The 61,777-nt window shown below is 38.3% G+C and overlaps 1 protein-coding gene across 1 annotated transcript; it reads right to left on the bottom strand.

The window, feature by feature from the left end:
* Window positions 1–10,295: 10,295 nt before the first annotated feature.
* LOC101350526 (coiled-coil domain-containing protein 170-like) lies at window positions 10,296–57,898 on the bottom strand. Its single transcript, XM_004371104.1, has 10 exons — window positions 57,758–57,898; window positions 53,138–53,266; window positions 44,729–44,985; window positions 39,881–40,013; window positions 31,521–31,832; window positions 30,365–30,565; window positions 17,222–17,446; window positions 16,024–16,242; window positions 13,403–13,541; window positions 10,296–10,378 (listed from the first exon to the last, which is right to left on the bottom strand). Exons 1-10 carry the CDS (start codon window positions 57,896–57,898, stop codon window positions 10,296–10,298), a joined length of 1,839 nt encoding a protein of 612 aa, XP_004371161.1.
* Window positions 57,899–61,777: the final 3,879 nt, after the last annotated feature.

Raw genomic sequence — 61,777 nt, forward strand, 5'->3', positions numbered from 1 at the left:
AATCAGGGGTGGAAAGGAGGAGTGTGCTGTCACAGTATGGGGAGAGCAATTAGGGTCACATAACAATGTATGTACAAATTTTTGTATGGGAAAAAATTTTTAAAAATTTTAAAAAAAGAATGATAAAGTAAATATAGCAAAATGTTAACAATTGGTCAATCTGGGTAAAAGGTATATGGGTTTACCGTTCTTATTTCTGTAAGACTAAAATTAATTTAAAAGAAAAAGTTTTTAAGAATTGGTTCTGAGACATTGAATACGTATATATATTTCAGCTGCAAAATTTACATTGTCGCATTAACATCCTTCAGAGCTCTCTGTGCCTACCAGCTTTCTACTCTTCTCCTTATTACTAAACTAAGCGAAGTAAAACATCTTATCTGCATAAATACAGTTATATTGTCCTTACAAATAAAAATTTGCATGAAAACCAAACTAAAAATTACCGGCATGACACATTAAATTTCTCTTAGGTACACAATATAAATCCTATTAGGCTAGCCCTGGTTTAGGACACTGGGCCTTAGTACAGATTATCAGTGACTTTTTTTTCATAAGTTGTTTTAATTCATTATTAAATGTGTAGAACTATGCAAGCGTATTAGCTCAACATCACAATGTTTACGGGACATTGAGCTTCTGTTAAGGGTGATGGAAAAATTCAAGAACAGTTAATGGTGGTGGTTGAGCAACATGATGAACATAATTAATGTCATCAAACAGTGTATGTGAAGATTGTAGAAATGTCAAATGTTTTGTTACCTATATACTTATCACGTGCAAAAAAAAAGATCTTCCTTATAAATAATGCATGAAGATAAATTTAATATAATTCAAATCTGAATTATCAAAATGCCAAAACTTAGAGATAACTAAGAAGAAGTTGTACGGTAAAGGAGACAAAGAGAGATACTACCCGTTTTACCCATTTTGAAAGACTGCCACAGTTTCCAGATATTGGCATCACATCTTTTCAAAAAAGATAATCCTAACAGAAGGAGAGCCAAAAGATAGGAAGAGAGAGAGACTGAACTGAATGACATTTTTTGAGCCCCTAGATAGACCTGAAGCAGACACTTCCGAATTTTTTATTTATGTTAGGCAATAAAGTCTTTCTTTAGTTAAAAAAAAAAAAAAGATAATCCTTTGAGCCTTTTATCAGGATGTTTCTCTCCCTGCTTTTAGAAAAGATATAATTTTCCATGGTGGTTATTTTCAGATAATCCATACACCTCAGCTGAAAGAGTCTTGTTTTTCACCAACAAACCAGCAAGGTCAGCTGCCCTTGTGTTGTACCTGATTGTGTTCTTGGCGGGAACCACTTCAAAGGGTGAATCAAAACCAGGGCTTCGAACCGGTACGCTCAGTTTGAACCCCTGCTGAGAATTTGTATTTCTACCCCAGATATACTAAATCAGAATCTATATTTTGACAAGATCCCCAGGTGATTCTTAAGTACAATACATTTTGAGAACCACTGCTCTCCTAGTGATTCTCAGAACTGGTCCCGAACCAGCAGCATTAGCATCACCTGGAAAATACACATTCTTAGCTGGGGTTCGAACCAGAATGAACCAGTTAGAAGCCTGGTCAAAACAAGACTGCAAAGGGAAATTGCAAATTAATTACCTACACATGTGCTTGAGCAACCCTTCAAACCAAAACCAAGCCTGAACAAAACAAAATTGAGTACTTCTAAATAGGATGGAAACTTAAAATATTAATTTTGAGGTGCTATCCTAGCATGGAAGCAGCAATCAAGAAATCAAAAGACACATTGTATTGGGCAATCTGCTGCAAAAGGCCTCTTTAAATTATCGAAAAGCTAAGATGTCACCTTGAGGACTAAGGTGTGCCTGCCCCAAGCCATGATGTTTTCAATCCCCTCATATGCATGCAAAAGTTGGACAATGAATAAGGAAGACTGAAGAAGAATTGACGCCTTTGAATTGTGGTGTTGGTGAAGAATATTGAACATACCGTGGACTGCCAAATGAAGAACAAATCTGTCTTGGAAGAAGCACAACCAGAATGCTCCTTAGAAGCACGGATGGCGAGACTACATCTCACATACTTTGGACATGTTATCAGGAGGGATCAGTCCCTGGAGAAGGACATCAAGCTTAGTAAAGTAGAAGGTCAGCGAAAATGAGGAAGACCCTCAACGAAATGGATTGACACAGTGGCTGCAACAATGGGCTCAAGCATAACAACGTTTGTGAGGAAGGCGCAGGACTGGGCAGTGTTTCATTCTGTTGTACATAGGGATGCTATGAGTTGGAACCGACTCACTGGTACCTAACAACAACAACAATAAAAACACCCCAGCATAAGCAATATTGTTGTTAGCTGCCGAGGAGCCAGCCCCAGCACGCAAGTCTCCACTGACAGACAGGTGGTGGCTGTACTTGAAGTGCACCGGTCAGGAATCAAACCCAGGTCTCCTGCATGGAAGGTGAGAATTCTACCACTGAACCACCACTGCAGAGAGACTATGCACAAAAAGAAAAACAAACAAGTCGCCATGTAGTCAATTCTGACTCATTGCGACCCCATGTGTTTCAGAGTAGAACTGCACTCCATTGGGTTGTGAAGGGTTTTGACCTTTCAGAAGTAGATCACCAGGCCTGTCTTCCAAAGGTACCTGTGGGTGGGTTTGAATCAACACTTTGTTTAACAGTCAAGTGCTTATCAGTTTATACCACCAGAGCTCCTTGGTACTTGAATATGGGTCCATAAATAACAGCTGCCTGTTGGGTCTGTTATGTCAGTTTAAGTTCTCCCTACTTCCTACAATCCAGTGACCAAGGGGGATAATGCTCAACAGCCGGAAGAGGAAATAAGCCACACTAAGGCACTATTTCTTATGCGAACATTAGTTTCATACCTGTTTGCCACACAATAAGTTATCTTGTGTAGTTGAGGAAGTTGTTAAACCTTTCAGATATTTAAAACTACCATCAATCCAGTGGATGAAATTTCCTTGAGAAGGATATTCACGTATCTCCAAAATGAGGGGAAAAAAGGTTATTCAGGAAGATGCCAAGAAGAATAACTGATACCCTCTTTATTCGTACTCTGTGAACAGCAGTTACAGTAGGAATAAGACAACTACAAAAGATGTTCCAAAACAAGCCTGACCTTCAGAGAAGTCATAAATGACAACTTCTGCTCTGAAAGCCCAACCAATCAGTACCAGTTGCCATCATGTCGACTCTGAATGATGACAACCCCACGTGTGTCAGAGTAAAACTGCTCCATAGGGTTTTCAATGGCTGATTTTTCAGAAGTAGATGGCCAGACCTTTCTTCCAAGGCACCTCTGGTTGGACTCAAAACGCCAGTCTTCTGGTTAGCAGCCAAAAGTACTAACTGCACCACCCAGGGGAGACGAAAGTTCAACACATAAGTCTAAATTCATTAGCCAGAATTGCCATGGACAATCACATTACCCTGATTTCCTCTTAGCTATCCAAGGTGCAGTTTGGGCTATAGCAAATACTTTTGTGGCACCCATATAAATACTACAGGACAAATAGAACAGTCTGTGACTGGCCTAGAAGTGAAAGCCGTCTGGTTCTCAAAAATAGATCAGCTGGATTCATTTCCTGGATTTTATAACCTAGGCCCCTGATTTAAAGACCTGTTAACCAGTTGCTGTGGAGTCAATTCCAAAGGGCTGTTATAGGGGCTATAATCATTTTGTTTCTGACACAGGCATACCTCGGAGATATTGCAGGTTTGGTTCCAAACCATGGCAATAAAGCAAATATCGCAATAAAGCAAGCCACATGAATTTTTTGGTTTCCCACTGCATTTAAAAGTTATGTTTACACTACACTGTAGTCTATAAAAACCATGTACATGCCTTAATTAAAAAAGGCTAGCCATCATCTGAGTCTTTAGCAGGTTGTAATCTTTTGCTGGTGGCGAGTCTTGCCTCGATGTTGATGGCTGCTGACTGATCAGGGTGGTGGTTGCTGAAGGTTGGGGTGGCTGTGGCAATTTCTTAAAATAAGACAATGAAGTTTGCTACATCAACTGACTCTTCCTTTCACGAATGTTTGATAGCATTTTACCCACAGTAGAACTTCTTTTAAAATTGGAGTCTGTCATGGATTGAATTGTGTACCCCCAAAATATGTGTCAACTTGGTTAGGCCATGATTCCCAGTATTGTGTGGTTGTCCTCCATTTTGTGATTGTAATTTTATGTTAAAGAGGATTAGGGTGGGATTGTAACACCCTTACTAAGGTCACATCCCTGATCCAGTGTAAAGGGAGTTTCCCTGGGGTGTGGCCTGCAACAACTTTTATCTTATAAGAGATAAAAGGAAAGGGAAGCAAGCAGAGAATTGGGGACCTCAAAGCACCAAGAAAGCAGCACTGGGAGCAGAGTGTGTCCTTTGGACCTGAGGTTGCTGTGCTGAGATGCTCTCAGGCCAAGGGAAGACTGATGACAAGGACCTTCCTCCTGAGCTGACAGAGAGAGAAAGCTTCCCCTGGAGCTAACACCCTGAATTTGGAACTCTAGCCTACTAGACTGTGAGAAAATAAGTTTCTCTTCATTAAAACCATCCACTTGTGGTATTTCTGTTATAGCAGCACTAGATAACCAAGACAGAATTTGGTACCAGGAGTCGGGTGCTGCTCTAACAGATACCTAAAATGTGGAAGTGGTTTTGAAACTGAATGGATACAGAAGCGGCAGCGGGAGAGGACCAGGAGCAGCAGCAGAACCAGGAGGCCAGCGTGAGACAGGGGTCCCTCTGCGGAGAAGCTCCTAGTCCAGGAGAAGATTGATGAGAAGGCTGACAGAGAGAAACCTTCTCCTGATGCTGATACCCTGAATTTGGACTTTTAGCCTACTTTACTGTGAAGAAATAAATTTCTCTTTGTTAAAGCCATCCACTTGTGGTATTTCTATTATAGCAGCACTAGATGACTAAGACAAGGCCCCAGCATTAGGACTCCCGGACTTGCATAAACCTTTTGATCTTTTTGTACATGTACGTCAGGGTATAGCTGCAGGGATTTTGACCCCAAATATGGGCTCCTGGAGATGACCAGTGGCTTACTTCTCCAAGACTATGGACCCAGTCACCCGTGGGTGGCCCCATGCCTTAAAGCAGTAGCAGCCACTGTACAGATCCTGAAGGTAGCCAAAAACTAACCTTGGGCCAAACTATTCGAGTTCACTCCCCTCATTTGGTACTCACTGTACTGGAACAAAGGGGGGAGTCATTGGCTACTCCAGAGTCAAATAACTCAATACCAGGCCACTCTGGTTGATAATCCCAACATGTTGGTCCAATCTGCTGTCAATCCAAATCCAGCCACCGTTCTCCCCACTCTGCCCCTGGGAGACCCTACCCACCATGCTTGTGTTCAGACTGTGGACCTGGTCTATGCCAGCTGCCCAGACCTACAAGATCAGCCTCTAGCAGATGCTGACTTAGAAATCTTCACAGATGGGAGTAGCTTTGTAGAGGGTGGCCGACGGAGGGTGGGCTACGCAATTGTCAGCCTCACTGAGGCCCTTGAAGCCAACCATCTCCCCTAGGGAGCCCCGGCTCAAAAGGCCAAGCTGATCGCAATGATCCAGGCTTTGCAGATGGCCAAGTCCAAGCAAGTCACTGTTTACATGGACTCGAGGTATGTTTTGGGGGTTCTCTGTGCACATGGGCCTTGTGGAGACAGAGAGGTCTCCTAAACCCAGCCGGCAAAGAAGTCCAACGCGGCCAACAGATTTTACAACTCCTTGAGGCGGTGCTACTTCTTGCCGCCCTGACCATGGTATACTGCAAAGGACATCAGCAGGGAGATACAGCAGTGGCCCAGGGCAACTGAAAGGCCAACCTAGAGGCCAAGCAGGTGGTCAGAACAATGGCTCCAGTGGTAGTTGCTGCCCTCTTTCCACATCCTAGCTTGCTACCAGCCATGGAAGACCCTGGTTACAGTGAAAAAGACCTTTATGTGGCCAATCAGTGGCAGCTCCAGAAAAAGGATCAGTGATTCTGCACAAGGGATGGGAGGCTGTCATGGATTGAATTGTGTCCACCCAAAATATGTGTCAACTTGTTAGGCCATGATTTCCAGTACGTGACTGTCCACCATTTTGTCATTTGATGAGATTTTCCTGTGTGTTGTAAATCCCATCACTATGATGGATTAGTGGCAGTTATATTGATGAGATCTACAAGATTAGATAGTATCTTAAGCCAATCTCTTTTGAGATATAAAAGAGAGAAGTGAGCAGAGAGACGGGGGGATCTGATACCACCAAGAAAGCAGTACCAGGAACAGAGCACATCTTTTGGACCCAAGGTTCCTGCACTGAGAAACTCCTAGACCAGGGGAAGAATTATCACACGAACCTTCCTCCAGAGCCAACAGAGAAAGAATTCCCCTGGAGCCGACACCCTGAATTTGGACTTCTAGCCTACTAGGCTGTGAGAGAATAAATTTCTCTTTGTTAAAGCCACCCACTTGTGGTATTTCTGTTATAGCAGCACTAGATGACTAAGGCAGAGGCTGTTCATTCCACAACACAGGATCTCTGGCATCCTAAAGCACCTACACGAGACCACCTACTACGGGTAGGAAGCGATGTGTGATAGGGTAAAGAGACACTTTGTTGGCCAAAATTTTCAGGCTATTATCAGAGATGTTACTAGACAAAGTGTCACCTGTCAGAAAACCCCAAGACCTTCTCGGCAGCGCCAGAGGGGATCCAATATCAAGGGTCTATGTTCTGGGAGAAGATTGGCAAATAGACTTCACTGAGATGCCCTGGGCTCCAGGCAACTACAGGTATCTATTAGTGTTTGTAGACTCCTTTTCCAACTGGGTCGAAGCATTCCTTTGCAGGACTGAAAAGGCCACAGAACTTGCCAAAAGACCGCTGGAAGACATTATCCCCAGGTTTGGCTTCCCACAAACCATTGGGAGTGACAACAGAACACACTTTACTGCTCAGGTCACATAACTTGTAGCCTGATAACTGGGGATGAAGTGGTGTCTTCACAGTGCATGGAGTCCCCAATCCAGTGGAAAGGTAGAAAGGATGAACCAGACTATCAAAACCCATTTGGCCAAGCTGTGCCGGGAGACCAAAGTTTCCTGGGTTAAGGCCCTTCCCTTGGCTCTGTTCAGGATTAGAGTTGCACCTCAAACTAAACTTAAGGCAACCCTTTTGAGCTTGTGTATGGGCATTCCCTCCTCCGTAACTTTTGGAAGGGCTTAAATACTTTGAATTCTGAGAACATGCATGAGCAAGGTCAACTCGCTATTAAACAAATATTTGTATTTTGCAGTGGGGAATGCTTGACTCTCTTCACAGGTATGCGACGTGGCAGATTCTTCCACAGCTCAAAGTCCCTCTCCACATTTCGAAGCCTGGTAGCTGGATCTATGTCAAGACCTGGAACGCTGCAGACCTGACAGAAAAATCGAAGGGACCTTTTGAGGTGTTGATGTCAATCCCCACTGCAGTCAAGATTGCTGGAAGGGGAGTGTGGATCCACCATTCTCGCATCAAACCAGCTCCCACCCCCGATATGGACCAACAGAGCCTGCAAAAGGGTAAGAACTGGCAAGACAGCGATAATTGGGAGACTCAGCCTTTAGAGGGTTTAAAGATTAGATAATATCTTTAAGAAAAAACACGCAACATAGACAATTGTGCCAGTTGATTGTCACCCCCTGGTGGCCGTGTATGTTGTTTTAGCCTTATTGATAATTATTTTCTGGTTTTGTATGACCTGGTGCTTGCTTCCTGCTGGGTTCAATGACTGACTGTCAACTAGCTCTGTTCATAACTCTGTTCACTTTTTGGGCTCTTGCTTTCCTGTGCACGCTGCTACACACATGTGGCCTTATATAATTTCCATCCTATTCCCTCACCTCTTAGACATCCTGTTTGTCTATCTCCTATGTCTCTCTGGGAGAGAGACAAAATCCCCAGAATGGTAAGATAACTATCTCATAAGTACCTCAAACGCTCTCTGCTTGCAAGATTGCTGGGTCTGCTTCAAACATCCCCCACCAGAACTAAAGGCAATATAGAAGCAATCTCAGTCAATGATTACACCCAAGTACCCCACCTACCAAAAACATCACCAAATTCCACATGTGATAGGTCTCCCTCTGAGTCCATGTCTCATTCACTCTCATATATGGGATTAACATTTTCTGTGTTGAGAACCAAACCCATCCTGTTTGTTCTCAAGTCATTGACCAAGAGTTCAATTCCTCTGATTACAATAAAGACTTTGGCCAACAAACCATCCAGAGTTTCGCTAACTCCAGTGCTACAACCCCAGACAATTGGAATGAGACAAAATGTATCCAAACTAATCTGACCAACCAAACCTGCTGTACAGGGGCACCAACAGAAGGAAGATACCCAAAAATTTCCCAAGAACTCTTTGTTTGCTCTCTAACTATTGCTTGCAGTACAACATGGGCCCTGCACCCCTAGGCACACTTCATCACCTCCGAAGCATATATACAATGCAGCAAGAGAGGACACCAAATGCCCACATGCTGAGCATACAAACCTGAACTTTATGGTTCCCCAGCCCCAAGCTTACAAAGCAACACTTGGCCCAAGCAAGCTCACATCGCCCTCAATAACAGCACCATCACTGAATTTCTATATTCCTCCAACGGCTATGTCTGGATATGCGGATCCAACTCATACCCAAATAGCTGTAACCCAGCTTATCACTGTCCATGCTATGGCCAGCTTATCACTATCCAAGCTATGGATGGGCAACTCCTTGCATTGACCCTGTGACTACCACAAGTCAATGTTCCCTAGGATTTTTGTCCACCTCAGGCACCAGCATCTGAACTTACCAGGCCTCCAACCTAACCTGAAGTTATAGACAAAAGAAAGCACTAGGTTTAATTTTGGCTGTGGCAGGTGTAGTAATACGACTCCTGGCCCCTTGGGGAGGATTTGCCTATCAAGAAGCCACCCTCTGTAATCTGACTTTGTCCATAGAAAATATTGCCCAGTCCACTGCTTGAGCCATCGAAGCTCAACAAAAGAGCCTTGACGCTCTAGCAAAAGTGGTCTTAGACCATTGTATCATTCTGGACTACCTGCTAGCTGAAAAAGGAGGCGTTTGTGCAGTAGCTGCAAGTACGTCAACACCTCAGGAGAAGCAGAAATAAATGTGAAAAAGATTTATGAAAAAGCTAAATGGCTACACAAGTTCAACCAAGGCTCAACTTCCCAGGATATCTGGAATGCAGTAAAGGCTACAATCCCGGGCTTAACATGGTTTCTTCCCTTTCTAGGACCCTTGATGACTGTCATCCTGCTGCTTGTATTTGGGCCTTGTTTGTTTAACCTTTTAGTAAAGTTTATATCCTCCAGGCTCCAGAAGTTCCATCTGCAAATTATATTACAATAGAGATATCATCCCATTTCCCCCGAACCAGTTACAGCCGGAGTCCAGTTCTATGCCAGTGCCTCTAATCAGCATGAAGCTATTACAGAAGAATGACCTTCGGCCCATGTCCCTGTTTGGTCAGGATTTGGACCTTATTCTGGACCCAAATCCTAAAAGAAAAGGGAGGAGTGAGACGGGCAACTACTAGATGGTGGCTGAACAGGGCTAGACTAGACATTCCGACTTCCTCATTCTAGTCCCAGGAGAAACCATAAGGGCCTGGGGCAAATACCAGACAAAACCAGTCTGAGGTGCCCGCGCAAGCCCAGAACAACGCACACATGCTCAGAGAACCTCATCTTGTCCTCCTGGTGACTCATCACTGACATATCGCCGACATGAGGAGGCTGCTGGGAGGAGCTAAGCTGCCATTTTCACTTCACCGTGGCCATTTTGTGAACCCTGAATCCCAGTGCGGCTGTGCTAACCTGATGACGACAACATCATCATAGAAGTTGTCCACCAGTACTGATAGACCACTTTCCTGAACATGCCCTGAAGGAGAGCCCCCAACTCTGTTTTCCTCCCCGTATAAATCCCTGTGCCTGCCGATCAGGGAGCCGTCTTGACCGCACAGGTCCTGGTGTGCTCCTTTGCTTGGCCAACCAAATAAAGCTTTCTTCTTTCGCTTTCACCTGACCCATGTCTCAGTGTTGCGCCGAGAGACCCGGAGGTCTGCTAACATCCAGGCCTCCCTTCCTCTCTATTTTGGAGATCAGAGAAGTGCCAGAGCTTGACTAAGGTTGCAAAGTTGGTTAGAACCAAGGTCTCCTTACAGCCCATTGCTTTTCCGAGAATCTTATCATTTGTTAAATGGAACCCCATAAATTTACCTACCGTTTCTCCTCAAACCCATACTCTCCTCCATTTGCCAGCTCCCCAGACTTGGTCCTAGAGTCACATTCTAGTTTGGCCCCTGAGAAAATTCAACATTCCAGTGTACGGGAGATCTGAATGCTTAACTAGTGACTGGTTGCCAAATTTATTCTACTGTTGGCCATTTGGGTATTTTCCAGTTGGAGCAATTATGAATACTGCCATGAATAATCTTGTAAATGTCTTTTTGTAGACTATACACATTTCTGTAAGGTAAATATGTTGCTGTGTGCCATTGAGTCGATTCCAACTCCTAGCAACCCTATAGGACAGAGTAGAGCTACTCTATAGGGTAGAGCTTTTCTATAGGGTTTCCTAGGCTGTGATCTTTAGGGGAGATCACCAGGTTTTTTCTCCCATGGAGCAGCTGGAGCGGCTAGTGGATCCGAACCTCCAACCTTCAGTTAGCAGCCGAGCTCCTAACCATTATGCAACCAGGGCTATAGGTGTATATATATATATATACACCTATATATATATATATATACACCTATATATATATATATATATTTAGTAGATTAGGCCTGTGGTAGGCAGAATAAAAAAAAAAAAACACCACATCCTAATCCCCAGAATGAGTCGATTCTGACTCATAGCGACTCTAAAGGACAGAGTAGAACTGCCCCCATAGGGTTTCCAAGACTGTACTGTATGGAAGCAGCAGCTGGAAGGGGCAAAGAAATGGAGACTCCTCTCTCCAAAAGAAAGGCAGTCCTGCTGATATCTTAATTTTAATCCAGTGAGACCCATTTCAAACTTATGACCTTCAGAGCTGTAAGATAATAAATTTGTATTATTTAAGATAAGTTTATAATAATTTGTTATCACAGCAATAGGAAACTAATACACTGCCAAAATAGTTTCCAAAGTAGTTTTATCAATTTATGATTTTTACAATTTACATTTTTTTAATTTAAGGAGCACTGGAAAAAAAATCCGTACTTCAGCCCCACACCACATCAAAGTGCATTGGAAACTATACAGACCCAGCAAAAACTTTTTTTTTTAAGTTCATTAGACAATTCTAATGCATCTTGAGGCCGAAAACCACTTACCTAAAGCCTTAAATCTAAATCCAGTTCGCATCATTGAAGAACAGTGTGTCAGTGATTTGGCCACAAGTATAGAAAGCATTTTCTGGAAAGGGTTAGTCCAGATAATTGAAGGGTCTTTCTTCTGCCTCCTCAGTTAACTAACCTTTTGCATTGCTCTGTGGTTGAATGACCAGTTCCTACTAACACAGTTCAGAGTAGCATTAAGACTAAGGCCCCTTTGTGCTTATAGAATATTTTCTTATAATGTGCTCATAGGGTGGCTCTTTCAGAGGCTGCTGCACTTTGGCACCTTGACCTTCGTGGAGAGCTTGGCTTTGGGAGCTGGGAGCTTATACACAGTGCTTGGAATTCCTAAGAGAGGGGATGCCCTGGGAGGTACATGGCCTGCCTAGCTTATGGGATAGCACAGTCCCCCCAGCTCCTGGGTGCTAAGGCTGCAGCAGGAAGCTGGGTAGCCCTGGGGAAATCCTGAATAAGAAAACACAGTAAAACCCGTGAAAGCCAGAACCTATGTAAGGTAGACACCTGGCCGAGAAGGAAAACTCAAATATTTTCCACTAATAGAGAGCAATAGAAAAGTGGTAAGACTGCACCCTGTCAAAGGTGGAAAACTTGTGAGACCAGAAAAACAAGGAAGTCGCATCAAGTTCCACCTCTCACAGGTTTTTCACTGTAGTTCTTACAGCTTAGGCAGGTTGGGCTACAGGTTGGGGCTCTGGGCAGGATGTCCCACCTTCCTCTTTTGCAGGGCTAAGAGGAAAGATAAGCAGGCTTCTCACACTTGCAGCCAGGGGTCCTGAAGTCTGGGGAAAGAGTCCCTCATTCCCCAAATTTGAAGGTCTTTATCCTTGGTAGTAACGTCATCAACTGCTGTGCCTCTCTTGGAAACAAATTTACAAGTCCTGAGGAGCCATGGGCAGTTTCCCTCACAAAGATACAAGGAATGACGATTGGTCTAATGTTGAAACAAGAAACTACCTGGAGCTAGTAGTTCATGTGGTTTCCTGACAGATGCCACGTATCACTGTGATTTCCCCTAAAATTTGAAATATTCTCTGGCACTCCTATGAGATTGCTGCACTGTACCAGGTTGCTTGTCACACAATTTGGGAACCACTGCTGTGACCATTTAAAAGGTGAGTGACTCATTTTTTCCTTAAATGAGTATTCAAGATAATAATTTTCTTCCAAAGTGCTACTTTTGCAAGAGCCAATGTAACTGGACCTGTTCCACCCTAAGAATCCCTCTAAAACTAAGCCATGTAAGAGGTCCTTTTAAGTGCCCACAACTGGCGCTTAGTCCCAATAGGCCTGTGCGGATTCTGACCTTTTCCCATAGACGACATCTTGGGTAAATCTAAAACTACCCTGGAAGATGAGCGGTTTCCTATTTCAAATGAAACAAATTAAAAATTATACTATTGAAAAAGTAGCCCCTTAATTTAAGGATCTGGCCACCATCAGGAAAGCACTGGCAGAAACTATTAAACACTAAGAAAATAAAAATCACACTACACTGGGTTGCACATTTATAAGAATTCTCGATGACCTTCCTACCCCTCAACATTTCAGATCTGATTTTCACACTCTCAGTTAATCAAATAATTTCGGAAGCCATAGATGATAACTTTACCTGGATTCCTAAGAGGGATTTCAAACCCAATAAATTATTCATTCTAAAAACAGACTGTTAACTATGGCTATAAATATTCCAACTTAAACACAAGTTCTGATTAATATCCTACTTAAAATATAGTTAATAAATATAATTAGATAACTATTATATACTACAAATAATCTAAAGTAGATCATAATATATAGAACAAAATTATGACAAAAGTTAAACACAAACATACAGGAGAATAGATTCAAGTGAAAATTTTCCAGCGTATTTTATTCATAATGTAGCCATATTCAAGATGCTCATGGAAACATCCATATCTGTTGAGTCCTTATTGGCAGCAATGAAAAGGTAGAACTTCTTTATTCATTCTACTGTTCAGTCTCACCATCAGAAGCAATCTTTGATTTTTTGTTAGATGCTTCATAAGCTTGTATAATAAGCCTTAGCTGATTGATGACTTCCTTGTCTGCTGTTTTCATATTAAATCTCAATATCTTCATAATGGTTTCTCGAAAGTCAGCAAGCTACCAGAACCAAGACACATCATTAGTTGTGCTCACCCCCTTGTTACATACAATGAAATTGGTATTAGAAATGTAATCTTATTAAACACTTCTTTATGAAATGTCGTCTATTCTACATTCAAACAGTATTTGTTTAAATTAAGCTCCTAGAATCACCCGTCACCATCGAGTCGATTCCAAATCATAGCAACACTACAGAACAGAGTAGAACTGCCCTGTAGGGTTGCCAAGGAGCAGCTGGTGCATTCGAACTGCAGACCTCTTGGTTAGCAGCTGAACTCTTAACCACTGCGCCACCAGGGCCCCCCAGGCTCCTAGAATAGGGGTCTATTATAAGAAATCTTTGTCTTTATTTAAAATTTCCTTTACATTTTAAAATTTTTTCTCATTTTAACACTTTCATACCCTTCTTTTGTTATTATTCACCCACAAGGTAATTACTTTTTAGACTTCTGATTTGCTGTATGATAGCAGCCCCCTAAATACATATCTCTCTATGCATCCTCCAAAAACCATAGTGATCAACAAGGAGAACAAATAAAATCACTCATAAATCATCTCTAAAGCATAACTAGACAACGCTACAGATTTCAATTTACATTTAAACAGGGAAAGAAATATCATAAACTAGCAGAGGCAGCTCCAGAGCGTGCACTGGAGGCGGCAGCTGGTTTCCACCGGTGTGAAACACAGACAACTCTATCCCCAGAAGTGGGAGGGTCCACAAACAGGGAAATACTGAGATCAAGTCTGAGACCTGTTGGATCAGAACAACTGGCAACTGGGGAAGGAAAAGGAAGGAACCTGGAAGCACATGGAACCAGAAATGGCAGATATAGACGGCAAGGTTCTTAGGGGAGAGAGAGGTACTTGGAAGGGGGAAGTGCTCCTTGGAGGCTTGGTGGTAAAGGAAAAGAAAAAAAACAATTAGTAGAAATTAAAGGACTTAAATAAGATAGTATCACAGAATCAGATATCACATAAACCCCCACCCCTAAAACAAAAGGCTTGATTTAAGAGTCTCTAGGTGGTGTAAATGGGTAACGCACTCGGCTGCTAATTGAAAGGTTGGAGGTTTGAGTCTATCCAGAGGGACCTCGGAACGAAGGCCTGGCAATCTACTTCCCAAAAATCAGCCATTGAGAACCCTATGGAGCACAGTTCTACTCTGACGCACATAAGGTAGCCATGAGTCAGAGTGAACTGGACAACAGCTGGTTTTAGTACACTTTAGAAACTGCACTTTACTGTGCCAACAGAAGTGGGTGGTATTAAGAAACCTAGTAAGTGACTACCTACCCAACCACCCTAAAGTAGAAACGCCTGAAATTGCTAGCCCAGGAAAATTCAAAAGATTTAAAAATGAATAGATAAATGGCAAGCAATATCCATATAAAGTTACTTTAAGAGAAAAATAGGCAATATCATCCAAACTGTTGTGATGAAATACACCCTGCCAAAACAGCCAAGAAGCACAGGAAACATGCTTGACATAAATACCAATTAAACAAGGATTTGCAGACTTTTTTAAAAAAAAATCTTTCTTTTGGATTAGAAATTTAATAATTCAGAATAGAAATGGATGAAGAAGATGTGATGATTGAACTCATGCAAGAACAAGACAAAACCATCACAGAAATGAAAAATGAATTACCAGTGCTCAAAGGAGAGGAAATTTGACTGAAAACATAGTAAGGGACACTGAAGAGAGGAATAAAAACAACCCTGAAGGTGAACACACAGAAGTTAAAAAAGAAAGTGATAATATAACTTTTTAAGCATCTCTTAAGGTAATTGGTTAAGGTTTCAAATTTCTTAAGCAACTAATATACAGAGGTGTGACATAATTCCACAGTTGCCCAAAATTGACAGTTAACCTTTTAAAAATCTCTTAAAATATTTTCTTTATAAACAGGGAAATTCTAAGCAAGTTTAGAGGCACTATCCTTTTGTCCTAGAATGTGACCCAGCCTCAAACATAATTTCCACAGAGCTTTCATTCTCAGATGACCCTTCCCTCATAGTCATTACTTAGTCAGGAGATATGCACTCAGATCTAATATAAGATAATCATATATCCCACCCCTGCCCACTGGTGACTGGCCAGGGATAGGCACTTGACCTAAGCTGGGCCAATAAGGTCCTTCCTTGGACTTCTCTCCCCTGTCAATGAAACTCTAAATATAAAACTTCACAGTTGTCAGTGGCCATGCTTCCTGTCATATGGAGTCAGTGAGACAGACTGAAGATGACACACAGAGAGACGTCAAGAAGAGAAAGAAAGATCTTAAAAGGTTCCAGGTACTGATTGCAGTTGATTCTGGGGCCCAGGTCCATCTCTGGGAGGTTTAGTTGTTTAATTTCACTTTGATTCTGTAAGTCAATAAATTCTCGTTAGTCTAAGTTAGTTACAGTCTAAGTTGAGGTGAGTGTTTATCACTTCAACTAAAAGAATTTTAATACAGCAATAAGAAAAAAGGACCTCTTGTTCTCGACCTGATGTGTCTTCAAGCTTGCTCTCTGCTGTGTCGAGCTTACGAGTGACAGCACCCAAAATCTGATGCACCCGCTCTCTGTCCGATCTTGCCTCTTGCTCTCCACAGTCTAACGGTGTTTTCATGTTGTCCGTTTTCATAACTGCCTTCTCTTTCATTGTTTCAATTTCTGTTAAAGATCGTCTGAGCTTTTCCATTGTTTTGTTCTGAGAGGGGTAGAGTGTGGGAAAGGGAGGAAATAACAGTAATTAGATTTCTTTTCTAAGTAACAGACAGGCATGATAACTCATGCTTTTCTTTTTAAATTTTAAGAGCTAGATACACGGAAAAGAAAGAAAATTCCACACACTTCTGTATTTAGAGGGCGTTTCTCCACCATCATATTCATCAATATCCAGCATTCACTGAGCACTTTTATAAGCTGGACATTTGGGATTTAAAGAAGTTTGACACATATTCTATATCCTCAAAAGTCTTACAGTCTATGCTGATCAAATACAAAGAGAAAATAACTGACTTTACAGGAAAAGAAACATTGTTGATAAACTGGCAAATTAGTGTACCTTTGGCTTAAGGCACTGAAAGTACACTTGAAACACTATAGCTGAAGGTTGATATGGAGAAGGTCCAAAGAGAAGCTAAAAAAATGAGTAAAATTTTAATCTATTAGCCCAATAAGAAAGGCTAAATAAAGTAAAATTACAACTAAAAGCAAGGGAATTCGAATCAGAACGTTTAGAATACCGATTACCTTTGAGGATTAGGGAGGAAAATACACTGGGACTTAAAAGGGATCGGTAATACTGTTTCTTAAGCTGAATGGTGAATTCACAGACATTCAATTTTATGGTTCTATATGCTTTAGTAAAAGGAGCCCAGGTAGTGCAATGGTTAAAGAACTCAGCTGCTAACCGAAAGATAGGTGATTGGAACCACTAGCCACTCCACAGGAGAAAAGACCTGGCGATCTGCTCCCACAAAGATTACAGCCTAGGAAACCCTATGATGCAGTTCTACTCTGTCATATAGGGTTGCTATGAGTCAGAATTGACTTGATGGCACACAATAACATGCTTAATATTATATATATTCTTTTGTATGCACATAAAATAATTTTAATATTACATTATTTTGAAGTTCAATGAGAAACATGCAGTTTTTGAAAGCCTCACTTCCTCTACTTACTTTAAGGACATTCACTCTGGTCAGTTGAGTTTTCATATTTTTATTTGATAATTTCAGATCACTGAGCTGTTTCTGAAGTTTTTGAACTTTCTTCTCCAATCTTTGAGTTGTAGCAATCTGCACATTCTGCTGAATACGCAAGAATATTTGTTTCTCGTCTTTCTCTAGCTGTTTGAACTTCTCGTCATGCTCTTCTATCTGGGAATTCCTGGTCCTGGAGTTTTCCTTTGCAGAAATCAACAGTATTGAAATAAAGAAGCTGTGCTTTAAGATGGTGATCTACACGAGCATAAGACCAGATCTACTCCAGACTAACAAATTGCAGGCTTAACAATACTTACATTAGTAAAAAAATTTTTCCACTGTAAACATGTGTTGGATTGAATTGTGTCCCCCAAAAAAATATGTGTTGTAAATCCTAACCTTTATCCCTGTGGTTATACAAGATTACACAAGCAAGTGAGAGAAGCAGAGATGGGGAAAAGAGATACCAAGCCACATGAAGATTGCCCAGGAGCAGAAGCTCAAAGAAACAAGGACTTTCCTCCAGAGTCGACAGAGAGAGACAGCCTTCCGCTAGAGCCGGCATGCTGAATTTGGACTTCTAGCCTCCTAACTGTGAGAAAATAAATTTCTGTTTGTTAAAGCCCCCATTTGTGGTATTTCTGTTGTAGCAGCACTAGATAAATAACATGTATTAAAATAATTGGGAAAATAAAATGACAATAAAAGTTATTATTATTACAACATTATAACATGAAAAACTAAAAAATGCAAATGTCAAAAAAGAACAATTAAATAAATTGCATATGATAGATGATTATACATTCCCTAGAAATCAAGTTGTCAAAAATGTTTATTACAATAATTTGTTCTGTTCTACATTTTCCCCCTTTTGATCAGGATTCTTCTATAGAACCTTTGATCAAAATAGTCAGTAAGGTAGCTGGGCACCATCTAGTTCTTCTGGTCTCATGGCAAAGGAGACAGTTGTTCATGGAAGCAATTAGCCACACATTCCATTTTCTCCTCCAATTCCTGACTCTCCTTCTTCCTCTCTTGCTCCAGGTGAACAGAGGCCAAATGTACCTTGGATGGCTCCAGGCACTATATAACCAATTAGGAGGTAGAACAGAAGAACTAAAAATGATATTAGGCCAATTAACTGGGCTGTCCCATGAAACCATGACCCTAAACTTCCAAACCAAGAAACCAAATCCCATGAGGTGTTTAGTTGTACATAAGCAACTCAGCAGCTGCTTTCTTTTCTTTTTTGTAAAAATATTTATCACACATTTGCCAATTCAACTTTTTACAGGTGTGCAACTTATTGACATCAATTACAGCTTCCCTGTGAGCCTTTCTCCTTCCCTCACTCCGGGGGTGGGGCTGTAGGGTCCTCCTCCAGCACTGTATAACCTTATTAGACCACAGACTTATATGCGGTAGGACATTGCCCAAACAGACGTTATGTGGCGCACGACTATGTTCCTAGCAGTGAGATTGCTGGGCCATATGGTATAGGCAGTCCCCATTACAAACATCGGACTTATGTACAACTGTAGTTAGGAACCAAGCCCCATAAAGTCTATTATATCAAAAATCTGAGGTACATACAATGGTTTGTAATAACAATCAGGTGCTACTTCGCGATGCAGAGCAAAACATTTTTACTATTATTGCTGTATTATTATGTTAAAGATGTTTTAGTGCATCTGAAACTGTTTCTTTAATGTTTTGTATGCATAGAAAGGTACACTATATACTAAGAAAAACATTTGACTGGCATTAGATACGAGCCACACCTGTTCTGACTTATGTACAAATTTGACTTAAAGACAGACTTAGGAACAGAATGCGTTCATAATCTGGGGACTACCTGTAATTCTATTTTTGTTTTTTTGAGGAATCATCACACTGTCTTCACAATGGCTGTTACTATTTTGTGGCACAGTGGTTAAGAGCTATGGTTGCTAACCAAAAGGTCAGCAGTTTGAATCCACCAGCTGCTCCCTAGAAACCCTATGTGGCAGTTCTACTCTGTCCTGTAGTGTCGCTATAGGGTTGCTATGAGTCGGATTCGACTTGATGGCAATGGGTTTGAGTTTGGTACCATTTTGCATTCCCACCAGCAATGGATAAGCATTCCAATTTCCCCACATCTACACTAATATTTGTGGAACAGAGCTAAAGTAGTCCTTGACAGAAAAATTATAGTTTAAATAAGTGCATTTTATTAGGAAACTTGAAATGCTAAATATACACCAATTGTTATTCTTATTCCTCTTCCTAGTCTTCTATGCCTTTCTTGTCCTTCCTGACCAATTCAGTCCTAAAGCCATTAGGTGGGCAGAACATAGTAGACATCTGCACCGGAATGAGAATGGAAATGCTGTGACCCAAAGCAGGGTGTCAGAGCCTAAACAAGACAAAAAGAGTGTCTGCCTTGGGGAGGGACTTGGAGCTTGTCTAGGGTGAGGAAGACGTCCACACAGATGAACTATGAAAAATCACTAAGAACAAGAAGGAATCAAAATAGAAAAAAGGATAAAGAAAACAGAGGAAAGTCAAAAGACTAAAATGCATAAAGGAAATACTCCAACTCAATAATAATTAGAGAAATGCAAATTAAATGAGCTATCACTTCATACCTGATGGAGTGGGAAAAAATTAGAAAGCTAGTTAATGCCAAGAAATAGCAGGGATGCAGAGACACGAGAACTCTGTGCATCACTGGTGGGACTATGAACTGACAAGGCTGTTCTGTGAGAGCTGTCTGGCAGTACTTAGTCAAATTAAACGTGTGTGTAACCTATGAGCCACAAATTTCAATCCTGAGCATACACTTGTGGTGAAATAAGTTCGTTTTGCTTGGTTCTTTGGAAAAATAGCTTGAGAGATTTTTCCCCTAAGCCTTGAGGAGTTACCTTTGCCCTAGTTTTCTACCCTAGTGGGTTTGTTATTTTTGGCCAGGTTGATTGACTTTTCCTGGGTGTCTTAGGTATCTAGTGCTGATATAACAGAAATACGACAAGTGGCTGGTTTTAACAAAGAGAAATTTATTCTCTCACAGCCTAGGAGGCTAGAAGCCCGAATTCAGGATGCCAGCTCCAGGGGAAGCATTTCTCTCTCTGTCAGCTCTGGAGGAAGGTCCTTGTCATCAATCTTCCCCTGGTCTAGGAGATTCTCTGTGCAGGAACCTCAGGTTCAAAGGATGTGCTCTGCTCCCAGCACTACTTTCTTGGTGGTATGAGGTCCCCCATCTCTCTGCTTGCTTCTCCCTTTTATATCTCAAAAGAGATTGGCTCAAGGTACAATTCAATCTTGTAGATTGAGTCCTGCCTCATTAACATGACTGCCACTAATCCCATCTCATCAACATCATAGAAATAGGATTTACAACACATAGGAAAATCACATCAGACGACAAAATGGTGGACTATCACACTATACTGGGAATCCTGACCTAGCCAAATTGATATACTTATTTTTGGGGGACACAATTCAATCCCTAACACTAGGTAAGCTGTAAATAACTTGGTTTTGATACTTTTTTTCTGGTCCTGAATTTCAGCCTGCCCTGTGATTGGTACGCACCTTGCAGGGATTGGTCAACAGGCTATGCAAATGAGGTGAGTTGTAACCCAGCCTTCCCTGCTATGCAGATAAAGTGTCTGTGGCATACCAAGAGGGGATTGGTCAGTTCGTGGCCCTGGTGGGAGAGTGATGCCTTGAAATTGACAAGCAGTAGTGTATTTAAGCAGTCAGCCCCACAGAGGTTTGGGCAGACAGAAAGAAGCAGGAAGAGAAGCAGCAGGAAGAAACGGAAGGAAAAAAGAAAAGAAGAAGCAGAGAGAGAGATCAGAGGCAAGGAACCTCCTAAAAGAAGTGTAACACTGGTCAAGGGCTATAACACTGAAGACAGTGAGAGGCCTGGAAGGGGCCCAGTGGCAGAACCAGCTACAATAGGCCCAGAAGGAGCCTATGGCAGAGCTGGTGGCAATAGGGCCAAAAGGAGCCTATCCTGAGAGGGACCAGAGGAGCCTGTTCTCAGGGTGGCCAAGAAGCCTATCCTGCAGAGAAGAGTTGAGAAAGCTGTCCTGCACTGAAGAAGGGAGACTTTGCCTACATGCTTCCTGATTCTGATTCCTGAGTTGTACCCTGTTCCTTAATAAACCACTTAAATGTAAACATGGTCTGTGAGTTCTGTGTGGCCATTGCAGTGGCTTATCAAATCCAGAAGAGAAGAGGGTGCCATGGGAGGGATGGCTGGTGTCAGAATTGGTAAAAAGGTTAGAGAGTGGAGGTATGTCTGACCTCCACCGCATAGGGATCAGCCTTGGGCTGATCTTGATTTGCATTATCCTCTCTGAAGTTAGACAGGTAGTATTGCTACTACTATCACTACCCTTTTACAACACCTCTAAGAAATTCTCTTATAGGCCTATAGAGGACCTCTACAAGGATGTTCATAGCAATGTTGTTTGTGGTGGCAGAAAAAAGGACATAACCTGGGTATTCATCACTAGAGGCAATGGATAGGCAAAATGTGGCAGATAGGTACATGGTAGAATTCCATTCAGTAGTTAGAAGCAAAGAACTAGATGAATAAATAGCAATATTAGATGGATATTAAAAACACTATACTGAGAGGTGGGGCCAAGATGGCGGAATAGTCAGACACTCCCAGTGGACCCTCTTACACCAAAGACCCTAAAAAACAAGTGATTCAATTATATATGGCAATCTGGGGGCCCTGAACATCAAAGTCAGAGTCGAGGAACCAGACGGAGTGGCAGGGGGAGGGAGAGAAGGTTTGGAAGCAGCAAGGAGTTGCCAGACCTGATCTGGCAAGAGCCTGAGCCCTTCAGGCCTGAGCAGCTCGTGGGTGAGCAGTGAGGCAGGCAAGCAGCTGTGCTCGGGAGGCACATTTTCCACACCAGGAGACACCCAGCTGCTGAACGTCTACACAGCCACCCAGAACCAGTGAGAAGCAGTCCTCGATCCAGTGAAAGATAAGTAATTGCATACGGCCTACCGCATGAATCAAAAAACGCCCTCCCCCCGAGAAAAACCTCTCTCCCATCTACCTCCCTGCTCCCTGCTGTGCACTGGGTCCCACACTGGCTTCAGCAATCACTGAGTCCCCCAGAGGTGAGATGGGAAGGCAGAGAGGGTTAGGACCTAGTTGAATGGACATGGGGAATTGGGTGGGAAGGAGGAGTGTGCTGTCACGGTATGGGGAGAGCAATTAGAGTCACATAACAATGTATGTATAAATTTTTGTATGGGAAAAAATTTTAAAATATACTGAGTAATAGAATGAGATTTTAAATACAATATCATTTATGCAAATTAAAAATATATGCACAAAAATCACACTTGAAAGAATACATATAAACAAAAAGATACACATTAAACTCATTAGACTTATTGCCTTTGAAGGAGGGAGCGGGAAATGGGGCAAATGGTTAATGCTCCCAGCTGCTAAGCAAAAGGTTGGAGGTTCAAGCCCACCCAGAGGCTCCTCAGAAGAAAGGCCTGGTGATCTAATTCTGAAGAATCAGCCACTGAAAACCCTATGGAGCACACTTCTACTCTGACACACCTGGGGTTGCCAGGAGTCAGAGACAACTTGATGGCGACTGGTTAGTTTCTTTTTTTTAATATTTCCATAACCATGGCAACAGTTGTGGAAGATATATGCATTGGTTACTAAGGTAAGATAGGCAGAGAGAGGGCTGGGAAGATATATTATTGTTTTCTTCAAACCTTTTAGAATGATTTTAAGGGTTGTAGAAAACATGTGTTACCTGTATATTCTTAAAATTTGATATAAAACCAAACCAAACCCACTCCCATCGAGTCGATTCTGACTCATAGTGATGCTATATTATATAAATTTATATAAATAAATATATAAATTTAGTATAGGATTTTAAAATTTTGTGGGGAATTGAATCACCATTCATATATTCAGAAGTAGAGGAAGACGATGTAGTCATCTTTGGAATCTGTAGGGTACATTGTTGCCATCACTTCATTAAGTGTTGGAAGTCTTCAAAAACGGGGTATTCGATAAATATTGAATGAGTGAATGGGCTGAAAGACTAAATAAGTGAGTGGTGAGTAAATGAGCAAGTGAGTGACTGAGAAGTAGGATTATGCCTTAGGTTATACAATTGTAGACACAGTATAACACAGGTTTGGGTATGACAGGCAATTCTTCAAAGAGGTAATGAAATAGAATCAGGATCTCCTGAAAATTAATTTTATCATAGCTATTTCCATCCCAGATTAATTTACTCCTTACAGATGCGTGGAAGCAGAAAGAGAAGACAATGGTTTACATAGCAATTATTGAGGAATATTATCAATGGCCCCCTCCCTGATACCCATATATCTACCTGTCACAATGTCTGAAATTCCACCAATAAAGCATCATTATTTTGAGTTCCTTTCCCTCTTTAGAAGAGGATCCTCTTCTAAAAGTACATTAAGAAATAGAATGTGACGTCAGCAAGATGGCAGCGTAAACTCCCATCTGTCCACAGAAACACCAAACACCAAGCAGAAACAGAACCAACTTTGTAAGAACTCTGCAACCCATCAAAGGCTTACAACCACTAAGCAAATGCAGAATCAAGAAAAAGGCGACTTCAAAACAGTAACAAATCTTTGGCTTTCTACATGCCCATGTCCCAACCCCTCCCCAGCTTGGAGGCATTCTTAAAGCTGCAACAGCCCTCATTCCCAGAGAGGGATCCTGTCCCTGATTCCAGAGGGACCAGAGCAGATCTTATTTGAAAATTGTTGTGTGTGTCTGTTCCAACCTGTCTGGGGCTTTCTGAAGGACTGATGCAAGGTGCTCATCTCTGGCCTATCTCAGAACTCACACAAGATGGAAAAGCAGCAGACTGCCCAAAACTGTGACAGCTACCTCGGGCTAACGAGTGTGATGGAGGCATGTAATAGATGGCCTAAAGCCTGGGAGGAGAAGCCAGGGAGAGTGTTTCTTTGAGAAATTAGGGCATTCAAATGCATCTTTGTATATACAGCGGAATTTATAAAGCAACACACATGCCCAGGGCAAGACGTGTGCTCAGAGAAGACCCTACACTTTCACCTCAGGTTGAGCCTTAAACTCAGGGCCGGATTAAGGCATGTGAAGGTCCTAAACACTGATCATCTGTGGTGTTCCCTCCTGTGCTTATTCACGCATTCGAACGGGATATGTACATGTGTATATATGTGTGTGTGTCTTAGCTATCCATGATGTAACTTTTTTAATGCACTATAATATTCGCGAATGAACATGAAAGTGGCGTATGCCGTTTTAGTGGAATGAGATGAACTGGATTATAAAATATTTAGTGGATGCGGGGTACTAAGATTTTTGCTATATTCCACATTTTCTACGAAAAAGAATATTCCACCTATTTTACAAGAAAGAAAATGAGTCAGTGAACTTAGTTGTTTCAACAATCGATGTAAAATTCTGTTGATCTCCCACAATGAAAAATTGACTTTCACCAATTTTGCTTTAAATGGCTCATATTTCAGTTTTGATGCTTGTTTTGTAATAAATGCTATAATTATAAATGAACAAAAGATCTCATAAAAGAAAATTTAGTGATCAGAAAACAAATATTACAGCAAATTATTACATTTTATTTTTAGATAGATCTTTCATCTCTAACATGTTATAATTAAAAACTTTTCTTTCTATTCTTTGCTCTTACAAATTCTTCAATGATTTTGTCACAATTAAGCTGGCGCAGTGTTTAAGAGCTCAGCTGCTAACCAAAAGGTTGGCAGTTCAAATCCACCAGCTGCTCCCTGGAAACCCTCTGGGGCAGTTCTACTCTGTCCTATAGGGTCGCTGAGTCAGAATTGACTCAACGGCAAAGGGTTTGGTTTTTTTTTCCCCTAAGCTGCTAAACAATATCTGCTTCCATAGGCAATAAGGATAATGAATCGATTCTTTTCTTTAATCATTGTTGTACGTTGAAGGTTTTTGAGTTTCTTTAGGGATGAAAATGAGCATTCTGTTGTACAGTTTGTGTTCATCAAAGTTAGGAATATGTGTAAAGCAATTTCAACATCGGGGAATACATATTGTATTTTATCTTCTTTTATGGAATCATACATGCCTACATGAGTAAAACTTGTCTTTCCTGAATCTGTAAACTTAGTTCTCATATAAGAATGAAATTGTTGCATTTCTCTGTAAGTCATTGGGATAAGCCTGAACTAATTTCTTGGATGTCTTCATGCATTCTGCATCAGGTATTTAAGAAGAAAAATCTATTTGAAAAACTTCATACACTTTCACTTCTTTTCATGCAAGATTCAAGTGTGTCAATGATTGTGTAGTATGTGGTTATGCGAAATTGATCTTGGCACTCAATACTTTGGAGCACTTCTGTCATTTACTTGTTTCTTTCTAATGCTTCTGCAACAGCGAACTGATTGATAATCAGTATTTGGCAATATATGTTTTGTTGTGTTTTCAAAATTTTCAAAATCTTCTCTTAAATTATGTAAATACCCTGTTAATAATTGGTAGAGATCTGTGTGCGTCTTTAATTTACTTCTGAATCTTGGAGAGCTTGACTTGTCCAATGAAAATGCTGCAATATTTTGTTCCACATAACCAACATAAATACATACTCTAGTGTTTGCATTTTGTTAGCGATGTTTTCAGCTTCTCTTTTGGTATCTCCTTTTTGTGTCTGGTCTTCAGCAATATTTTCTAAAGCATCTACAATCTGAGTGCACAATTCCAGAATTGCACTGGTTGCTACAGCATGCATTTCCCATCGTGATTAGAAAGATATTTTAATACTTGATCATTGCCTAAATATGTATTAAGAACTGCCTATCAATGAGTAAAGGTGGCAAAAACATGTAGAGTAACTGAACAGTAGAAAAAAAATCAGCTGCTTCCAGACAAAAATCTATTGTGCTACTTCCTACAAGATTAAGTGAATGTGCAGCACATGGTATGAAAATGGCATATTCATTATGTTCTAAAATTTTCTCCTTTATAATACCATGAGATATTGGCAGCATTGTCATAGGACTGGCCTCTGAGCTTAGAAAAATCATTTTTGCAAACTTCACATGAATAGTGAAGTACTTGATTTGCAATTTCTTCACCGGTATGACTTTTTAAGCTAGTAAAGGTGATAAATTACTCAGCAGGTTTTCCATCTGTTGGAGATATGTATCTTAAAACAATGCTTAGTTGATCTGTATGAGAAAGATCAGGACTGGACTCTAAAGACAAACTGAAATATCGAGTTGTACTTATTTCACTAAAAACAGTTGATTGAACTTTATCACTTATTAAGTTTATTAATTCTTCACACATTATTTTAGACATATACGATGGGTTGTCCTTTCATGTGTTACCATATTTTGAGATGTGACCTGCTAAAAATGGATCAAATTGAGCAACAAGTTCAAGTAAACTACAAAAGTTTCCATCTTGTGGGGACCCAAACATTTCATTTCTTCCTTGAAAAGACAGTCCACGTTCAGCAATTGTTATAATGACAGCGATAGTGTGTTCCAAAACGGCTTTCCAATACTGACATTATTCATTAATTTGTGTTTCCAGTTCATGAAGTAAGCCAAAACCATGTCTTCAATTTAAATATGACAACATACAGTCTCTGTGAATTGAACTGTTTTCATGTTTATCGATCATATTTGAGTTGTTCCAATCGCTAAATCTATCCATAGAAAATTAAGAATTAAACGATTTAGGACTGAATAGTTTGCAAACAAAACAATATACAGAGCTGACTGATACAGAAAACAGTAGCCACTCCCTCTTATAATTTTCACCATTAGCTTTGCACCCTATAAATATATTCTGGCCACAGAACTTTGTTTGTTTACCATCCAGAAATTTTTGACACAAATTTTCAAATGGTCCACTGTGATGTTGACAATCACTTGGTCCTCTTTTGATCTAATAATTCACATCATTAGAAGAAAAATTATTCCACAAAGCAGGATCTGTACTTCTGTTAGTTATGGCAACTGCACATGTGACAGTTTCAGATTTTAAAATAGTTTGACTTTCTATACCAGTATTAATTTTTTCACAACAGCAAGGAATAGATGCAGAATTTACAAAAAATTCTGTTATATTGGCATTTCTATTAGTAATTTGAGCAGTATTGGTACTAGTACAACAATGTGTACCCATTAAACTCGAGCATTCAGTGGAAGAAGTCTCTTCTGATTCATTACATCTTAAGGAAGTTAATTTTGGAATTGTCTTTAGGGATTTGAAAGTCCTTTTCTTTTTACTTCTGTGAGCTTTTCTTTTTGCACTCCACTTTGTTGTTGCCGTTTCATTTTACCTGGATATAAAATTATGTCATTTTTAAAATCTGGTTCTACTGTAGCAAATAAATTTGAATAATGAAAACTAAAGAAAATTTATAAAACAAATAAAATTCATAAAATTAAATTTACATTTGAATTTGGATGTTAACACAAAAATTCATATTGGAAAATTAGAAAGAAAAAAACTGATTTGGAACATGTATTTTTGTTCTGCAGGTCTGAGACAGTCAAAAGAAACAGTACTTACGAGGCAGTCAGAAATAATTTTATTCGTTTGTCATATGATGTTTGTTGGCGGGCCCTTCAAATATCTCCACGAGGGTTTTTCATCTCGAAATAATACTTAAAAACTTGCACTCTCACCTTCCGTCTTTTGATGCTGTGTCTTCCCATTTCATTGGACTACTGCTGATATTCTATGGGGGTGAGAGCGAGTGCAAAGAGCATGATACAAATACAAGGGTATGCTCAATCTGAAGAGACGTTTTGGTGTGCTTTGTGCAGGATAGGACCAGACACATCACGAGTCATGTGATTATAGTGCCACCAGCATGTTCTTATGTGGTCAATGAGAGAGAACTTAATGTGAGGTTACACCTGATTGGTCCGAAATGAAAAAATATAATTGTTATCGTATACAAAATTTATAAAATGGACATTTTATCTCTTTGTGGATTTGTTCAACTCCCATATGCAGAGATATGTATATAATTGATGTAACAATAGCACCACTTCTTGATGAGCAAGTTTGTTGTAAGTCATAAAAATATCAATCAATTTCTTAAAAGAAAGTCAGTCTGAAGGAAATGGAAAATAAAATACATTTATATAATTTTTATTATCTGAATATTCATTTATTTCCTCAAGGAATTGTTCAATTTCCTTACATGGAGATATGTAAATATTATGATAAAATATAAATGTAATGTTCTGATAAACGTCCTTTGTTGCTTTCTTGGAAGACGAATTTAGAAACACAGTGTTGCAAAACAGAAACACATTTTGCATGATAAATATTGAATTTTGAATCCTATTAATGTGCCTAATACCTCTTTAATTAACATATATAGAGTAATATTAAGAACTGTGTTCCGTGCAACAGGCAATAAAAAATGAAACTCACTTGGTACATAAATTAAAACTTTTCATGTTAGATAAGTATTAATATTTCCAGTATTCTTTTGACATTTGCTATGTTAGTATTACATTAAATTATTATCCATGTTAGTATTATATTAAATGTATGCTAGATTGTGTCCACGTGTATGCCAAACATATTTTAAAGTTAAAGTTATAAATATCATTGTTTACAAAACTTAGGACATAACTCAGTACAAAAACGCTATCCAGTTAAAAAGTAACTTGATTAAATTCATTGCAATGGTCAATTTATTTGAGTTCCCTCGCTTTTGAGCATCATCTGGGACTGGAGTTCCCATTGGTTGTTTACCAGGATGTGTGCAAGAGCATACCCTTGTGTTTGTATTATGACAAAGAGCATTGCGGACCCTCCTGGCTGGAGTCGCTGGATCAGCAGATGTGGATGTACAAGACGGTTCTCTTAAAATGGATCACAGACCTGTTATCTGTTAATATAATCCATCCTTGCCCAACCACTCGTGTTGGATCCAGTTGCATATTGGGTAAATGTAGCAAGAGTTACACTTGACAGCCCACTCCTACCTCTTATTTATTAGAAAGAAATAGTATACCCCCCAAGAAACTCGCCGAGATAAGGAATTTCAGTTACCCAGGAGGGGACTGTAGGAGATAGATTTCAACAAAGATGTTGAAGTGATAGGGGCCTAATAGCTTAAACAACGTGTGCATGGGTGCCCTCATGAACCCGCATCAACTTTATTTCCAGCTGATACATTCTCACACACTGGAGCCTGTATCAATTTCATTTAGCGCCCTGCCAGTGCCGTCCCACTCACTTTTCCTTGTATCCTGTCTGCTTGGCACCTGTGGGGCTTTGCTTTGGACAACTGGTGCCCCCACTTTGTTGATGCCTTAAGCACACGCTTATCTTGCTTTTTGGGTAACCCATTCCTGCCTAAGCTCAGTGCAAACCTGGTTAAGTGTTGAAGAAGTGTCCCAGCATAGAACCAACGTGCAAAGACTGAGAGAGCACCCCTCCTCCCTGCCCCAGTGTTCAAGGAAATATTTGCCAAAACACTAGCTAAACACAAACTAAGGAACAAAAAGCTTAGTGACCACACATGACCAAGAAGGCAGTCTTTGCAAAAAATAGTTAGGGGAAGGCACTAAACAAATGGATTACTACAGTCTTTAACAAAAAAAAACAACAACAACAGCAAAACCTGAGGAAGGGGGATAATCAGATTTTCAAAATTACCACACTGTAATATTCAAATGTTCAGTTTTCACCAGAAAAATCACAAGGCATAAAAAGAAGCAGCAAAGGATGGACCATTCAAAATTAGAAAATAAAGTGACAGAAACTGTCCCTGAGGAATCCCAGATAATACATTACCAGACGGATTTTAAAACAACTATATTAAATATGCTCAAAGAGCTAAAGGAAAATGAGGACAAATGACAAAAGGAAATCAGGAAAATTATGCATAAAACTTTTGGTAAAATCAGAAGCATAAGTTTAAGGACTAACGGTAAAGATTCTTTCTTCCAATATTAAGAAAAGTATAAAAAGAATTAACAGCTTTACACATAGATAAAGCTAAAGTTATTAATATTATAATAAAATATGATAATTTTCATCATCAAATAAATACATATACTTCAGGGCATTCTTACTTTCTTCCTGTCCAAGTCTACTTTTGCTTGAAAAAGGTCATTGATAGCAATTTTTCCTTCCAGACATTTCAAGGATTTTTTTTCTTCCCTACACTTTTCTTCAGCTTGGGATGATTCTTGAATAACTTCTTCATAAAGATGATGTAGCTGCTCCATTCGTTTATTGAGTATCTGAATTTCCTGCTGAAGACCTTCAGTTCTCTGTAGAGAAAAATATATATACATATAAAACTTCTTGATGGCACGTACTTTCTACTTCATTTCAAAATTGTGTGCCAGTTCTGTTTATACTGACACTGAATCGACACTAAGTTATTAAATAGATGGGTAGAGAATACTTTTAAGAAGATTTGACATGTAAAATTTGATTTAAAATTTTTAAAAATTGAAAAATTTCATAAACAAAAGTACAACATTTTAGTTAGTACTGAGAATAAGGTTGTATAATGAAGTTTAAGAGAACAAAGTGTAAAAAAAAATGCAACTCTACAGTAAATACACTACTGTGTAGCTGGTTTCACTAACACATTGACTCTAATCAGTAGCTATTTTCATATGAAATTTAGGGTGAGGAGTCATGAAATTTTACTAAAATAACTTGGATACAACAAAGAAGTATCCACCCAAACCTACTGATTCAATTATTTGATACTTGATCGGTAAATTCAAACAAACAACTGATTTGACAGAACTCACTTTATTGCACTGACTGAACTGATCAGTGTTTTGTCAAACACTGTCTTCACATATCACTATTTTTAGGCTAACATTCATTGAGCTTGCCAGGCATCATGCTAAGCACTTATTGTGTATTAACTCATTTAATCCTTACAACCACTTTGCAAGGTAGGAACTATGCCCCTACTCCAATTTTATAAATGAAACTGAGGCACAGAGTGGATCAGAACCTGCCCAAGAACACACAGCTAGAAAACAGTGGAGCTGGAATTCATACTGCAGCCCTCTGCTTTTAACCACCACACTATACTACTCTGCTACAATAGTAGACAACTTCTTCTCTCTTTCACTCTAGTAATAAAAATAAACTCAAAATTAAAATTCAGAGTTGCAGAGTTTACTGAATTGGCTAATATTAACATCTAATCTTAAAAAAAAAAAAAATTTGAAAGAATAGCTTTTCTGTCAATACACTTACAGACTTCCAGGACTGTCTGTTTGCAACAATTTCCTGAATCCTCTGTTTCACAGCTTCCTCAGTGGCTGCTATCGGGACAACACTGTTGCTCTGAAGAGTAGCCAGATGATCAAGGAAATTCTGATACTGGGATTGCGTTTTTTTAGTTTCCCAGCAGAATGAATATGGAGGTTTGTCTAACTGAGATATTTGTTCTTCCTTGTGGATCAAATCTTGTAGACATTTGTCCGAAATTTTCTGTCCGTTCTTTGGTCCTTCGAAGTGAAAAATGTCTCTCTCCAAGTTCTTGGCCAGGATAGCTTCATCATTATCCTAAATTTGCCAACATACACATTAATTTCCCATGTGAAATTTAATATGAAGACATCTACTTCCCTTCTTTTGAAATATAAACACAGTGATAGCACGAAGTCTTGGGAGAAAAGGCACTCAAATAGAAAGAAAAAGTTATAGAATCATAAGAGAGATAACAAGAGCATATTCAAAAGAGCAAATTGGAACAGCAAGAGGTGTTGAAATGATGTATGAAGGAACTGTTTTAAGAACATAGGAAATTTAGCTTAGAAAAGCAGGTAACTAAACAGCCCCAGTTGATGAGATAAATTCTTTACAGAGAAATATGAGCTAATAAATGTAGAAGGAATGATAGAATTTTTAAAATAAGCAATTTTCAACTAATAAAATAATTCAGGCAAGGGTCATCAGTGAGTGCTCAAACCAATAAGTGAAAATTTGACAGGGAGTTGGATATTATCATAAAGATTTAGTTATGATGATAAAACATCATTTAATGATAATATAAAAACATGAAAGAAATCATGGAGTGAAAGAGGGTAAGAACAGTAAAAGGAATGGTAAAGAAAACATACTACTCATTTTATAAAACAAAATATCACCAATAGTTGAGGTAAAAAGAAATTGCTTGTATATTAGATAACTTGTGGATGAGCTATAAATAATATACCCACATTGGGAGGGTAGGGGTGAATACATAGAGGATTTGTTTGAGTTAGCTAAATCGTAATCTGTCACACTAGAGGTCAGGAGATAATTTCTAAAGTTAATGAATCCAGAAATAGCAGTGTAAGTATACTCGCAAAAAAAGTTTAAAATTGACATTGTTGTTGTTAGTTGCTGCTATGGCTATCTCATGTACAACAAACAAAATGTTTGTTGCCTGGTCCTGCTCCATTTTCATGGATAGGCACAGGCTAATCATTGCAGCACCATTTATAGTAGTAAAACAAAACTGGAAACAACACAATTCCCGTAGTTAACTAAGTAAACTGTGATACATCCATATACAATGAAATATGATTCATTTGTTAAAAATAATGATGAACATCTAGATGTATTTTTATACAGTAATCCCCGGGAGTACAAGAGTGATAGTATGCCATGTTGGAGGAGGGGTGAGTAGAAATATATATGTATTTGCTTATATTATTAAAAGGACCGAATAAAAGATAAACTGAAATTTTAAAAATACTTACCCATAGGCAAAGGAAGAAAACACAGGGTAAAAAAACAAGAATAAACTTTAGGTCCCTCTAGATGTATCATATTTTATCATTTAGACTTTGGAACCATTTAAATGTTTTACACATTTAAAAAAATAAAAAGCAAACAAACTACAATACAAATTAATCCAACTCTATATGACATTGGTGACATAACCACCTAAAGAAAAATGCTTTCAAGTGAATTTACAGTACAACATTTTTGCTGTATCTTCCTTGTATGATAATAAAGTCTAAGGACAAAAAGACCCAAAGGATAATCTTTAACTGTCTTCAGTGGGTTTGTTGTTAGTAATAATGTGTTTTTATTTTGAAACTATTATATATATGTAGTAGAGTAAAACAAATTAATAACTATGTTAATGTCACTAGGAAGCAAAAAAGAAAATATACACATATAAAATCATTTTTTTTCTATATCTAAGAAATATGTATTTCCTAGCTCTGTTCACTGATAAGGCCTAGAGGCAGTAGTAACCAATAACAATGAACACCTCTAGTGCTCAGATTGTGGTCTCTAAATACTATTTTCCATTAAAAAGAACAAGGGCTCCTTGGAGAAATGACCAATTCCAGGTCTGGAGCAAGTAATCCTGGAATATATTATCATGCCAGAAAAATGCTCACAGGCTAATAGGACTTGTGTCAGAAAGATGTAGGCACTAGCTTGAATGGGGCTCCAAATTTGGGACAATTTGAGTATCAAAAAGAATAATGATGCGGTATGGCTGTAGCAATTCTGAAACTATCTTGTGTTTATTTTAGGCCTTAGTAAATTAATATACTGTGAAAGAAAGGAAATACAAATAGAGAATGGGGAGCAAAGAAACAACATCTTGGGGTTGGATTGGAAGAAACAGTATAAACAGTATAAACTATGTTTTCTAGTATATTTACATGTATATAAATGTACATTTTATTTCCTAGCTCTTTATGCTGAAAACACCTTGAAGCAATGACATCCCAGTAGCAATGAGCACACGTAGCTTCCAGATCTTGCTTTATAAAACCACTCCCTACTAAAAGTACAAGGACTCCTTACAGAAATGACTGATTCTAAGGCTGGGGCAAAGAAGGTATAAGATTAGCCTAGAACATTTTGGGCCAAAAAGAAAGAAAATGATGGGGGTCAGTGAAAGGGACAAAGAAGTCAGCTTGAAGGTGTTCCCACTGGACAAATCTGTGAAAATATAAGTATGATAAAAAGAAGAAAAGTAATGGATTATAACCCATTCAATAAAATAAGAAATCTATATATCTGTAATAGATATCTAGAAAAATAAATAAATGAGGGAAAAAGGAAAGCTCTTTTTTACAGTAAAATGTCAATAATTGATAGAGTTAGGAAATTACAATTTTGCAACCATGATAATAAAACCTGATTTAAGCAAGAATCTTCAGTGGATGCTAAACATGGGGGAAAGTTTGATGAGAAACAATATTTATATACTATCAAACGTTTCTCTCCACAAATTACTCATTAATTGCAAAAGGAAAAAGAATAACTATACATTCAAGAAATTTGACACCTTAACCAATGTCTTAGTTGTCTAGTGCTGCCATCACAGAAATACCATAAGTGGATGGCTTTAACAAACAAAAATTTATTTTCTCCCAGTTTAGGAGGCTAGAGGTCTAAATTTAAGGTGTCAGCTCTAGGGGAAGGCTTTCTGTGTGTTGGCTCTGTGGGAAGGTCCTTGTCTCTTCAGCTTGTTTCCTGGTTCCTTGGAGATCTCCATGTGGCTTGGCATCAATCTCCCATCTCTGCTTCTCTTGCTTGCTTGTTTAATTTCTTTTTGTATCTCAAAAGAGATTGATTTAAGAAATAACCTACACTAATCCTCCCATTAACATAATAAAGACAACCCGTTCAAAAATCGGTTATAATCACAGGAATAGAGGTTAGGATATACACACATATTTTTGGGGGACATGATTCAATCCATAACATTCCACCCTTTGGCCCCCGAAATTTATGTCCTTGCCACATGCAAAACACATTCACCAACACATCATCCCAAAAGTTTTAAATCAACTCCAAGTCCAAAAGCTCATGTTCTGAAGCATCTACATCAAATATGGGTAAGACTTTAGGCGTATTTCATCCTGGGGCAAAATTCTTCTTCATCTGTGAGACTGTGAAACCTAGAATACAATTTATCTGCTTCCAAAGTACAATGGTAGAACAGGTACAAGGTAGACTTTTCCATTACAAATGGGAGAAATTGGAGGGAAAAAAGGATAACAGGCACCAAGAAAGTCCAAAACCCAGCACAACAATTTATATTAGCTCTCAAATCTTGAAAATAATCCTCTGTTCTCTGAGACCATCTGAACAATGGCCCCACCCTCCAGACTCTGAGTGCTGGCCACACCCTCTGGATTCTGGGTAGAGGCCCCTCTGCCCTGGGCTTCAGCTCTGCCTTCCAGGCCCTCTGGAATGGTAACTCTGCTCTTCATCCATCTTTAAGCAGCCTCATTCTCCTCGTTCACCTGAGTGGTGAACCCACCCCTCTGGCCTGGCATTTTTCTGCCCCTTGGGCATGGCAATCCCACCTCCTCAATTTTCTGGTGGTAGCCCCATCCTGCTGGCACACTGTGACAGCAGCCCCACACTCCAGAACTAAGTTCTTGAAGATCCGACACTTTAAAATCTAGGAGGCTGTGGTCCCACCCTTTGAGATCCAGGAGACCGTAGCCCCACCCTTTGAAACCAAGAAGGCCTTGCTTCCTGTGCTCCTTCCAACAGTTCTGCTCATCTCTGAGATGCCCCAAGGATGGTCCCTTTCTTTTCTTGGAGGACAACACATGTAGCTCCTTTGGCCTATTTCCTGCCTGTAGAATTCCAAGAGGCAGATAGCATTCTTTCCTTTCGATCTTTCTCTGTCCCCTTCAGTCTAAGCTGATGGTTTTCTGCTGTGGTAGTTGGTTAGATCCATCATCACAGGCTTAATCTCTTTTACAAAAGTTTGTACAGCCCCATCGTTGGTGTACATTCTAGGACGCACGTCCTTAGTTTGTACAACAGAATTTTCCAAATCTTTTTTTTTTAAATAATATTTTATTGTGTTTTTGGTGAAGGTTTACATAGCAGTTTATGTTCCCATTCAACAATTTACACACAAATTGTTCAGTGACATTTGTTGCCTTCTTCACAATGTGTGAACATTCTCATTATTTCCCTTCTGGCTATTCCATTTCCATTAATCTAGTTTCTCTTCCCCCTTACCCTCTCATCTTTGTTTTAAAGTAGTTGTTGACCATTTGGTCTCAATAGACAATATTTTAAAGGAGCACAGTACTCGTGGTTGATATTCTCTGTGAGCCAGTCTGTTATTTAGCTAAAAGGTGACCTCAAGGGCTAGTTTTGGTATCTCAGGGCAATAGTCTCAGGGAGTCCTCCAGACTATACCGATCCAGTAAGTCTGGATTTTTTTTTAGGAATTTGAGGTTCTGTTCCACCTTTTTCTCCCATTCTTTCAGGATCCATCTATTGTGACCTTGATCAGAACGATCGGTAGTAGTAGCCAGGCACCATTTAGTTCTTCTGGTCTCAGGGTAGATGAGGCAGTGGTTCATGTAGTCTATTAGTCCTGAAGACTAGTTTCTTCTTTGAGCCTTTGGTTTCCTTCTTTCTCTTTTACTTTGAACTAGTAGAGACCAATAGTTGTACCTTAGATGGCCACTTGTAAGCTTTTATGACCCCAGACACTACTCACCAAACAAGAATGTAGGAAACATAAACTTTATGAACTATATCATGCCAACTGACCGAGTTGTTCCACGAGACTATGGTACTAAGCAGAATTTTCCAAATCTTTCAGTTCTGTTTTCATTTTGCACAGTTCATTTTTAAGTCCATCTCTTTCACATTTTACTGTAAGTGGCAAGGAGAAACCATGTGGTCTGTTTAAGATCTTGCTTAGAAGTTTCATCAGCTACATATCCAAGTTCATCACTTACAAGTTCTACCTTCTACCAAACACTTGAACATAATTCAGAAAACTTATTTGCCACTGCTCTTCTTCCATTGTCCAATCTCATGTTCATTTTCTTTTAAAGCATCACCAGAAGCACATTTAATGTCCACATTTCTAGCAACATTCTGTTGCTGGTGCCATATGTATTCTCTAATATGACAGAGACTTTCTCTATAGCTCTCCTCATTTCCTTCTGAGCCCTCACCAGAATTGTCTCTGACATCCACAATTCTACCAAAAGTCTCTTCAAGGCAATCTAGGCTTTTACCATTAAGCACCTTAAAACTCTTCCAGCCTCCTGTAAACTTTCACCTAAAGCACAATAAAAAGAAGAGAAGAAAAAACTCAATTGCAAAACCACTCCCACGTTTTAAGTATCTCTTAGAGCAGCAGTCCTACTTCTCGGTACCAAATTCTTAGTCATCTAGTGCTGCTATAACAGAAATACCACAAGTGGATGGCTTTAACAAACAAAAATTTATTTTCTCCCAGTTTAGGAAGTTAGAAGTCCAAATTCAGGGTGCCAGCTCTAAGGGAAGGCTTTCTCTCTCTGTTGGCTCCTTGGGAAGATCCTTGCCTCTTCAGCTTATTTACTGGTTCCTTCCAGATTTCCACGTGGCTTGGCATCAGTCTTCCCCCATCTCTGCTTCTCTTGCTTGCTTATTTTTTTTTATATCTCAAAAGAAATTGATTTAAGACACACCCTACACTAATCCTGCCTCATTAACATAGCAAAGACAACTCATTCCCAAATGGGATTATAACCACAGGCATAGAGGTTAGGATTTACAACACATATTTTTGGGAAACACAATTCAATCCATAACAATCAAGTAATCAAATTAGCATCACCAAAAAGGGTTAAAAAAATGTTATGTACTTCTGGAGATGATAACCTGAGAAGGACAAAACATCATGTATACAGTGTGCCATCCAAAAATGCATACCTGAATCTAATCATGAGGAAACAAGATCAGACAAGCTCAAACTAAGGGACATTCTAAAAAACAACTGGCCTTTATTTTTTAAAAAATGACAATATTATGAAAGAAAGGTTGTGAAACTAATGTAAACCACACACAAAAAAAAAAAAACTAAAGAGACATTACTACTAAATATAAGAAAATTTTGTTGTCTTAAATTTCAAAATATATCCAAAATCCTAGGATCCCTTTAACTACCATTATTATACTTAAACGACCTACCTCATCATCCAAACTGTCCTATCCTTTTACTCCCTTCTGGCCCTGGTGGCACTGTGGTTATGGTGGTGCAGTGGTTAAGAGCTATGGCTGCTAATCAAAAGCTCAGCAGTTTGAATCCACCAGCTGCTCCTTGGAAACCCTGTTGGGCAGTTCTTCTCTGTTCTAGCGGGTCACTATGAGTTGGAATCGACTCGATGGCAACTGTTTGGTTTTTTAGTTTGGTCTTTATCACACCAATTCTTCATATTTCTTTCCCCAAACCTTTCCTTTGTGCTGCCTGTAATCATCCTACTTCCATTGTAAATATGACAGGAAAAAAAAAAAAAAGATAATGCTTATAAATCTCCTTTCCCTCCACCTCCCACAGGAGAATTCTACCTTTATAAATTCTACATAGCCTTCTTTTCACCTTCTTGTCATCTTCAACTCTGGGAGTTGAGTAAGCAAGTAAAGTTCCCGGGCTTTTTGTCAGGTGAAACTAGGAAATGGATGGAGAGCTAGAATTGTTGAAGTAATGATGAATTTGCATCAGTAAAAGCCTAGAAAAAAGAGGCAGACTAAAAGAGAAGGGGAAGAAAATTTCAGACCTGCCTGGACACTGGATGTGGGAGAGTTTTTAAAGAGATGTGAGGGATCTGTAAGAGAAATGTTACTGTGAATCGCTTGAGAGAGCAAATAAAGATTGAAATTACTTTTAGCTATTTTGAAAGCATTGCTGAAATTTTTTTTAATGGAACCCCCCATGTAAATGGAGGACTTTGTTTTACATTCAGATTATACTATACTATATTATTATATTATACAACTATTATACTATAAACTGAACCCTGGTGATGCAGTGGTTAAAACGCTCAGCTGCTAACCAGAAGGTCAGCTGTTCGAACCTACCAGTTGCTCTGTGGGAGAAAGATGTGGCAGTCTGGTTCTGTAAAGATTTACAGCCTTGGAAATCCAATGGGGCAGTTTAACTCTGTCCTATAGGATCGTATGAGTCAGAACCAACTCATGGCAGTGGGTTTGGTTTTCTGGGTTTATATTATAATACAAACTATTGTAGTCTAAGAATTTTGAAACAAACTTTCACCATTTTCTTGACAACAGTCTGTCTCCCATCCTCTTCCACCAGGATTCTAGAAAATCTTCTATTCATCCTATGAATCACTATCTACTGGGAACCAGGCTCACTTTCTTCTTCTAACTTATCCCACACCATATCCTAGATTTCAGTGGCCAATGTAGATGACCTATCCAACAATTTAGCTTTGTGATTCCTGTGCTTCTTTAGTTTCAATGCTTTCACCTATAGTCCTCTTCAACCACCCACACCAGATCCCAAAACCTAGATTTTGTGATCAGCAAGATGACATTTAAAACAATTTATTTCAGTCTCTAACCATCTTCTCTCCTCTCACCTCTCTCACAGCCCCATTCCCTCTATATCTTTTCTTCAGTATCACAGAGACCTTTAGGCACTTGTTGTACTTTATCTCCATACATCAGAAAGGTTTCCCAATCAACCATGCTGTATTGCTTTTTTTGATTCTCCATTAAGAAGATGACCAACAAATTATTCAACATTTATCATTTATCTCCTAGAGTAACAGAAGGTAATAAAAATCCTGTTTCTTCAAAAATCAATCAAAACTTGGTCTTACCGTCGTCATGAAAATATCCATGGAATCTTCTTGTCCTTTCATATTCATATAACGGGTGCATCTGTTGGCACTTAACTTTTTTTCCAAAAAATCTGCCTTACGCTCTGCCTTTTCCCTTTCAACCAGATGTACCCTGTGTAAGATATCAATAGTAACAATATCATGAAAAAACTCAACCAATTTTAAAATTTCATTAAAAAAAAAGAAACATATGCACATTTAAAATATCTTAAATATATGTCTCAAGCCAAAATGTATTTCTTATGAAAACAGCTGTCCAGTTATCTGTTTGTAGGCAGAGACTAGAAATGGCAGAGAAATGGAGAGAAAAACAATCCAGTGATAAGTCCTGTGGTAGTTCCCCTACGGGAGGTCAATTTTGAAACCATTCTTTTCAATGGGAAATTTGGGTATAAATAGTTTGGCACTATGGTACTATTGTGATGACCAGAGATCCCACATGAATACAAGCACTCCTATTTTAAAATATCTGAAATAGAGTCTTCAACTGGAATTTGATGATGGGAAAAGGAATTAGACATAATGATAACAGTAATAAATAATAGCATATGTGAAAACTTGTTTTATCATCAGATATACAAACCGTTTAGATATGCAAAAGACTAATTGTTTGGTTCTTATTTTTATTCTAGGTATTGGTAATATCTCCTACCCATAAACTAACCAAGCAACCAATCCACCAACCCATTGCTGTCAATCTGTTTTGACTCACAGCGACTCTATAGGACAGAGTAGAACTCTGCCCCATAGGTTTTCCAAGGCTGTAAATCTTTACAGAAGCAGACTGCCACATCTTTCTCCTGCGGAGTGCCTGGTGGGTTTGAACTGCTGACCTTTTAGTTAGCAACCAAATGCTTTAACCACTGTGCCATCAGGGCTCCTCTACCGCAAAACTAACCTGGTAATATTTTAGCCCTACTTCCATATTTCTTATGTTCTCTTCTGCCTAAGAATTGCATCCTACAGAATTAGTGACTTTGAGTCAGGTCAAAAGAGGTTATGCAAATTATCCAACTTATCTGAGAAGAAAAATTTAATTAAAGAATTATCTTGGAGACATACAGGACATATTCAAAAGGTGTAACGTACCTGTAATTGCAGTCCTAGAGTAAGAACACAGACAGAATGGGACAGAAACAATATTTGATAAAAGAATTCCTAAGAATTTTCCAAACCTGATGAAAGACATCAATTGACATATTCAATAAGCCCTGAAATTCCAAGCAGAATAAATACAAAGAAAGCCACACTAGGCCACATCATAGTCAAATTGCTAACAATTAAAAGTAGCCAGAGGAAAAGTACACATTACTTTCAAAGGTACAACAGTAAGACTGAGGGCTGACTTTTCAACAGAAACTACAAGACAGAAGATAACTGAGTGACATCTTAAAGTGCTGAAACAAACAAATAATGCCAACCCAGAATTCTATACTCAGTGAAGATACCCTCCACAGGTGGTGATGAAACATGGTTTCAGAAGAAAAATTCACTGATGGAAGAGCCGTGCTGTAAGAAACGCTACAGGCAATTTTTCAGGATAAAGAAAAATGATCCCTGGTGGCTGCACAGAACTATAGGAAGGAATGAAGAGCACCAGAAAAGGTGAATTTGCAGGAAAATAGAAATTAATAGTGACAACTAATTTTAAAGAAAATCTTATGCATTCATAACATATGGGAAAAGTAAAATATATGATAATAGTACAAGGGTGTGAGGCAGATAAATGGAATTAAATTGTCATAAGGTTCTTATTTTGGGGGGAAGTCATAAAAGTACTAATCTAAAGTAGATTGTACTAAATTAAATGCACATTTTGAAATCATAGGGTCTAGGGTAAAAACTAAATGACAATTTTAAAGATATTAAAAAGTTAATACAGGAGGAAATGGAATAATAAAAAAACTTAAGTAATCCAAAAGAAAGCAGTAAGGAATAATAAAGGAACAAAGAACAGATGGGTAAAATAAACAATAAATATGGTAGACTTAAATCCAACAATTTCAGTAGTTACTTTAGAAGTAGATGGTCTAAACATTGCAGTTAAAAGATAAGATTACCAGACTGAATTTTTAAAAAACAACTAATGAAACAAAAATAAAGTATATGAGAAAAAAACCAATGATACAACAACAACAAAAGAGTAGCTGCTGAGGCTGCTTACATGCAACCAAACACCTCATGGGATTTGGTTCCTTGGTTTGGAGGTTTAAGGTCATGTTTTCATGGGACATCCCAGTTAATTGGCCTAATAACATGTTTAGTGCTTCTGTTCTACCTCCTAGCTCACTGAGTGGTGCCTGGGGTCTTAATAGCTTCCAAGTGGTCATCCAAGGCATAAAAATTGGTCTCTATTCACCTGGAGCAACAGAGGAAAAAGGAGAGTCAGGAATAGGAGGAGGAAATAGAATGTGTGGCTAATCGCCTCCATGAACAACTGCCTCCTTTGCCATGAGACCAGAAGAATTGGGTGGTGCCCAGCTACCATTAGTGAACATTTGATCAAAGATTTTATAGAAGAATCCTGATCAAAAGGGGGGAAGTGCAGAACAGAATTTCAAATTCTTATGGACTTCAGACTTTCTAGAGCCATGAAGGTTGGACGAACCCCTGAAATAATTGCCTTGAGATACTCTTTGAACTTTAAACCAAAAATATCCCCTGAAATCTTCTTAAAACCAAACAGTAGTTCAGCTTAACTAGTAAAATGTCTGCCCTGAGCATTATGCTCTTTTAAGAACTATCTATGTGGGATCAAATTGACAACAGCAGCTCAAAAGATCAGATGGGAATATTAGGGGGCAGTGAGTTTATGTTACTGGGGAGGAACAACTTGGAAAAGGAGGGTGAGAATGGTTGCAATCAATGTAATCAATGTCACTGAATTGTAGATGTAGAAACTGTTGAATTAGTGTATGTTTTGCTGTGTATATTCTCAACAACAACAAAATAAATAAAATGAAAAAAAACTAATGATATGCATTTTGCAAGAGATATACATTAAGTATAAGGACCCAGAAAGATGCCAATAAGAAACGGAAAAAGTATAAAATTAAGAAGTGAAAAGACAACCCATAGATTGGGAGAAAATATTTGCAAATCATATATCTGATAAGGGTCTCATATTCAGAATATATAAAGGACTCTTACAACTCAACAATAAAAAAAACAACCAATTTTAAAAAGGGGCAATTGTGCCTGGCTGGTGTAAATTGTTTGCACTCGGCTGGTCACCAAAAGATTGGCAGTTGAAACCCACTCAGTGGCACCATGGAAGAAACAGGTCTTGCCTGGCAATCTGCTTCTATAAAGATTACAGCCAAGAAAACCCTAAGGAGCAGTTGTACTCTGTACACGTGGGAACTCCCAAGTCACCAATCAACAACAAAAGCAAAATCAGCAACATAAAGGGGAAAGGATCTGAATAGATCTCTCTCCAAAGAAGATACACAAATGGCCAATAAGTACATGAAAAGATGCTCAACATCTTTAGTTATTGTTGTTGTCGTTAATTGCCAGTGAGTCGATTTTGACTCTCAGCGACCCCATTTGTTACAGAATAGAACTGCTCCATAGGGTTTTCTTGGCTGCAATCTCAGAAGTAGATCACCAGGCCTTTTCATCTGCGGTACCACTGGGTGGGTTCAAACCACCAACTTTTAGGTTAGCGGTCAAGTACAAACCATTTGCGCCACCTAGGGACCTCTTTAGTCGTTGTTGTTGTTGTGCTGTTGGATGCCATCTAGTTGATTTCAACTCCTAGCCCCCATGTGACAGAGTAGAGCTATCCTATAGGATTTTCTTGGCTGTAATCTTTACAGAAGCAGGTTGTCAGGTCTTTCTCCAGCAGAGCCACTGGTTCGAACTGCCAGCCTTTCGATTAGCAGCTGAGCACTTAACCATTGCACCACCAGGGCTTCTTCTTTATTCATGAGGTAAATGCAAATCAAAAATCACAATAAAATATCACATTATACCCACTAGATGGCTATAATTAAAAAGACAAACAATAACAAGTGTTGGTGAGGATGTGGAGAAATTGGAATCCTCATGCATTGCTGATGGGAATGTAAAATGGAGCAGCTGCCTTGGAAAATAGCCTGGCAGTTCCTCAAAAGATTAAACATAGAGTTACTTTATGACCCAGCAAGTCCATTCCTAAGGTATATACAGGGAAAAGAAAACATATATTCACACAAAAACTTGTACATGAATGTTCATAGCAGAATTATTCATAATAGTAAAAAAGTGGAAACCCAAATGTCCATCAACTGAATGGCTAAACAAAATGTGCTATATTCATATAACGGAATATTATGCAGTCATAAAAAGGAATGACGTACTGATACATGTTAAGTGAAAGAAGCCAGACAGAAAAGGCCGCCTATTATATGATTCCATTCACATGAAATGTCCAGAATAGGCAAATCCATACAGATAGAAAGTAAATTAGTGGTTGCCTGGACCTGGAGGTACGCGGGGGGCAAAAGAGGAGTGACTGTTAATGGGTTTGGGGTTTCTTTTGGGGGTGATGAAGATGCTCTGGAATTATATAGTGGTGATGGTTCCACAACCGCTGAATTGTATTTTATGGGTGAATTATAATTCACTCATAAAATTATATTTTCACTCAAAAGAGGGAATTTTATGGTGAATTATATCTCAATAAAAAATGTTGTTTTATTAAATGTAATAATGTTGGGTCAAGTATTAAGTGAAATCCTGGTAGATTTAAGTTCTGTGATCAGTTAGGAGTATGGAGCTTATATACTATTTGCAAACTAATAACAAGAGATATGGTTGAAAAAAAACTAGTAAATACCCTACCTTAGACGATTTTCTAGTTCTATAATTTGTTCAGTTAAATCCCAGTTGCCTCTTTCAAGACTCTGAATATCGGTGTTTTTCAAAGACTTAATTCTGGTTAGAGAAGCAATAAGTTCCTCTAGGTCCTTGATATCATCTTTCAGGGACATTATCTGGAACAACTGTTGCACATTATTTTCTTTGTAACTTTCTAGCTCAGATCTCATCTCTTGCAATGAAGTTTCTTTTATGAGAAGTTTGTTTTGAACATTTCTTAGCTAGTGAGAAAGGGAAAGTATTAGTTAAAATCATTTACAATTTTCATTTTAAAAAGTCATGATTTTAAATCATGATGGGTATTTAAGCTAGACAATACTACACAATAAAATGGAGCCTTTCAAATATAATTCAAGTATATTCTAGTGTTCAAAACATTTTAAAAATAAAACCAAATTGGCACATATGGTTTGGAACATGTGATTTTATTCTTATCGACATTAAAATTGTTTTTGGTTACTAAATTGTACCAGTAATGAATTCTATAATTGCCAGCAGAAAAGAGGCATAGATACCTGCTGCTTTGGGCCACAAGTATTTTGCTTTACAGTGTGTCCTAAAGGGGAATGTATTCATAGTCCTCTTGCCTAAAGAGGAGCCTATGGTTATACCACTTGGTTCCTTGCCTTATCTGTGCTGATCAAAAAATAGGTTAAGAGGAGAGTCAGGAGAAAGAACAAGGCTTCAACTGATTATATTTTTAAAAGGCAAATAAAGGAAATGAGAGATCATAAAGTTATAAAGGGAAGTAAGAGTGATGGCTTATGGGAGGGAAAGTGACACAGGAGAGCCAGCACAGATTGGTGTTTGAGGAAGACAGCAGGAAGGAAAAACTGTGAAGGATGTTAAAAGAAAAATCATATTAAGCCAATAATAGAAACTGATTGAAGTTTATTTAATATACAATTTCAATTAGTGAGTCAAAAATGCTCCAAAGAGGAAAGAACTTCCAAAGATTCTTATACCCCATCTTATCAACATTGCCATGGAAACAGGGCCAGAACAGTGTTTATATAATGACAATTTACCTTAAAACATAGCTTCTAGTCTGACCTTGGAGCTTCTGCTTATCAAAACTGACTGCACACAGACACTTCTTCAAAAAGCACAATGCCTACGGCAAAAACTGTCTTTAACAATTTTTATAGACCATTGATTGACTCAAAGTTGACTTTGGGAAACCAGTTCTCTCAAGGCTCAGGTCTGGGTGGGTCACTCCAACCTCCATGGAACCCAGAAATCTAGATTTCATGAGAATTAAAACTCTGTTTCTCAATGGTGAATCGCTCATAGTCTGAATTCAGTTTTTGATGATGCTGTGACAAAATTCTGAAACCAGTTTTGCTGTCTGAAGTAGTGTGGACAGAAGTCCTTAAAAAATTACAGCATCATGAAACTCCAACTCTTAGAATAGACTGAAACCATTTGTAAAATAATAAACTCTAGAGAAAAGAAATTAGTTAAGAGAACTCTGCCTCCTGTAACACAATAATAAAATGCTTTGAAATAATTTAATTTGTGCTAAACTCTAGGATAGGATATCGTCCCCCTTCTTACATTTTCAACATGAAGGAAACCTTGCATTCTTTGTTTTAGCAATTGTAAAGGAGCTATTTACAAAGAAGAGAAGCACTTCTTGAGCACCTCCAGTCCTTCCCTCCAGGCATTCATCTGTCAGTTTCTATTTATTATCAAAATATGTGATTTGTTTCATCCCAAAGTCTACATATTACCAATCAGACCCTGTTTTAAGACCTGCTTATTTAATCATAAATTAATTTACTTAAAATAATGATTTAAATACTCTATTAAAGATCTTTTAGAAATACCTTTTAAAAAGACAAGATAAAATATTTTATAAATGGAAAGTTTAAATGCATTTATATTCTTATTAAAAATGTTAAATCAGAGTCATTCTTAATTGCCCTTTTTCTTTACTCTCCCCCTCAAGTCACTAAGTCTGTTAATTTTACCTCTACTATGTCTCATATCTACCTCTTTCTTCCCATGCCTGTTGCCATTGCCTAATGTCAGGACCTCATTCTGTCTCATGCACTGCTACAGTGGTCTCCCTGTCTCCAATCTAGCATGTATCTAAGCCACCTTTTCATTCATTCAACAAACAAGCCTTGTGCCTTCTATGTTCCAGGCATGTGCTGGGCTCTGAGGATCCAAAGAAGATTAAGACCTCAAGATTTTCCCAGCTCGGCCAGCAAGACCAATATAAAAACAAATAATTAGACAAACAAATGATTTTACCATAAAAGGTATGAAAAGAATGCTCTGGGAACACAAGGAAAGGGTATCTATTTCTGTCCTCAATTGTTGTCTCAGATCTTATATTATCACTCCACTCCTCAGAAATCTGTGATGAGTCCTCATTGACTGCAAACTCATATATCATGTTATTCTAGCTCCTCCATGGGCACTAATCTACTTTTCTGTTCTGACACCCCTCTTTTCAACCTCTGTAAAATCCTTTATATGCTTCAAGGTTCATCTTAACTGCCACTACCTGTAAGAAGCCTATCTTCTACTTAGCACTCATGGAGTTTACCTTGTGTTTCCCCTTATTGTTTATGTCTGTCTCCCCACTTTCTAATTTTCTTGCAGGTTGAATCATTTATTTTTCCATCCTCACCTCCATGTGCCACTTTTTAGCACTTTGCACATGGTAGAGCCTCAGCAAATGTTGAGTTGGAACTCTATTCTTATCAAATTATGGATCCCAACTTCTGCTAATAACAATAATTGCTCAAGTCTTCAGCATTACCTTGACCAGTAAGTAGGGGGTTGTCTGCATTGCAGTGGTCACCATTTATATAGAATACCATGTAAATAATGTCCCCTAGAGTTGTGAAATGCAATGGCCCCAACTCCCTGTATGGATATAAGAACTGTATGTTAAGGTCTCATTTTTACTTATCCTCTTAGTTAATGCTAGGTATAATTGAAGATACTCTATTGGTTTTTTGAAAAGTACCTAAAGTAAACATGAGTCTCAGAGTCAAGTAGCAGACTAGAAACAACACTGATTCTAGATTTAGTTTAATCTTGCTTATGATGACTTACATTGTCAATTAGCCTTCCAGAGGCTAGTTTTAGTTTTCTACTTTCTCCTTGTAAATAGTGATTGCAAACTCTAAGATCTTAAAACACTCCTGCATTAGTTTTATGGCAAAGATCCCAAACTTTCAGTAGTTTGATGTTATATTTGGACATAATAAACCAAAAATATGTTCAGGACTTAACTAAATTCAGGCTACCCCCAAAACTGAAATATGGTCTGTTAATAAAAATTGTTCAACAGAGGACTTGTATCAGAATATACAAAGAACTCTCTAAACTCAACATTGTTTAGAAAACAAATGATCCAATTAGAAAATGGGCAAAAGACTTGAGCAGAAACTTTACCAAAAAGGATATACAGCTAGCAAATAAGCACATAAAAAATATATTAAACATCATCAGCCATAAGGAAAATGTAAATTAAAGTTACATGAAATACCACTACACACATATCAGAATGTCTAAAATAAAAAATAATGACAACACCAAATGCTGGCTAGGATAAGGAGAAACTAGATCACTCATACATTATTGGTGGGAATGTAAAATGGTACAGCCACTCTGGAAAACAATTTGGCAGTTTCTTATTAAATGAAACATACAATTACCATACAACCCAGCAATTATGCTCTTGGGCATTTGTCTCAGAGAAATGAAAAATTATGCTTACACAAAAACCTGTACGTGAATATTCACAGCAGCTTTATTCGTAATAGCCAAAAACTGGTACACATGGCAACAACTTAGATAAATCCCCAGGGAATTATGCTGAGTGAAAAAGCCAATCCCAAAAGTTTACACAAGACTCCATTTATATAACATTTTAAAAACAGCTTTATTGAGATATAATTCATAAATTCACCAATTTACAGTATACAGCTAAGTGTTTTTTAACTTATTTAGAGAGTTGTTCAACCACATTGGATTGATTTTTTCCCCACTTTTGCTTATTGAAATACAATTCACATATCATAAAATTCACCTTTTTAACATGTACAATTAATTTTTTTAGTACATTTATAAGGTTGTCCAACCATCAAAAAAAACACAGTTGCCATCTAGTCAATTCGAACTCATGGCAACCCCATGTTTCAGAGTAGTACTGCACTCCAACCATCCAACCACCACCACTGTATAATTCCAGAACATCTTCATCACCACCAAAAGAAACCCCATACCATTAGCAGTCACTCACTGTTTCTCCCTTCCCCCAGCCTCTGGCAACCACTAATCTTTCTATCTGTATGGATTTTGCCTATTCTGGCCATTTCATACGAATGCAATCATACAGTATATGTGGTTTCTTTCACTTAGCACCATGTTTTCATGGTTCATTCATTTTGCAGCATGCATCAGTACTTCATTCTTTTGTATGGCTGAATAATATTCCACTGTACGGATATAACATCTTTTGCTTATCCATTCATCAGTTGATGGACACTTAGGTATTTTTCTACTTTTTGACTCTATGAATAATGCTGTTATGAACATTCATGTACAAGTTTTTGTGTGATCATATGTTTTCAATTCTCTATGTACCTAGCAGTGGAATTGCTGGATCACATGGTAACACTACTTTGAACTTTTTGAGTATACAGCATTTTTGATATAACCATATTTTAAGAGCAGAGGAGAGAACAGTAGTTGCCAGGGTTTGGATGTGGGAAGGAAGTAGGTATGGACATAAGAGGGCAGCATGAGGGATTCTTGCGGTGTTGAAGTCATTCAGCATCTTGACTGCAGTGGTGGATGCATTAACACAGGTAATAGAGTTGTATAGAACTTAATACACACACACACCGTGAGTACAAGAAAAACTGGAGAAATCAGAATAAGATTGGTAGATAGCATTAGTGTCAATATTCTGGTTGCTACATTAAACTATAGTTTTGTAAAATTTTTTCATTAGGGAAGTTGGGAAAAGTGCCCAAGGGGTCTCTCTGCATCATTTCTTACAACCGCAAGTGAGTCTATAATTATCTCACTGAAATTTTCCATTACAAATAATAATTCTGATATTTTTTTTTTAGCTGCAAAATTTATATTTCCACCATTCACCTTTTCTAGGACTGGCTACACCTTCTAGGTTTCCACTATTTGCTTTATGACTAAGCTAAGGGAAGAAAAACAGCTTATCTGCATAAATACAGTCATAATTCCCTCACAAATAAAAGTTTGCATGAAAACCAAATTAAAAAGTATTGGCAGAACACATTAGATTTCTAAGACACTGGGTCTTAGTATACTTTATCAATGCAAATTTTCAAGCTGTTTTAATTCATTTCTACTACAACAGCAGCCTGTCTAGCACTATGCAAAGGTTTTAGCTCTATATCATATTTCCTAAATTAAGGCAACACAATCACCAAGTGAATATGTAATATTTATCCCTTCTATACCTGGCTTTTCTCAAATAACTCTCTTGCAGCTGTTTCTCCATTATTGGGCACAAATACATGATGATAATTTTAAATGCACGCAGTGAAGAGAAAAACTGCCTTATCAAGACAATTGTATTCCTATGGGATTAAATAACAGGTTATTGGAAAAGGTAAAGATGACTCATGCCGAAGCTCAGGTGTTCTGTTGAAATCATTACATTAAAAAAAAAAAAAAAAACAAGAAAAAAGTTACCACAGGGAAATCCTGCAATAAATGTCACTAATTCGAATTAAATGTAGAAAATGCCAATATGAACTATGGAATACTTTTCAATACATATAGTATCTAAAACCAAGCCAAGATGTGACCTCGTAGAGCTTCTTCAATACCTGTTTTGACTAATTGATAAACATTTGTAGTTGGCATATGATTTATGTGCATTTATGTAGAGTTGCTTTTTAAAAATACTCTGAAATTCTTGAATATAGCTTACATAATTTATTTAAGCAAGGTACCTACAATCCTTTTGGACAATTTGTTTTCAAAAGTTTTTCTTTCTTTTATTAATTATGCAGATATAACATTTAATTCAAATCTGAATTATAAAAAATCCCAAACTTCTTAAGTATTAATAGAAAGTTTTCCTGTAGAGGAGAAGGAGGATGCTACCCATAATAAAAATTGCCACAGTTTCAAGGATTGGCATCACATTTTTCTGAACGAAAAAAACCAACGTAAGATCACATGAACCACAGCCTCCACCAGCCTGAGTCCAGAACTGCATAGTGCCCAACTACCACCACCAACCTCTCTGAAATAAATCACAATAGAGGGTCCTGGACAGAGCTGGAGAAAAATGTAGAACAAAACTCAAATTCACAAAAAAAGACCAGACTTACTGGTCTGACAGAGACTGGAGGAATCCTTGAGACTATGGCCCCCGGAAACTCTGCTAACTCAGAACTGAAGCCACTCCCAAAGCCCACCTATCATCCAAAGATTAGACAGGCCTTATAAAACAAACAATAACACACGTGAGGAACGTGCTTCTTAGTTAAATCAAGTCTACGAGACCAAATGGGCAACATCTGCCCCAAAGCAAAGACAAGAAGGCAGAAAGCGACAGGAAACCTGCATGAATGCACACGGGGAACCCAGGGTGTAAAGAGAAAGGGGAGAGTGCTGACACATTGCGGGGATTGCATCCAATGTCACAAAAACAATTTGTGTATAAATTTTTGAATATTAAAAAAATGTAAGAAATCTCTCAAAGTTATGTTGAGATTTACTGTGGCTATAGAAATTCCATTAAAATTTAAGCTCCATTCACCCCTGTATGTTAAAAGAGGGAAAGCATTAGCATAGATAAAATTGTAAGATATATATTTATCTATCCAGGAGCTCTGGTTGCACAGTGGTTAAGTGCTCAGCTGTTAACCAAAAGGTCAGCAGTTCGAACCTACCAGCTGCTCTGTGGGGGAAAGATGTGGCAGCCTGCTTACATAAAGATTTACAGTCTTGGAAACCCTATGGGGTAGTTCTACTCTGTCTGTCCTACAAGGTCACTGTGAGTCGGAATCGACTTGACATCACTGGGTTGATATTTATCTATATCCAAATTTACATCTATTAAATAACATCTGGAATCAGGTGAGATAACAGAAAAGACCGTTAATAAATTCTTGGGCAGAAAAGAGGCCCAGGAGAATAAGGCCACCTTAGAAAGCTACTTCCACCACCCATCTGTCACTTTGTTGTATTGTATTGGCTTGCATGTTGCTATGATGCTGGAAACTATGCCGCTGGTATTTCAAATACTAGTAGGACCACCCATTGTGGACAGGTTTCAGTGGAGCTTCCAGACTAAGACAGAAGACAGACTAGGAAGAAAGGCCTGGAGATCTCCTTCTGAAAATTAGTCAAAGAAAACCTAATGGATCACAATAGAACTCTGTCTGAATTGCTTGCTTGCTTGCTTTGGACATGTCATCAGAAGGGATCGATCGTTAGGGGCGGACGTATGGTTGGTAAAATATAGGGTCAACGAGGGTATGAGACCCTCAGTGAGATGGATTGGCACGATGGCCACTACGATGGACTTGAACCTGCTGGCAATTGTGAGGATGATGAAGGACAGGGAAATGTTTTGTTCTTTTGTACATCAGGTTGCCATGAGTTGGAGTCAACTTGATGGCAGCCAAGAACAACAACAAAAGAAAGCTGCTTACGCAATGGGCTGGTGAGTGATCTATATATGTAAATACTCCGATAAATTCATTTACAGTTAACCATAGAGGCAGTATACGTAACTAGTCACATCATAGTACTCTTAAGGATGACAATGGCCTTTGAGCTTCTGACCTTGTTTACTTATGAGACTGTCTCTTGCAACCAAATGTCCTGAGGGCAAGGCTCAACTGAAGCATTTCTATAAGCACTCTATAGTCTTCATCACAGGGAATAAAAGTGAACGCATTTCCTACAAATGTTACTATCTTTCCTTTTTATCTAGTTACGTTGTTCAGACATTTCATCAAATACTAAATAAAACCAGTGGAGATACTAGTGGTATATTGAAAATGAGAATTCATTCTCCCTGATAAAATTGTTTAATACATGTAACTAGTTACTATTATTATATAAATTTTGAGCATGTCAGTCCATAGCGAGGTTCTAACACTCCAACATTTGGCAGCCAATTCAAAAGCACTCAACTATGCACCATCTTTAAAGGAAGTTCTCTGGCAAAAGACAGGTTTAGGTCTAAATCAGTGCTCCTCAGTGACAAGAGAACTCAATATTGAGAAAAAAGCAAAACTGAGTTAAAATAATACTTTGAGCATTTTATCAGAATGGTTCTCTCCCTGCTTTTATAAAGGATATAATTTCCCATGGTGTTTTATTCTTGGATAATCCGTATACCTCAGCTAAAAGATTCTTGTTTTTCACCAGCAAACCAGCAAGGTCAGGATGGACTGGGTCAGCTGCCCTTTTGTTGCACCTGATTGGGTTCTTGGCAGGAACCACTTCAAGAGGTGGGTCAAAACCAGCCTGTAAAGGGAAATTGCAGATTAATCACCTAGACATGTGCTTGAGCAGCCCCTCCAGATCAAAACCAAGCTCACACAAAGTCCAGTTGGGCAGCTCTAAATAGGATGGAAGCTTAAAATGTTCATTTTAAGGTGCTTCCCTACCTAACACAACAGGTCCCAGGAAAATATCAAGCAACATGATAATCTAAAAGCCTACTTACTTTTTTTCTAAAAATTATTACTTACATGACAATAGTTTATAGCACCAGCCATAAGTAAATGTAGTACATCTAAATATACATAATTTCTGAGAGTACAGGAATCACAAAAACAAACGTAAAATATCTGGGGAAATACCTCACATCTAAATAAAACCACAGAATCTTGAACTATTAGAAGGTCATTGATGAAAGATTTCACAGTATTTGCTTTATTTCTGGTTACAAATCTATTCCTATGCATTATATCTTCACACAAATTCTTTTAATACTTGAGTTCAGTAAATGAACATCAGTTTTGTGTTTCTGCAATACCTAAACTGAGCGTAAAAGTGAGCAGGTATTTAGCTGTATTACAATATCTCCCTATATTGTCAAAAAGGTGTACAATTATTCTAAACTGTAATTAGTGTAATTTTTGGTACAAAGTTTGTATAATTCAAATGAAACCAAGAAAAATGTATTATTAACCTAAATTGCTAAAAAGTATACAAATGTATAACCTGGTACTTAACACACTAAAGGTACAAAATATATTTTTCTAAAGTTGTCAGGTTTTAGAACTAATTTTATGCCTATAAAAATATCAGGAACAAGAACTTGCACAGGAGAATACAAAATAAATATGTTTAAATATTAAAAAAAAGAGAGAGAGCAAGAACTTTGAAAATACAACTAAGCCACAAGAGACAGCAAAGAATAACTAAACATATTGGGGAAACAACCAAATAAAACTTCTAGAAATGAAAACTATGATAAATTACATTTAAAATTTCAGTGAACACATTAAAAAGCAGACTAGACCCTGCTGAAAAACGAACTTGAAGATAAATCTGAATTATCTAAACCTAAATTATCAAGAGGATAGCATATAGGGAAAAATAAATAGTCAATGTGAAGGAGAGATTAAAGACACCGAGAATAGAGTAAGAAAGTCTAACATATGTCTAATATGTCTAATTGGAGTCCAAAAAGAAAATAATGTAAAGAATGAGGACAAGGCAATATTTGCAGAAATGTGAGACTTCTCCAAAATATTTTAAAGATACCAATCCACACACCCTAGTAAATCCCAAGAAGGTTAAATAAAAAGAACTCCTTACCTACACACTCATAATGAAATTGCAGAACACCAGAGAAAGAAATCTTAAAAGCTGCCGCTAGAGAAGACGTATTACAAAAAAACTGCTGACTTCTTAACAGTAACAAAAAAGCCAGAAAACAGCAGAATGGTATCTTTAATGAACAAAGAAAAAGCGATATTTTGTCTATTTCTAAAATGCACATTTTTCCCACATTTTCATTTCTCTGAAATTGGGGTACATCTTAAAACTGATGCCACTTCATATTGTGCATAGTTTAACCGGCAGCATACTTTTAAGTTTCTTAATGGTGCAGAAAGTAATACTGTTTCTTATATTCAAGGAAATATGTTAACTGTCAACTAGAATTTTATACTGGATGAAATTATATTTTAAACTTAATAGTAAAATAAAGTTGACCACTAATAAACCCTCACTTGAGAAAATTCTAAAGGATGTAGTTTGCATAGAAAGAAAATAAGTAAGCAAATTTGGGGAAAAATACTAAATTTAAATCCTGGTGGTAGGTACATGGGTATTATATCAGTCTCTGTACTGTTTGTATGTTTGAAATTAAATACAAACAATAAAATTTACAAACATAATCCAGTTGATTTTAAAATCACAAAATGTAAAAAATCTATCAGAAGATGAGAGTGATTTTATCTATTTAGGTAATACATTATAATTAGAATTCTATCAATATTTTAATATATACTTGGTCCCAAAGAAGCATAAAATGTTATTTTTAAATTCATTTGTTGCAAACTTGCAGTTCCTGGGTGGTACAAACAGTTAAGCACTCAACTACTAACCAAAAGGTTGGCGGTTCAAACCCACTCAGAGGCAACTCCAAAGAAAGGCCTGGTGATCTGCTTCCAGAGGTCACAGCCTTGAAACCCTATGGAGTGCAGTTCTACTCTGTACACATGGTGTCACGAGTTAGAAAGACTTGACGGCAACTGGTTTGGTTTTTGGTTTCAAACTCAAGCTTGTTGTTTTAGTATTGATTTAAAATAAATTTCATAGTTAAGTGGGGACAAGTTAAAATTAAGATTACAATTATTTTATTAATATAAACCTCATAATTTTATAATATTTCATAATTAAAAATATAATTCTATGTTGTTTTTATCATAATCCATGCAAAATGGCAAAATAATTTTGAAATTCCTAGAGGGATTCATGAGAGTTTCTTCACTTGAAAGGAGTTCAACTATTAAAGATTGAGGTACATTATCCTTTTGTATTGTATTGTTTACTTTTAATATAACACATTTACGTTCTTAGCAAAGAAACTAGGCTTGTCATTCTCATTTAAAGCCACCTGGGGGAGGAAATAAACCACCCTCCTAACTCCTCATCCTCATCCCCAGCTCAGACTTAATCTCCTGCGAGCTTTTTTGTTGTTGTTATTGAGACTATACACAGCAAAACATACACCAATTCCAGTTTCTACATGTACCATTTAGTGACACTGACCACATTCTTTGAGCTTGCAACCATTCCCACCCTCTTTTTCTTAGTTGCTCCTCCTCCATTAACATAAATTACCTGCCCCCTAAGATTCCTGTCTAATCTTTCTAGTTGCTTTTGTCAATTTGATCCCATATAGATAGTTCTTATAAGAACATAATGATCAAGGAAGACCTTTTTTTTACTAGTTAAGCTAAACTACAGTTTGGTTTTAAGAAGACTTTAGGGGTTAAGTCCAGAATTACTGGTCTGACAGACACTGGAGAAACCCTGAAAGTATAGCCCCCGGACACACTTATAGCTCAGTAATGAAGTCAGTCCTGAGGTTCACCCTTCAGTCAAAGATTAGACAGGCCCATAAAACAAAATCAGACTAAATGGGCACACCAGCCCAGGGGCAAGAACAAGAAGGCAGGAGGGGACAGGAAAGCTGGTAATGGGGAATCCAAGGTTGAGAAAGGGAGAGTGTTGACATGTCGTGGGGTTGGCAACCAATGTCACAAAATAATATGTGTATTAATTGTTTAATGAGAAACTACTTTGCTCGGTAAACCTTCATCTAAAGTACAATAAAAAACAAAAAAAAGAAGAAGAAGAAGAGAAGATTTCAGGGTCAGGGCAATAGTTTCGTGGGTTCATCCAACCTACATGGCTCCAGAAAGTCTGAAGTCCATAAGAATTTGAAATTCTGTTCCGCAGTTTCACCCTTTTGATCAGGATTCTTCTATGGAATCTTTGATCAAAATGTTCAGGAATAGTAGCTGGGCACCATCCAGTTCTTCTGGTCTCATGGCAAAGGTGGCAGTTGTTCATGGAGGCAATTAGCCATATATTCCATATCCCCCTCCTATCCTGACTCTTCTTCCTCTGTTGCTTCAGGCTAGTAGAGACCAAGTATTGTGCCTTGGATGGCTGCTTGCAAGCTTTTAAGACCTCAGGCACTATGCAAGTACTAGGAGGTAGAACAGAAGCATTAAATATGTTATTAGGCCACTTAACTGGAATGTCCCATGCAACCATGACCCTAAACATCTAAACCAAGAAACCAAATCCCATGAAGCTTTTGGTTATACATATGCCTCGACAGCTACTCTTTTTGTTGTTCTTCCTATGAGCTTTTGAACTAAAGCCTTAGTGGATCTTTCTACTGGCTTTTAAAAAGGTACATCCTCTAAGAGGATGTTTAATTTCCAGAAGGATTCTCATTAAGATCTAGAAAAAACAGTTGCCGTAGAGTCAATCCCAACTCATGGTGATCCCGTGTGTGTCAGAGTAGAGCTGTGCACTAGAATACAACAAAGTAGGACATGGTGCACTAGAAGGAGACTGGGAGTCAGACTGCTTGGCTCTGCCACTAACTCATTGTGTCTCCCTCTAATGATGGGGTTGGATCAAATTAATTCAGAAGTTCTTCACAATCTATTTTTCTATTGTCTTATGAAATATCAGAACCACCAAAAAGGCAGAAATAAATAACATTCATTTTGAGGTTTTCTTTAGATCCAGATGTTTCACTGCTTCTTGTTATAGAGTCAAACCAGAAATGAAGTAGGAGATCATTTGACCTCATCTCTTCCATCATTCACTAGCAAAGACATGAAAAAGACATTAGCACAGGCAAATGGATAAACAGAACTAGACTTTCCTTTCTTCTAGCTCTCAGTTGTGCAGGAGACTGTTTTATCACCACCTTTTGACAGTGGGGAACAATAAATGCTGGAGTACATGACTTACCACAGGGCTATTTCTCTGAGATGTGTGAGCTGATAGATGCGTGACTTCTGATGGCTTAGCCTCATGGGGCCCTTTGCTTTGGCCAGTAACTGTGAGCCTTCCTGGATCTGAGTGGTTTAAAAACTGGACAGGGTCTGACATGCTGGAGGTACAAGGAGCATGAAAGAGACCTAGTAATGGCGACCCAAGGTGCTTCCAAATGGCTTGTGCATATAGCAGTCAGGAAGAGATGCTGGGGTCTGCCCAGCACCAACAGCAATGTCTTCAGGGAGGTTTCACTGCATACCTTCACTGCGTAGCCAGACCTCAGAAGGAGCTGCCTGTTGAACCTGTGCTGCTTGGAGAAACGGCGTACCTGGTTTCTAAAGACAGCATCAAAACACTGTTTAGATTGTAACTGGTTGAAGCAGCCTGCCTATATACATATATATACTTACACTATAGTAGTGAAACAATACTTGTTAATCATATATCTTTGGATACCTGACCTGCAAATTTCTTTCACTTTCAATGTCTCAGTCTGTCAGAAACACCAACTATATCCCTCAAGATTCAACCAAAAGATAAAAAGTCAAACATGAATTAGCATTGCATACGATCGCTCGTAAGGCTCTTTTTGCCCTAGAAGGACAAAATGTAACACCACATCATAACTTTTATAAATTCAGCTTCCCAAGAACTTCAGTATTGCCTTAAATCCATTTTTCCTACCCAGCTCAATTCAATATAGTATATTTTCTTTTAAAGTAAAATTAAAAGAAATGGAGAAAAGCCATTTTCCAAATTAATGTCCATATGTTTTATCAAGCAATAGGATGGAGATTTCTTTTCTTTTTTTTCAAGATCAGGGAATGTATTCTGTTAAAAAAGAAAGAAAGAACATTTAGAAACTATGCTGGAGGGCCTGTGTGTAAGTGGGTTATGCTTTTTCTTTGCTGGGTGGTATTTTGCAGAAAATCAAACAGTCCAAGAATGAGAGGAATTTTCAAAAGAGGAGAAAAAAAAATCAGGATTGTGTGATTTGAGGAATGTGAAATAAAAAGTATCAAGAAAAGCCCTGTTTTTTTTCACTAACCATGCAATCTTTTTGAAATTTTTCTATTAATTCTCTTTTTAGGTTATACATATAGAAGACAATTATTAAAGTGTAAATATCTCTAATGAGACTTTAATCTCTTATTTTCATTATTTAATACCTAAGATCATTATTATACCAATTCTTTGTCTAAGAACCAAAGAAGAGAACTAAAGAAGAATTTAAGTTTTAGTGCCTGAAAAGGGAGAAGAAACTGCTCCTCAATCCTAGAACTAGAAACGTACTGGAGACAAAGGTCTCCTTAAGAATTCTATCCTTTTACTTTTATTTCCTTGAAATTTTGTGAATCTTGTGCTCAAAAAATAACTTTCCTTAATGAATTTTACTCATACTGTCTTTAAGAAAAATCAAGCCATTGTGTGGGCCAAACTATATACCCAGCAGCTGGATCATTTACATATAAATCCTTCAATATCATTTCAAGTACCACCTCCTCCAAGAAGCTTTCCTTGATTCCTACAAGGTAATCGCTCTCCTCCTAACTCTTACAGTATACGATATGTATCTTTCTTTTGATTGTTCTTATTCAATATTGTATTATGTAAAAATCTTATCTCCCCTACTAGATTAAAAGTACCTAAGAACAGGATCTACTTCTGATTTGTATGTACCATTCCACAGAAAGTGTTATGGATTGAATTGTGTCCCCCGAAAATATGTGTCAACTTGGCTAGGCCATGATTCCCAGTACTGTGTGGTTGTCTTCCCTTTTGTGATCCGATGTAATTGTCCTATGTTTTGTAAATCCTAATCTCTGCCTGTTGTAGTCATCTAGTGCTGCTCTAACAGAAATACCGCAATTGGATGACTTTAACAAAGAGAAATTTTCTCATAGTCTAGTAGGCAAGAAGTCCAAATTCAGGGCATCAGTTCCAGGGGAAGGCTTTCTCTGTCAGCTCTGGAGGAAGGTCCTCGTCATCATCAATCTTTCCCCGGACTAGGAGCTCCTCTGTGCAGGAACTTCGGGTCCAAAGGACGCACTCTGCTCCCAGCACTGCTTTCTTGGTGGTATGAGGTCCCTAATTCTCTGCTTGCTTCCCTTTCCTTTTATCTCTTGTAAAATAAAAGGTGGTGCAGGCCATGCCCCAGGGAAACTCCCTTTACATTGGATCAGGGATGTGACCTTAGTAAGGGTGTTACAATCCCACCGGAACCCTCTTTAACATAAAATTACAATCACAAAATGGAAGACAACCGCACAATACTGGGAATCATGGCCCAGCCAAATTGATACACACATTTTTGGGTGGACATAATTCAATCCATGATACTGCCTGTGGTTAATGTGGCAAGATTAGGTTATGTTAAAGAGGATTAGGGTGGGATGCAACACCCTTACTCAGGTCATAGCCCTGATCTGATGTAAGGGGAATTCCCCTGGGGTGTGGCCTGCATCACCTTTTATCTTGCAAGCGATAAAAGGAGAGAGAAGTGAGCAGAGAGACAGGAACCTCATACCACCAAGAAAGAAGAGGTGGGAGTGGAGCACATCCTTTGGACCCAGGGTCCCTGTGCTAAAACTCCTAGACCCAGGAGAAGATTGATGACAAAGACCTTCCCTCAGAGCTGAGAAAGAGAAAAAGGCTTCCCCTGGAGCTGGCACCCTGAATTCAGACTTCTAGCCTCCTAAATTGTGAGAGAATAAACTTCTGTTTGTTAAAGCCATTCTTTTGTGGTATTTCTGTTATAGCAGTACTAGATAACTAAGATAGTAAGCATCAAAAAATATAATTTGAATAACTAAAGGAAACAACAGAAAAAAAATTATTACAAAGTTAATTTTTATAGATGGTGATAGTACTGTTCTCCCAAACTAACGTCATGAAAATGTATTTGGAGCCTTAAAGTAAAAATAAACAAAATGCAGCGATATGACTCAATTATTCTGATTTTAGGTTTGTACATGACTATTCTATTTTTTATACATTCATAAGATTTATCAATACTTCAAATTAAAAAACTATAGTATGCTATGCTTCATCTAGTAGAAAGTAAAAACAGTTTTACCATATCAGGTACGAGAGAAAATTCCAAGTCCAAGGTCAATTCCCAGAAGAGACCTGAACTGTCCAACATGGGTAGCGGCCCTGAGCAATTTGCCAGTAGAATGTTTGCCCATCAAAGAAGCTGTTGCTAGGTGAACACATCATAGAGGTCCAAGGAAGGGAAGAGGCAACTGTAAAAGTGATCCATTAAAACCTGTGATTCTTTACTTCCCTAATTAATAAAAACAAAAAGTGGTTTTCATCAAGCATTAGTAAATTCATCTGAAGAAAATGATCCAATGACAAGTAAACACTCCAGTAGATGTGAAAATCGTATTTTGGGCCTTTCTTCTGTGAAATTCTTAGAATAGGTCAAATTTTTGTACTACAGTACATACACCCCATCAAGGAAGTACTTTGAGAAAAGGTGAAAATTATGATTCATCTACTATTCCTAAAGCAAAAGATGATTTGTCTGAAAAATTAGGATTCTAATTCTAGGGAAATACTTTATAGCAGTTAAATTATGTCCCTATTATGTATTATGTACTCTTGATACCAGAATCACTAGGAAGATACCTCAAATATCATCTAACATAGTGGTTCTCAACTCTGCCTGCACAGTAAAATCCCAAAGAGAACTTTAAGAAACACTGACTGCCTGAGCACACTTCGAATTCTGATTTAATTAGTTGAAGGTAGAAACTGGGCATAAATATATAAACATATAGAGATTTTTTTAAATTGTGCTTTAGATGAAGGTTTACAGAGAAATCAATTTCTCATTAAACAATTAATACACATATTGTTTTGTGACATTGGTTGCCAACCCCACGACGTGTCAACACTCTCCCCTTCTCGACCTTGGGTTCCCTGTTACCAGCTTTCCTGTCTCCTCCCACCTTCTCGTTCTTGCCCCTGGGCTGGCGTGCCCATTTC

Source organism: Trichechus manatus, unplaced genomic scaffold, assembly GCF_000243295.1.
Source record: "Trichechus manatus latirostris isolate Lorelei unplaced genomic scaffold, TriManLat1.0 scaffold00010, whole genome shotgun sequence".
In the NCBI taxonomy this organism is placed as follows: domain Eukaryota; kingdom Metazoa; phylum Chordata; class Mammalia; order Sirenia; family Trichechidae; genus Trichechus; species Trichechus manatus.

Excerpts from the sequence above, each read along its gene's own strand:
- LOC101350526 (XM_004371104.1), bottom strand. The coding sequence starts at position 57,898 with ATGTCAGACCCTGTCCAGTTTTTAAACCACTCAGATCCAGGAAGGCTC. Across the intron at positions 17,447-30,364 it reads TAGACTTGGACAGGAAGAAA|GAAAACTCCAGGACCAGGAA; the intron begins GTAAGAATGCCC and ends ATTTCTGCAAAG. Across the intron at positions 10,379-13,402 it reads ATCAAAGATTGCTTCTGATG|GGGCCAAACTAGAATGTGAC; the intron begins GTGAGACTGAAC and ends GAATTTTCTCAG.